This window comes from Notolepis coatsorum, assembly GCF_963971535.1.
Source record: "Notolepis coatsorum genome assembly, chromosome: 8".
Taxonomy (NCBI): Eukaryota; Metazoa; Chordata; class Actinopteri; order Aulopiformes; family Paralepididae; genus Notolepis; species Notolepis coatsorum.
The window spans coordinates 139,091,873-139,163,961 of record NC_140172.1 but is presented as its reverse complement, the minus strand read 5'-3'; the positions used below and the strand labels follow the sequence as shown (position 1 = coordinate 139,163,961).

Here is a 72,089-nt window from a genome sequence, read left to right as displayed (position 1 = left end):
GTGGGACTAATTAGGGGGCGGCTGTTGTGAAGGATCAGATTAAACCGAATATATATATTTATTTATGGATATATATTTAATAGTATTTGTATATCGTTTGATATCCATTGTATATTCCTTGTACATATACACTGAATATCCCTTTAGTCTACTAACAGCCCATAATAGTTTCATTCTCTCATTGGACAAGAACTTGGCGCCAGCAGCCAAGCCCCTTGGTTCAAGTTCAATCGTGCAGACGAACATGTCGTTACTAGCCCCGGTTCCGCGTAGGAATACGTCTGGCGAAATACGAATGGTACTATTTGTTCACAGCGCATATATATATGGCGCAAGTAAAGTAGAACTTTCTTTCTAGTCCCTTAGCCCTTAGTTCTTTACCCTCCAACCTAGTGGCAAGACGTTAAGCCTCACCCACGATACACGTGTGGTGCAGTATGGTCAACTTGGCCTCAGAATGGCATTGAGACATCGTGTGGATTAATAGTTGAATTGTCATAGTTTGGCACTATACCGTCGAGTGGGACGTATTTCTATTAAGTTAATAATAGTCTATTATGTATGGTGCATCGTTCGGTTAGAGTTATACAGTGAGTAGTACCCCCATCGTTTCCTCGCGTTATCTAGAGTCTTAACCAGGCTGGGCAGACCACGTGTGGTGCTTTCATCCGAGGAGTTCTGGGCTAGGACGAGTGGACCTGCACATTGGATTACCTTACCCGGACGACGGCGAGCCCTACACGGCTTGGATTATCTACTTGCTTTGGGTGCTTTGATTTATGCCATGGATAACAGCCAACACTGGTGAGTGTTGGAACTACCCCCCGAGAGGAGTCCAGGTGAGACGGCGCTCTACCCCGAGTGAGGTCGCCTCACGTCTCTTCGTTGTGGACCGGCAGCTACCGTCTACAAGAGGGCCCAACTGTATTCATCTGTGGACCAAGGTTCTGTGGGCACCGTGTTCAGCACTCTGAATTCTCCCAAGAAATCGTTGGCCAGATGGGATATCGCCAGCGGCTCTCCTAACCCCCCCCCCCTACTGACTTACAACCAGCAGGACCCCCCTTTAGTATATCCAGCTATAATCATTAAGTACCATCGCTATAGTTCCCTAAAGAACCAGGTTGTATACTTGCTTCCTGCGTAACCAGAGATTGGACATTCAATGTTGATTTGCCTACGAATACTCATTTGCCTTACAAGTGCATTCAAATCATAAATGTCTTTAAGTGAACGTTGTATATACCCTTTGCTATATATTAAATATTCGACTTATACATTTGTGTGGACTTGGTTTCATGGTGGGAAAGTGTTCATCATATCTATATCATGTACTGTGTGGCCAGTAGTTAAAGTACATAAAGCGGTAGTGGTTTAATGATACCATACTTATCAATACAGTCAGGGAATTGTACCCCTCAGTTACAATAGTCATGAATTTGCAGCAATGGTTGAACAGTCTGAAGCAATGTATACCTCAATAGTTAAGGGTGAAATGCCATTGGAAACAGTGTTCACATCAGAGACCCTCATTACAATAAATGAAGAGCTGGGAAAAAGGAAGATGGAACTGTGTGCTAGATCCAAAACTAGTCAGTTGTGGCTAAATTACCAACACATGTTAGAAGTTGCTAGGTCACTGATAACAGCAGATCGCACAGGTTCCTGGCTTTTGCACCTACGCGCTGTTTCTGAATGCATGCCGATATTCGCTGCGGCTGGGCATTACAATTACTTGAAATCGGCACACTTTTATGTCCAAGAGATGAGTCAGCTTCACATCAACCACCCAGATGTCTTCAGACAATTTGAAAAGGGTTTTCATGTTATCCGTCGCAGCAGCCAATCATGGGCAGGCCTCAGCTCAGATCTTGTAATCGAAACAACATTGATGAGGTCATTGAAGACTACAGGAGGGATGACACATGGAAGTGGAATGACCGATAATCAGAGATCCCTTTGGACAATGTCAAAGGGCATAACATCAGAGTATAACACCGCAATGCAGGAGTTCTCAAACCAGACATACACAACATCAGAACAGCACAAGGATTCAACAGAGGCAAGGATGAAAAGGGATGCTGCTGACCTGGAGAAGATCACTTCAAAACTTGCTATATGTTCACCTTTCTCTCCAGACTCTTCTTTAAGGAATGTTGTTACAGGTGTTGTCGCTGAGGATGGAGTGAACGTGCATGATTATGACTCTGTTGGACGCAACATCATGCACAAAATGATCGGACAGCCGGCATTCACATTTTCATTTAGTAGAAAGGATAAAGCCATAACCCTTGGACAAAAATCGTCTATCAAGGTTGCTCCTGATCGAATCATTGATTCTGCACTTCTTTTTCAACGTTTCCTTATTGTCTCCCAAACTGGAGAGCTGTCATTGGAGGAGGTTATGCGTTACGAACTCAGTCCTTTCCCTCCTGCCCTCTTTGAAGCCGGAAACGTCTTCCGCAAAGCTGATAAACCACAACTAGCGCACGCGATCTGTGATCATGCAAGTGATGCAATCCTAGATTCTGTACCAGAAACGGAGCATTATGTTCTTGATGGTGGTTCACTCCTTCACCGAATACAATGGAAGCACGGACAAAGCTATGGTAAAATTGCACAGTCATATGCAGACTTCACCATCCAACATTATGGCTCAGCTACAACCATTGTGTTTGATGGCTATGAGGATGGGCCATCCATTAAAGACAACACACATCAAAGAAGAGGAAACAATATTCATCCCATTGTCAACTTCACTGCTGAGACAGAGTTCTCAGGTAAGAAGGAGGAGTTCCTGTCAAGAGATCTGAATAAACAGAAACGGATCCACATGATAAGTGATGAACTGAAAGAACGGGATTGCACTGTGGTCAATTCACTTGGAGATGCTGATGTAGACATAGTAAGGGCTGCAGTGGGATCATCTCTTCTTCACACCACGACGCTGATTGGAGAAGATACTGATCTCCTCGTCTTACTTCTTTACTATGCACAGAGAGATAGCAAGGGCCTTTATTTCAGATCAGACAAGTCGAAAGCTGATGGCAGTTTTAAAGTGTACGCCATAAACCATTTGAAAGAAGTACTCGGACAGGATGTGTGTTCTCAGTTGCTGTTCATCCATGCTGTGACTGGCTGTGACACAACTTCCCGGATCTTCGGAGTTGGCAAAAAGACAGCATTCCAAAAACTTGTAAAAGGGGATCCTGTCCTTCAGGCTTGTGCCAATGCATTCACTGTACCAAACCAGACAACAGATGTGATCGATGACCTTGGGTGCCAAGCAATGGCTGTCTTTTTTGGTGGAAAGTGCACAGATTCGCTTGCAAAAATGAGATATAACATTTTCAGCAAGAAGGTTGTCTCAGCTTCATCAACGGTGTAAATGGTAACGCCTGAACGTCTACCACCAACTGAATCTGCTACCAAATTCCACTGTCGTAGAGCATACTACCAGGTCATGGTCTGGATGGGAACAGATGATGGTATAGATGCTCTAGACTGGGGCTGGAACCTGCAGGACAATAGATTTGTCCCACTCATGTCAACAATGAATGCTGCTCCAGACAGTCTCTTGAAGGTCATTCATTGTAACTGTACCACTGCCTGCAAGACACTTCGCTGCTCATGCAGAAAATATGGACTACCTTGTACTATCTACCTCTCTATCTAGGTCGTCCTCGGACGGGCCCTCCATCGGTGCTTCCAGTCATCCCGATCCTCCATGCATCTGGCTAGCTCGCCGGTGCTTTCTGTTCCCACATCTCTCCTGAGTACGTCCACGTAGGTTAACGTGGGACGTCCTCGTGATCGATGCCCGTGTGTTGGTTCCCACAGCACAAGTTTGCTGGTTGGCATCTTATGGTGTCTCTGGCAGTGACCTGCCAGCCTCATTCTCCTGACTGCCACTTTATCGCTCACCTTTAGCACCCCCCCATACAAGTTTGCATTAGTGACATGCTCATCCCTGTTGATGTTGAGCACCACACACATCATTCTGGTGTAGCACCCATCCAAGGACTTCTGCAGGGTGGGCTTCAACCTTGTACTACTGTCTGTGGACCATGTCAACTTCATGAATGTGACAATCCACATAACAAGTTTCTCCCAGAGGATCCTGAAGATGATGATGATTAGGCCTAAAGACCACAATAAGTGGGTCATTTATTTTGTGTTCAACACCAAAGCCAGCTTTCTAGGTTGAATATAATAACCAATTTTAATTTTAGCCAAAATAAGCTACAGGCAGCCATTTTGATGATGCAAATGATGCATTCCTAGCAGATATATTTAGCTAGATATTTTGCTCGTTATTAATGTATAGAGGTGCCAGAATCAGTTTATAAATCCTTTAGAAATGTTTTCCCATTTGAGATACAGGCATTCTTGTTATGGTTTGTAACCGACCCCAATCGCACAACACAAGACAGGTATGATGGTTTGCCAAGAAACAGATATTTATTGAGAACAGGGAAAAAGGGCACTGTCCCTTTAAGGGAGAAAACACAAAACACTGGAATAACACAAGAGGGGAAGGTAAAGTGCCTTTAAGAGGCGGGCAGGAAAAGGGAACACTAAGGGAAGGTTAATGAACGCTAGGGGAAACATTAAAGGAACGCTAGGGGAAGGTTAAAGGAACAGAGGAACTAGAGACTAGGAGATGTCGGGACAAGGAGAGCTAGGGAACAGGAGAACTGGGGACTAGGAGAACTAGGGACAAGGAACTAGGTGGAACTAGAAGGGGAGGACTTGGGACCAGGAACTAGGTGGAACTAGAAAGGGGAGGACTAGGGACAGAGGGGACTGAGGTCCGCGGAGGCGGGCTGGGGACAGGGAGGACTGGGAGGACTGGTGGGAAAACATCTGGGCCGCTCTGCAGAACAGAGGAGAGGGTTAATATTCAAAGGGAACAAACAGAGCAGATGCAGAACAGTCCAAATAAACAAAGTAACAAAGAAATAATATCTTCGTGTGACAAACACACAGGGGGAGATGTAATGTCCAAAAGTACTATCTAAGTGAGAACAAAAAAAGGAGGCATTACGCTGGGTGAGTGACATCACAATCAAAACTCACCCAAGCGTATGCGGAATGGTACAGGAACGCAGCGGGACGGGGGCAAGAGGCATTACGCTGGGTGAGTGACATCACAATCAAAACTCACCCAGGCGTATGCGTAATGGTACAGGGACAGCAGCGGGACGAGGGCAAGAGGCATTACGCTGGGTGAGTGACATCACAATCAAAACTCACCCAGGCGTATGCGTAATGGTGCAGGAACAGCAGCGGGACGGGGGCAAGAGGCATTACGCTGGGTGAGTGACATCACAATCAAAACTCACCCAGGCGTATGCGTAATGGTACAGGAAACGCAGCGGGACGGGGGCAAGAGGCATTACGCTGGGTGAGTGACATCACAATCAAACTCACCCAGGCGTATGCGTAATGGTGCAGGAACAGCAGCGGCGGCAAGGGTGTCGCCACCGGGTAGCTGGCTGTCCGAGCCGAGGAACAGAGTGCTGGAACAGCGGCGGTGGCGAGGGTGTCGTCAACCGGGTAGCCGCTGTCGGAGCCGAGGAACAGAGTGCTGGAACAGCGGCGGTGGCGAGGGTGTCGTCCACCGGGTAGCCGCTGTCGGAGCCGAGGAACAGGGTGCTGGAACAGCGGCGGTGGCGAGGGTGTCGTCCACCGGGTAGCCGCTGTCGGAGCCGAGGAACAGGGTGCTGGAACAGCGGCGGTGGCGAGGGTGTCGTCCACCGGGTAGCCGCTGTCGGAGCCGAGGAACAGGGTGCTGGAACAGCGGCGGTGGCGAGGGTGTCGTCCACCGGGTAGCCGCTGTCGGAGCCGAGGAACAGGGTGCTGGAACAGCGGCGGTGGCGAGGGTGTCGTCCACCGGGTAGCCGCTGTCGGAGCCGAGGAACAGAGTGGCGCGCCACACCTTGGTGTGCACGTCGGAACCGAGAGACGCCTCGGGGTGCGTCTGCGAGGAGGAGTGTGCCAAGCACGAGGATCCTTGGAAGATGCGCGTTGCGCGCTGGAGACTGGAGAGCGTGCCAAGCCCTTGAAGATGCGCGTTGCGCGCTGGTGACTGGAGAGCGTGCCAAGCACGAGGATCCTTGGAAGATGCGCGTTGCGCGCTGGAGACTGGAGAGCGTGCCAAGCCCTTGAAGATGCGCGTTGCGCGCTGGTGACTGGAGAGCGTGCCAAGCCCTTGCAGATGCGCGTTGCGCGCTGGTGACTGGAGAGCGTGCCAAGCCCTTGCAGATGCGCGTTGCGCGCTGGTGACTGGAGAGCGTGCCAAGCCCGAAGGTCTAGGAGATGCGCGTCTGCGCGCTGGTCGGGAGAGCGTGCCAAGCTCGAAGGTCTAGGAGATGCGCGTCTGCGCGCTGGTCGGGAGAGCGTGCCAAGCTCGAAGGTCTAGGAGATGCGCGTCTGCGCGCTGGTCGGGAGAGCGTGCCAAGCTCGAAGGTCTAGGAGATGCGCGTCTGCGCGCTGGTCGGGAGAGCGTGCCAAGCTCGAAGGTCTAGGAGATGCGCGTCTGCGCGCTGGTCGGGAGAGCGTGCCAAGCTCGAAGGTCTAGGAGATGCGCGTCTGCGCGCTGGTCGGGAGAGCGTGCCAAGCTCGAAGGTCTAGGAGATGCGTCAGGACGAACAGCTGCGCGGGGGTCTGCAGTGGAACGCTGGGGTGCCTCCCGTGGAAGTACAGGGAGCGCAGACCAGTCTCCCCCACAGGCAACGGCGACAGCTGGCGAAGGCTGGAGCAAACATCTCGACGCCGGAGAATGGAACAGCATAGGCAGACAGAGGATCTCCCGAAAGAGTCTAGATGTTTAGAGAATATGACTCGGCAAGTATACAACACGACCCCACGCCGAAACGAGGGGAAGCGCCCTGGTATTTAAAGCCCACAGGGGAACTAATTAGCCTGCCACCACAGGTGCGAGAGGTAATTGATAATCGAACAGGTGTGGCCACTGAGAGTAAAGAACGAGAGGGTGGGGGCTAGAGAGAGTGAGTAGGGAATTCCTAACAGTAGGCTTAAAGAAGACAGAGAAAGTTGGTGAGCAGCGGGCAAAACCTCACAGTACCCCCCCCTCAACGGGAGCCACCCGGCGACCCAAAACAAATACAGACAGAGTGGCAGGGGGCAAAACAAGAGGTACTGGCCAAGCCAGCAGGGGAAGCCACCACAAGAGTGGGGCTAGCAAAAGAAACAGGGTCGCCGAGGGGTAACTAGGGGAACTGGTCTAGAGGAACTGGGTCTAGAGAACTAGTCTAGAGGAACTGGTCTAGAGAACTGGTCTAGAGAACTGGTCTAGAGAACTGGGCTAGAGAACTGGTCTAGAGAACTGGTCTAGAGAACTGGTCTAGAGGAACTGGGTCTAGAGAACTGGTCTAGAGCAACTGGGTCTAGAGAACTGGTCTAGAGCAACTGGTCTAGAGGAACTGAGGGGCAAGCAGGGTAGCTAAGGGGTAACCATGGTAGCACCGGGAAAGGGCTAGCAGAGGGAAGGTTAGCTGCCAGGGCACTGATAGCTACAGGGCCTATGCTAGCTGTACTGCTACATCAACATAGAGGCTGCGCAAGCTGCCGGAGCCAGGCTAGCAGAGGGAAAGGGTAGCTGCCAGGGCACTGATAGCTACAGGGCCTATGCTAGCTGTACTGCTACATCAACATAGAGGCTGCGCTAGCTGCCGGAGCTAGGCTGGCAGACAGGGCTGGACCAGCATGAGAGAACAAGCTAGCTGGAAGGACAGTCCCAGCTGTGTGAGATAAACTGACCTTGCTAGCTGAAAAGGCAGTCCTAGCAGTGGGAGAGAAACTGACCTTGCTAGCTGAAAGGGCAGTCCTAGCAGTGGGATAAACTGACCTTGCTAGCTGAAAAGGCAGTCCTAGCAGTGGGAGAGAAACTACACAAAAAGTGGAGGCCATGCAGAGGGACCGGGTTAGCTGCTTGGGCCTGGCTAGCTACAGGGCCTATGCCAGCTGCAAGGCTGCATTAACATAGAGGCTGTGCTAACAGCCGGGGCCAAGCTAGCAGACTGGGACCATGCAGAGGGAACTGGGTTAGCCGCCAGGGCATGGCTAGCTACAGAGGGGTCAAACAGGGCTAAACGGGAAGCAAACAGGGGAGCTAACCGGGGAGACTAACAGGCTAACAAGGGAGCTAAACAGGGCTAACAGGGAAGCTAGAGGGGACAAGAGAGAAAGAAAAAAAAGGCAAACTCAACATACACCGTCTGTGCTGGCTGGGGTCGTCGATTTGGTGGGGTCGTACTGTTATGGTTTGTAACCGACCCCAATCGCACAACACAAGACAGGTATGATGGTTTGCCAAGAAACAGATATTTATTGAGAACAGGGAAAAAGGGCACTGTCCCTTTAAGGGAGAAAACACAAAACACTGGAATAACACAAGAGGGGAAGGTAAAGTGCCTTTAAGAGGCGGGCAGGAAAAGGGAACACTAAGGGAAGGTTAATGAACGCTAGGGGAAACATTAAAGGAACGCTAGGGGAAGGTTAAAGGAACAGAGGAACTAGAGACTAGGAGATGTCGGGACAAGGAGAGCTAGGGAACAGGAGAACTGGGGACTAGGAGAACTAGGGACAAGGAACTAGGTGGAACTAGAAGGGGAGGACTTGGGACCAGGAACTAGGTGGAACTAGAAAGGGGAGGACTAGGGACAGAGGGGACTGAGGCCCGCGGAGGCGGGCTGGGGACAGGGAGGACTGGGAGGACTGGTGGGAAAACATCTGGGCCGCTCTGCAGAACAGAGGAGAGGGTTAATATTCAAAGGGAACAAACAGAGCAGATGCAGAACAGTCCAAATAAACAAAGTAACAAAGAAATAATATCTTCGTGTGACAAACACACAGGGGGAGATGTAATGTCCAAAAGTACTATCTAAGTGAGAACAAAAAAAGGAGGCATTACGCTGGGTGAGTGACATCACAATCAAAACTCACCCAAGCGTATGCGGAATGGTACAGGAACGCAGCGGGACGGGGGCAAGAGGCATTACGCTGGGTGAGTGACATCACAATCAAAACTCACCCAGGCGTATGCGTAATGGTACAGGGACAGCAGCGGGACGAGGGCAAGAGGCATTACGCTGGGTGAGTGACATCACAATCAAAACTCACCCAGGCGTATGCGTAATGGTGCAGGAACAGCAGCGGGACGGGGGCAAGAGGCATTACGCTGGGTGAGTGACATCACAATCAAAACTCACCCAGGCATATGCGTAATGGTACAGGAAACGCAGCGGGACGGGGGCAAGAGGCATTACGCTGGGTGAGTGACATCACAATCAAACTCACCCAGGCGTATGCGTAATGGTGCAGGAACAGCAGCGGCGGCGAGGGTGTCGCCACCGGGTAGCTGGCTGTCCGAGCCGAGGAACAGAGTGCTGGAACAGCGGCGGTGGCGAGGGTGTCGTCAACCGGGTAGCCGCTGTCGGAGCCGAGGAACAGAGTGCTGGAACAGCGGCGGTGGCGAGGGTGTCGTCCACCGGGTAGCCGCTGTCGGAGCCGAGGAACAGGGTGCTGGAACAGCGGCGGTGGCGAGGGTGTCGTCCACCGGGTAGCCGCTGTCGGAGCCGAGGAACAGGGTGCTGGAACAGCGGCGGTGGCGAGGGTGTCGTCCACCGGGTAGCCGCTGTCGGAGCCGAGGAACAGGGTGCTGGAACAGCGGCGGTGGCGAGGGTGTCGTCCACCGGGTAGCCGCTGTCGGAGCCGAGGAACAGGGTGCTGGAACAGCGGCGGTGGCGAGGGTGTCGTCCACCGGGTAGCCGCTGTCGGAGCCGAGGAACAGAGTGGCGCGCCACACCTTGGTGTGCACGTCGGAACCGAGAGACGCCTCGGGGTGCGTCTGCGAGGAGGAGTGTGCCAAGCACGAGGATCCTTGGAAGATGCGCGTTGCGCGCTGGAGACTGGAGAGCGTGCCAAGCCCTTGAAGATGCGCGTTGCGCGCTGGTGACTGGAGAGCGTGCCAAGCACGAGGATCCTTGGAAGATGCGCGTTGCGCGCTGGAGACTGGAGAGCGTGCCAAGCCCTTGAAGATGCGCGTTGCGCGCTGGTGACTGGAGAGCGTGCCAAGCCCTTGCAGATGCGCGTTGCGCGCTGGTGACTGGAGAGCGTGCCAAGCCCGAAGGTCTAGGAGATGCGCGTCTGCGCGCTGGTCGGGAGAGCGTGCCAAGCTCGAAGGTCTAGGAGATGCGCGTCTGCGCGCTGGTCGGGAGAGCGTGCCAAGCTCGAAGGTCTAGGAGATGCGCGTCTGCGCGCTGGTCGGGAGAGCGTGCCAAGCTCGAAGGTCTAGGAGATGCGCGTCTGCGCGCTGGTCGGGAGAGCGTGCCAAGCTCGAAGGTCTAGGAGATGCGCGTCTGCGCGCTGGTCGGGAGAGCGTGCCAAGCTCGAAGGTCTAGGAGATGCGCGTCTGCGCGCTGGTCGGGAGAGCGTGCCAAGCTCGAAGGTCTAGGAGATGCGTCAGGACAAACAGCTGCGCGGGGGTCTGCAGTGGAACGCTGGGGTGCCTCCCGTGGAAGTACAGGGAGCGCAGACCAGTCTCCCCCACAGGCAACGGCGACAGCTGGCGAAGGCTGGAGCAAACATCTCGACGCCGGAGAATGGAACAGCATAGGCAGACAGAGGATCTCCCGAAAGAGTCTAGATGTTTAGAGAATATGACTCGGCAAGTATACAACACAACCCCACGCCGAAACGAGGGGAAGCGCCCTGGTATTTAAAGCCCACAGGGGAACTAATTAGCCTGCCACCACAGGTGCGAGAGGTAATTGATAATCGAACAGGTGTGGCCACTGAGAGTAAAGAACGAGAGGGTGGGGGCTAGAGAGAGTGAGTAGGGAATTCCTAACAGTAGGCTTAAAGAAGACAGAGAAAGTTGGTGAGCAGCGGGCAAAACCTCACAATTCTAAGCTCCCAGTCGTCATTTTGGACACCATTTTGAAAATTAAGCCTCTTCGGAAGGTGTATTTCCCTAAAACTTTAGTATGTTCCTAAGTATGTCTAGGGGTACTTGGGGTACCAGAATCAAATGACAAAATCATTTATATAATTTTTATATTGACATATATATAGCCATTTTAAGCTTGGCCAGCCGCAATTTTGGACGCCATCTTGAAAATGAAGCCTTTCTGGAAGGTGTATTTTCCTAGATTTTTAGTATGTTAGTGAGCATGCCCAGAGGTACCAGAATCAGTTGATAAATCCTTTGCACCATTTTCTTAATTTGAGATATAGCCATTTTAATCGCCCCGGCGCCCTGGGACGCCATCTTGGAAATGACGGCTTTCGGAGGGGTCGATTTTGGTCGACTTTTAGTATGTTATTTAGCACGCCCAATACTACCAGAATCCATTGAAAAACCTTTTGTATAAATTTTTTTGGGGTTAAACCATATATTGACTCACCTAAACCAATGATGCAGACTGATGAAAATATAAATTTTCTCCCATTTTCCCAAATCAGTCAACATGGAGAATCACAAAAAAGATTTATCTTGCCAGATCCAGCTAGGCAAAGAGATAATGTCTAGTATTTTCTGTTTAAATGTTTTCAAAAAAGAAATTGTGTTACTATAATTTTAACCTGTACTGGATACAGTATTTTATGTTTGTCTGATATTTGCTGAGCTTACAGTGTTATACTATAGTAGCATGAAAACTGGGACATGTATTGTTGTGATTCTCCATGTTGAAATGTTGACTGATTTGGTTATATGGAGAGAACATTTATATTTCCATCAGTCTGCATCATTGATTTGGGTATATGGAGAGAAAATGTTATTTTTTTCATCAGTCTGCATCATTGATTTGGGTATATGTAAATAAATAAATTATATTTTCATCAGTCTACAGCATTGGTCTTGTGTAGTGTTTGGTGAATGTATTGTATATTTGCACATTCTCTGTGTAACTGAGGGGTACAATTCCCTGACTGTATTGATAAGTATGGTATCATTAAACCACTACCGCTTTATGTACTTTAATTACTGGCCATACAGTACATGATATATAAATATGATGAACACTTCCCACAATGAATCGGTTCCACACAAAGTGGTAATTAAGTATTTATTGCAGCAAAAGGTACATAATATACTTCTCTATTTTACTTTGGATGCGCTTATAAGGCAAAGGAATGTGCGTAGGCAAATCAATAATGAATGTCCATTCTCTGGTTACGCAGGAGGTAATTATACAACCTGAATCTTAGGGAATTATATCTATGGTACACTAGTAATATATAGCGGGAGATACTGGAAGGGTCCCCCCGGTTGTAAGCCAGCAGGGGTAGAGGATCTGTCGGTAGTAGAGAGTCTGGTCAACGATGACTAAGGAGACTCCAAGTACAGGAGACGGTGCAATAGTCTCTTGATCCACAGACGAATACAGCTGTTCTCCGTAGACTGTAGCTCCACAGTGAAGAAAGCTAGCCGGCCTCAGGCTCTCTGAGGCGCAGACTCGACGTGGCTCCTCACAGGGTAAATCCCACACGTGTAGGCGTCGGCGATTCTCCGCTCCATAAATCACAGGACCAAAACAAATATAATCCAGCCGCAAAGGGCTATGTAGTCGTCGGGTAGATTAATCCAGTGTACATGTCCACACGGTTCTCGTCTAGGTCTCCTCGGGTGAAAGCGCCATGAAAGCAGCCCAGCCTGGATAAGCACTCTAGCTGATACGAGGAAGCGTTGGTGATGCTGGTCACTGTAGAACTTTAGCCGCACGATACACTATACACAAATAGACTATTACTGACTTAATAGAAATATGTCGCACTCGACGGTATAGCGCCAAACTCTGACAATTCAGTTATTAATTCGCACGCGGTCTCAATGCTCTATTTGGGGCCAAACAGGCCATACTTCACCGCACGGAGTATCGTGGGTGAGGCTTCAACTTATTGGGTAACTCTACTTCTGTATTCACCTGCGCCATATTTATATGCACGGCGAACAATCTAGTGCCAACCTCATTTCTGTCTCGTATTCCTGGGCAAGGCCGGGCATGTACAGACATGTCTTGACGGTGGCTTTGAACCTGACTCTGGAGGCACGGCCCTGGCGCCTGTGGACCGCTGTCCAATAGGAGAATGAAATATTATGGTCTGTACTAGGCTAAAGGGATATTCCGTGTATATGTACAAGGAATATACAAGGGATATCAAACGATATACAAATACTATGCAATATATATCAATCAATAAATATATATATTCGGTTTAATCTGATCCTTTGTAACACTCTGCGTACTTACAGTACTCTAATCACTGAGAAGTAGAATTGCTAAATGTGTTTTAGGTTAAGCACAGCAGTGTGTGTAACTGGTTCAAACAGAATTAAGTCATATGAAACGTGTGTTTCATATGGTAACAAAATTAGTGTTTTTGACAAGTGTTTAATTTAGCAAAGGATCTGAGGTGTTCTGATAATTGTGTGTGTGGTTGTGCTAATTGTGTGTTTTGAAACACCGGGCCCCGTTTTCAAAATCATGCTTAGGCAATCGAAAAAAAACTGTATTGTGTGTTTCATTATATGCATATGTTTCAGTCTTCTCATAAAAAAAAGATTCGATTTTGTTCTATCCAGTCGTCGACAGAATGCTGCAAGAGCTTGAGAGCAGGTTCTCATGAGTTGGATAACAACTTATGAGAGGCATAAAGGCATGTTATCCAGCCTCAGACCAGTTTCTCTCAGTGGAATTGCTGCAACCCCTCGCCACACATTACAATATCCAACTATTGCCAGAGGAGATCACAGTTGCAAAGTGTTTCCTGGTCAGGACAGGCAGAGATTCAGTCCCTACTATCCAAAGTGTCTTTTCCCTCCTGGATGATGATAATAATAATAATAATAATAATAATAATAATAATAATAATAATAATAATAATAATAATAATAATAATAATAATAATAATAATAATAATAATAATAATAATAATAATAATAATAATAATAATAATAATAATAATAATAATAATAATAATAATAATAATAATAATAATAATAATAATAATAATAATAATAATAATAATAATAATAATAATAATAATAATAATAATAATAATAATAATAATAATAATAATAATAATAATAATAATAATAATAATCGGTGAATGAAAAAATTATAGGATCAAATGAAAACTACTTACTAAAAATGTTTAAAAGTACTAAAAACCAACAAAAAATACCAAACACTAACAAACATTCAGCACAGACAATGGGGATGCTAAAGCCCCGGAAGCCCAGGGCTAACGACGCCACTGCAATACAGTACAGCTCAATACACACAATTGTTAAGGGGATGCAGACCAGAGAAAGACTTTCTTCTTGTTTACTTTAAACAATTTTCCCCCATTTTCAATTCATCATAACATACAGTACGGTTACATAGACATTTATGACATACAAGATATACAAATATACAGTACTGTTTAAGAGACAGAGATCCTAAAAGGAAATATATACATTAGAGGGGGAAGAAACTGTACATTAGGAGGGGGTGGGTGGGGGTTGTGGCATAATTGCGAAATGTGTTTAGTCCCTTGTTTGAGCCGAATCTGGGTTGGACATGATTTGTGGAACTCCCTCTGGTGTTGTGGTCGTGGAATTCACCGACCTTTGGGAAGTATTTCGACATGTACATGGGTACCTGTGTGGTGTAGTGTATCTTGTAGACCAGGCCCATGGACCGTTAAGGAATAAGAAAACACACTTTACAGCTCCAGGTCTCACATGGTATTTGGTTTGATCATTTCACCTCATGGGATGAAACCACAGAGCTCTTGAACTGGTTGCTGTTAGACAAACTCTGTCCTTTGTTTTTCTGTGTCTTCTTTGATGTCAGTGAGTTTAAACCAGGATGAGCCAATCATCACTGTCATCAGTATCAGTTCCAGAACAGTCTGAAGAGAGGAGCTGGCCATCTGTAGTTGGTTCTAAATCACCAGCTGGATCTAAGTTACTGACTGGTTCTGATAATCCACAGTCCTCTCCATCAGGTTCTGTTTTCATCTGTTCTGTTGAGGTGCTGGCTAGAGGCTCTGTCTCTCTGTTTTCCTCAGTCTGGGTTTGGTTAAACCATGAGGACTGAGGTTTCTCTTCATCATGTTCACTCTTCACAGGGACAGGGTTGAAAGTGAACTTGATGATATCAGCCTCCTCCAGACCTTGAAGCTGCTCTCCCTCCTGACTGGTCCAGAGTTCCTCCTGTTCCTCTTTAATCTGTAGGGACTCTGGGTCCTGGGTTTGGTTAAACCATGAGGACTGAGGTTTCTCTTCATCATCTTCACTCTTCACAGGGACAGGGTTGTAAGTGAACTTGATGATAAGGCTGCAATTCGAAACTGGCCACCGTAAATGCCCAAAACCCCCACCACCTCCTAATAGACAGTCTCCTCCCCACCGCATGTACATATTCCCTCCCCGCCGTATGGATATTTCTCTCCCACCCACCCACCCCCTCCTAATGTACAGTCCCCTCCCCATCATATGTATATACTCTGTCAGGATCTAGGGGTAACAGTACTGTATATTTGAATACCGTTTATGTCACAAATGTATCAGTACTAAATACCTATATGTCCCTATGCCATACATGTCATGTATGTTGTGTATGTCATAAATGTCTATATGAATTGAAAATGGGGGACCCTGATGGAAACAAGACAAACGTCTTTTTCAGGTCTGCATCCCCTTAACAATTGTATGTATTGAGCCGTACACTGTATTGTACCCATTCTGCAATCTGTTAAATAAAGTTTTCATTCATTCATTCATTCAGCCTCCTCCAGACCTTGAAGCTGCTCTCCCTCCTGACTGGTCCAGAGTTCCTCCTGTTCCTCTTTAATCTGTACGAGCTCTGGCTGCTCCTGACCCAGACTGGGGCTCCTCTCCTGCTGTTCAGGGGGAACCTCCTCTTCACAGACAGAGAGCTGTGGGGGGTCTGGAGGGAGGCAGAATAATAACATGAATAGTTGTAATTGCTGTCACCATCGGAAAGCCACCCATTTTAAGAATTCACACATGTTCTTCCTGTGCCCCAGGACAGTTCAGTCAGTATGTTCTTCCTGTGCCCCAGGACAGTTCAGTCAGCATGTTCTTCCTGTGCCCCAGGACAGTTCAGTCAGTATGTTCTTCCTGTGCCCCAGGACAGTTCAGTCAGTATGTTCTGACTGATTCTGGTTCAAACCCATTAAATATATATATATTTTTTATCCACTTTTTCTCCTTATTTTCTATTTTTTTCTCCCATCCCAATTTCGTATTATCCAATTCTTCCCTCCCCTGTCTTGAACGTTGCTAGACTATGCCTCCCACTGGTCAGCTGTAGTGAGGACAGAAGCCTTGCATCACGTGTCCCCTCCCCGTGAACACTTTAGGCAACCAGCATGCGCTTCCGCGTTTCTCTGATTTGCCGAGCGCCTTCCGCGTTTCTCTGATTGGCAGAGCGCGGCTCCCCCTTAAGGCCTCTGCATGCTACAGCAAATTCAAAGCAACTTCAACACAACATCGGCGCGATTTCAGCGCGCTTGTTGCAGACAGTCTTGTAGACTGTGTTGCGAGGGCGTTGCGTACCTGTGTCCAAAATCTAATCTAAAGACCCGTTGCGTTGGTATTGCGTAGCAGTGATTGGTTGGTAGTGAATGGGGGCGGGGCTGTCTGTCACTTCTAGTGTTCCTGGCTCGAGACCAAAAGAAAACTTTCTGACAGGAGCTCGAGACCAAAAGAAAACTTTCTGACAGGAGCTCGATAGCTAGTGTATTGTTTCATTACACTTGTTTAATTGTTTGTTTAAAATGAATCAAATGCAGGAACGTATTGCAGAGGAGGTCCGAAAGTACCAACATTTATATAATAGCGGGTCTAAAGACTACAAGGATAGCATTATGACGATGAATTCGTGGAAGGAGATTGGGGAAACAATGGGGATGGACTGGGTTGATGTGGCGATATAACTATATTACACTATATACAAGAACACAAGCGAAAACAAACATAAACAGGGCTATTATTATACTAACGATGTATGGTTGAGAAGGGAAATCCGTTTGTAATTGCTAGAGTGCGCACCTTCGGCTGCCCAAAGTATTCAGGCGGGCTGGGCGCGCTCGAGCCGCACATCCGGGGTACATTTTGTTGCATCATAGGCTGCGCGTTGATTTTGCAGAAGCATAAAGGTAATGTGTCTGCAACACCGTTGCTTTGTCGATGTTGTGTTGAAGTTGCTTTGAAGTTTCTGTAGCATGCAGAGGCATTTAAGCTCCAGGAGAGAGGAGAGAGGCTGACTGATGGGAGCCGAATCCCGGATCCGATTTTTCTGATGAATACCCCCAAAACATGGAGGTCCCGAAAGCATGGAAGTATTGATTGCACCGTAACGAATCATTAAAAAAATATACCGTTAACTGGAATATGTTGTGCCTTTACACATATGTTGGATTATGTAGTTGGTTTGTCATGACAAACTAATAAAAAAATCGCGATTTCCATTCATTGTAAACAATGATGCATAGTCACTGTGTGTTGTTGTAGCCACCGGGTAAATCACGATTTTTTTATTAGTTTGTCATGACAAACCAATTACATAATCCAACATAGTAAACTAGCAGTCTTACCTCTATGTAAAGTCATCTACTAGTAAACTAGCAGTCTTACCTCTATGTAAAGTCATCTACTAGTAAACTAGCAGTCTTACCTCTATGTAAAGTCATCTACTAGTAAACTAGCAGTCTTACCTTGATGACTTTACATAGAGGTAAGACTGCTAGATTAGTAGATGACTTTATGTAACGGTTCTCATTCAGTCAGAGACAGAAGAGTGACTCTGAACTGCTTTTTGACATGTATTGTCCCTCAGCTGCAGAAGACACATAAAACAACATATTTGTAGTCTTCTGGTCACTGCACATCTTGCATACCCTCAGCAGAGAGATACAGAACTGCTCTGTTCTTTTGTAATGCCTCAATAACATTTACTTTATAAATAAATAGGAAAAAGAAAAGTATGTTTTATCAAAATAGGATAAATTAAATTAAACATGATGGAAAGAAACTGTGGAAAACATTAAATGAGCTAATGGGCAGATCAGGGGACAACACACCCTCCTTTATAGAGTCAGGCAGTGCCTGTATTACTAAACCTCTAAATATTGCAAACTACTTTAATGATTTTTTTGTTGGGAAGATAGAGAAACTAAAAAGTGAGATAACAATCTTTCAAAACAATTGATTAACTAATGAGAAATAAAGATTGTGAGTTTGACTTTCAAACTGTGCATGTGAATAAAGTAGAAGCATTTCTTAGTAGTGTAAATGTTGAAAAACCATCAGGATTAGGATCAGCGACTTTGGGTCATTGAGAAGCTCTATATAAAAAAAAAACGAATTATTATTATTATTAGATGGGAAACTCTTGGGTATGATTTCTGGCTCTATTGCACTACCCAGTACATATATGCCATATTTTGTATCTAAGCTTACTGAAAGGTGTATGTCAATTGGCATGGAAAGCTGCAAAAGTTATTCCACTACCCAAAAACAAGAAGGACATGTTTTCAGGTGCTAATAGCCATCCTATCAGCATTCTTCCAGTGCTTAGCAAACTCATGGAAAGAATTGTGTTTGACCAGGTTTCAACACACTAACAAACTCAACTCTGAATTTCAGCATGCGTACAAAAAAGATCACTCCACACCTAACTCCTAACCCATAAGCTACAGTCAAAACATTACTTAAAACAGAAATGGTAAACTAGCGCAACCTGCTGAACATAGCAGGAAATGCCACAGTGCAGAGATTATCTGATAGACTATCAAAACCACTCTCAAAGAGCACCTACCAGAGACTGCAATTAGAATGGCCCCTGTAAATGTCCTAACGCAACCCCCTCCAATGTACAATAAATGTCCTATTAAACCCAATAATACACGAGACCCTCTTCTTGGGAGGCATAGTCTAGCAACGTTCAAGACAGGGGAGAGAAGAATTGGATAATACGAAATATGGGATGGGAGAGAAAATAGAAAATAAGGAGAAAAAGTGGATAAAAAAATAAATATATTTAATGGGTTTTAACCAGAACCAGTCTGAACATACTGACTGAACTGTCCTGGGGCACAGGAAGAACATACTGACTGAACTGTCCTGGGGCACAGGAAGAACATGTGTGAATTCTTAAAATGGGTGGCTTTCCAATGGTGACAGCAATTACAACTATTCATGTGTGCGGGAGCTTAGAGGACTGTATATAATTGTCACCTTAGGGGGTGTGGTAGGATGCCTTAACTCTTAAACTAATTGTACCAAATACACAACTGAGTGAATAACGTTAGGTTATGGCTATAACCAAGTTCTGTTAGTTAGGGGTGACGCTTGGCATCACACTGCACTCCCTCGCGTACGTGCACGCGTACTGAATAAAATTCCACAAAATATACCTTTAATACCAGTATTAGTCTGACCACACCCCTCATCAGCTTACCTTCATAAGCAGGTGTGTGGTCACCTGCTCTCCTCCTACCCAAGCTTTCACCACAAGGTGAGGTCAAGGGCTGCAGCGGCCGTCTGATGCCAAGCGTCACCCCTAACTAACAGAACTTGGTTATAGCCATAACCTAACGTTCTGTTCCGTTAGGGGCTCTGCTTGGCATCACACTGCACAAAGGGAGGCCAAGCGGAGCCGCTGGCTGACAAATACACCCCGCTGACAGCCCCCCACAACCATCAGAACAGGGAGGGCCGAGCCCCCCCGACCCCCCCTAATGGAGGGCATCCCCCCTATTAGGGGCTTCACGGGAGGGCAACGGACCCGACCGTGCGAAGAGGCACTCAAGCAACTCAACGCACAGGGTGAGCAGACCGTGGCTTGACCCCACGACTACACCCACGCACAACCCGCATGCCACCCGGGAACGAACGTAGGAAACAACCTCGTTACTGCCCCCAGAATCACGGGATCAAGGGCAAACCCAACCCCGTGGCAAGGCCGTAGCAGCGGAGCGCGAAGGAAGACCCAGACCCACCAAAAGGACTGGACTCCCTGGAATGGGGGCCTGGAGAAGTCCATGATGCCAGCATCAAGACCCCACCAGGTGGGCACCTAGTGACCCCGCCCCCCACATCGCCAGCGTATTCGGACAAAGGCCCCTCAGCCGAGCGGCCCCTGTCCTCCCCAACAGTACACCGCCTGGAACACAGGCCCTGCAACAGGCAGACAGCATGGTCATAACACACAAGAGTTAACCAACGGAAGCAGGCAGTGCACCGGGAAAAAAGACCAGGCAACAGGCTGTCAACCCAAGCCTGGAAACTGCGGACGAGGCAGGCGCCAGAAAGGACAGCTGAAAACAGCCGCCCCGGCGGAAGGGGCGTATGCTGGCGTTGTCGCATAACCAAGCCTTTAAACAGCATGTCAGAAGTGGGATCCTTAGACCACTCGGCCCCTGACAGCTGCCCACAGAAAAGGCCCATACGATCGGCAGACGTCATGAACGTGCAGGGGCACCCTCAACCGGAGAACCGGGAGTTGACACTGCAGCAACACACCAGAGAACCAACCACCCAGGCATTACCCCATGCAATGGTTGGTCCCATAACCCCTCAGGAAAGAAACCCCAAAACACACCTGCGGCACCGCCGCAGCCCGCGTTCCGGTTTCCAACAGGGCTATCCCGGGCCTACGGGTCAACGAGCATTACCCCGGACCGGGCCCGGTGATACGGGGGGCACAGGGTCCCCCGAGGAGGTTAAAACCACCCCAACAGGCCCCTCAGCGCCAAGCGCAAGAGAAGAGCGTAAAAATGGAAGACCAGCCCCAGCACCCCGCACTCGGTATTCCCAGGAGGTCACCCAACCAAGTACCAACCAAGACCAACCCGCACAGCGGCCGAGATCCGACGAGATCGGGCGCGTACAGGTCGGCACGGCCGTAAGCCATTACGACAGTGCAGAATACAACGCACCTAACAAGGGTCCCATAACGCTCAACCCTGTGACACCCGGACCGACCTAGCATTTTTCCCCCTGAAAAAAACCCAAGTCCCTCAGGGTACCAGAACAGCAGATCTGCATCCCCAGCGGACAACGGGTGCAACTGATCTGGACCAGCGCGACCAGAACCAGTCCCGTGCCCTAATCACGCCGACCTGCCAACCCCAGGAGAAGGGGCAGATATGCGTGTTGATCCCAACATAAAAAGAAGGCGCCACCCAGACGTGTCGGTATGAACCGCGCCCGGTGGCCCACCCCTAGGGCGTGAGACCCTTCCCCATATGTCCAGACCCATTCCGTCATCATCCCCTGACATGAATGGGAACCCATCGACAACCACACAGGGTGTCGGAAGAGGAAAAAAAACCCATCCCAATTGCTCCATAAAAACGCTGTTTCACCCAAGCAATCAAGGCGCGCCAGTCAGCCAATGGCCCAAAAAGCACATCCTGAGCTAGCACTATGTGTGCGTTTGGACATACCCACATCAACAATAGGCCGTTTAGACCACCATATTGAATCCCCAAGACGCCCAGGGAAACGACAAGAGGGGCGAGATGCAATCAACTCCATGAATGAATGAATGAATGAAAAAATTTACCCAACAGACTGCAGAAAGGGTACAACCCAGTACGGCAATACACACAATAGGTTAAGGGGAGGCAGACCTGAGAAAGACGTTAGTCTTGTTTCCATCAGGGACCCTCATTTCCAATCCATCAAAGACACATTCAACTCTTTATAAAAATAAAGAAAAGGCATCACCCGTATGACCCAACTGCACAGCTGAGAGTAAAAATCCTGTTTTTCACATGATTTCAATCCAGTCACTCTTTTTAATCAGAGTGTAAGACCAGACCCTCCCAGAAACACCTTCCCACATGAGACTATGGTCAAGAAAAAGATATGTAAACTGTGAGACACGTGACCAATTGACTCAAGTTTGACACATAAACCGGGCGCAGCAGGACTGTGAGCCCTGCGCCCAACCTCGACATCTTTAAGACACCAGCTCATGGAAGGCGTCGCCATAGCAACAACGCTACAACGGGCGGGGAAAACCTACCGGATCCTGTCATGTAACAGGAGTCGGTAGAATACCCCTCCCCCCCCCCCCCTGCCAAGCACTGGCTTGGCCCTGACTGGCTCAGCAGAAAAGATCAAAAATCCCCTAAACCAATCAAGTGGGAAAGGAGGGGTTTATTCGACACCCCCTCCCGAAAACACACCCTTTATCCCTACACACAGAAAAACAACCGTAGCCATCTTGAAAAACCTCCGGTAGAAAGCAAAGCATAGCGAAGCTAATACAATGCCCGCTACCCACAAAAGGTGTAAAAGGTTTTACAACAAAACACAAGTCGCCTGTGCGTGAATCCTATACCCGTTGCCTATGTCATACATAGGAAAAAACGCTGATCGAGAGTAAACGGCTAGGCCGTGAAATGTGTGCGTACGAGTATTACTGCAACTAAACAACACAGCATTGTGAAAACACATATACTTAGTTAAAGCAATGGAATAACACCAGTTCTAACTGCATGTGGAGCATCAAGCTAAATAGAACCTATTACCGAGTGTACGTTGCAGACCTTGCTTAACCTCGTAACACAACACAACTCACCCCACAACGTAAAAAAGGGCAGATTCATATATACACAACCCCACCATATGATTTGTTTGAAGAAACACACAGTTTGTTCGGCCAAAACACAGTCCCCCTCCATCGGGGAACTTTTTTATTTAATAACTAAATAGTGTCAAGGCACAAAACCATAGAGGGGCCGGGGAGGGTGTAGGAGAGGGGACACAGAGGGGAAAAAGTCACTCCTAACGGCGTCTGCCACCTCGCGCCGCTCGAGTCTTGCCACCCCGGGGAGCCCCGGAGGGACGGTAGGTTACAGTCTGCTGGACACGACGTTCCCTACCGTCTCCTCCGGTCTGGGATGGGCCGGCGGTGGCAGAAGCGCCGTTTCGTCCCCTGGCCCTCTTGGCAGGGCCAGCAGCGGCGGCGGAGGCAGTGGTAGCGGCGACGGAGACAGCTCGACGTCGCGGAAGCCTTCTGCCTCCACCGGCAAGGACGGGAGGCGGAAAATGGGGTTGGAGTCTGGCCGGTGTGAGGGTGAGGGCCACACTTTCTCCTTGAATAGTGGTGTGCCCTGGTTGGATGGTGAGGAGATCCAGCTCCTCTGCGTCGCCCATGAGTCCAAGGGCGATGGCAGCCTCACGCATCAGCAGCGTGCGCTCCGAGCCATCGTCAATAACCGCGTAGGTCTCCAGAGTCTTGTCGCGGTTCCGCAGGACCACCGGCACAATCTTCAACAGCACGCGGGGAGTGCTGCCTCTCACTCCCACGTAGTAGTTGCGTAGCTCTCTAGAGGGCTCATCACGGACTTCCGCCACGTAAGGCTTAGCCTTGTCGTCTCTATTGTTGAGGTCGTAGAGGGCCGTGAGTTGGATCTTCCCGCACCCGCTCTGTCTGCAGGGTCCCTTGAGGGTGCAGTCCTTTGCTCTGTGCTCACGGGCGCACTTCCAGCACTGCTTATTCTCTATTATCCACTGTTTCTTTTCCTCTGTAGTCTTCTCCTTGAACACGGGACAGTTGTCTAGCCAGTGGACCTCTGTGCAGCACTGGCATGGCGGCGGAGTCTTCTTCTCTCCTTTCTTCTGGGAGGAGAAGCCTCATTGGCCTTTCGGGTGCTCCTTTGATGTGGTTTCATGTACGGTGGTCAGCACCCTAACGGGCCGCCCCGTTCGGTCGGACTTGTCTCGTCCACTGCGTCCATTGCCTCTCGGCTCTTCCCGCGGATGTGCCTCATCTCCGACTTCAGGAACTCTGAGAGCTCCATCAGGGTAGACAGTGGCTGTTGGGGGTGGAGACGCTCGTGTTCCCGTCGGAACCTCTCTTCCCTTTCCTTTGGAAGCTTTCTGACGAAGCGTTCTACGTTGGAGCCTGCATAGAGCTCAGTGCGGCCGGCGGCTCCTTGAAACGTCAGGAGGCTCACCAGAGCCTGTACCTTCAAGGAGTATGCGTCCAGGGCGTGGTCGTCCTTTATGTCTGCCATTTCTCCCAGCTCGTGGATCTCATCCAATATGTGGTCCCACGGGCGTCCCCAGCGCTCGTCCAGGGCCTGGATAGACGAAGTATAGGGGGTGGGGGAGTATGCGTTGGCAGTGCATATGAGCTTGGCCGCAGGCAGCGTACAGTGCATAGACAGCTCGAGGAACTTCTGTTGCTCGCTGTGGTTGGCGGCGCCCAGGAGGAACTCCAGACACATCCTCATGTCATGGTACTGGCTTCTAGAATTGTCTTTGAAGAATGGGATGGCGCTCCCTGGTGGGCGCTGTGGGAGCGGGTCGTACCTAGGGGCCGGTGTAGTTGCGGGCCAATGTTGATGGGATCTGGAGGTTGCTCTGTGTGGCGGGTAGCCGCTCGCATTGAGAGCGGGGTGGCACCTCTCCTGGTGCCGTATATTCCTCCTGCAGACGAGCCAGTCGCCTTTCCAGGTCTTCGGAGTCGGCCTTGTCCCCTCTTCGGGGTCGGGGATACGTAGCCGGGTGCTCCTCCCTTTCAGGCTGGCGGCCCTGGGGTGAGTTATTCCTAGTGGATGCTCTTGATGATTGCCTGGAGGCAGAGGCCGATTGCAGTTGGGCGGTAGCGAGCCGGGTGTACTCCAAGGCCTGGGCTGCCGCTCTATCGCGCTCCCGCTCCAGTGCTTCCGCGGCTCTTCTCTCTCTGTCGAGCGCATCTCGTTGGAGCCACTCCTCTCTTGCGAGTGCATCTTGGCGTCGTTGAGCCTCTCTTGCGAGCGCATCTTCGCGTTGTTGTTGCATGCATTGGAACATGAGTTCTGTTTGGCTTGTAACGCTCCCTCTACTTTGTGATCTGCTGGGGGGCCTACCAGTTCTGCGAGTGTCTAGGAAGAACTCTCCCGGTTGGAAGTGATTGAAGTCCTGCCTGCCGCGTGGCTCCACTCTGTCTGGGGGATTGATATCCTCTCCAGGTTGCGAGTCGTTTTCAGCGGAGTCACACTCCTCTTCTTCTTCAGGCTCATCTTGCTCATACTCATCTTGGTTGGCGGTATTCAGTGGCGAGAAGGTAGTTATGTCTTTACTACACGGGACTGCCACCTGGTGTCTCTTCTTCTCTTCAGGCCGCTGGGGGTGTCAGTCGGGTCTGACTCTGTTCTCAGAGTCTGATCTAACTGCGGTGTGGCAGCAGCACCCTCTACTAGCTGGGGTGTGCCTGCCGTCTGATCTAACTGTGGTGTGGCAGCAGCACCCTCTACTAGCTGGGGTGTGCCTGCCGTCTGGGTTGTAAAGTCCCCTACTGTCCGGTCAGCTGATGTGTTTAGCACATGCTGATTGCTCTCCGAACTAGGGCTACTGGGTGTACCCAGGACACAGTCATCTAGTCGGGAGGGTAATCTACGCTCCCTAGGAGCACGTGTCTTCCCTTCAGGGAAGGGGGGGGGGGGAAGGAACCCTTTGAACCTACCTCGCTCTTTCGTGACATCCTATCTGGTTTAACTCCGGCTCGAAGTGACCAAATTGTGCGGGAGCTTAGAGGACTGTATATAATTGTCACCTTAGGGGGTGTGGTAGGATGCCTTAACTCTTAAACTAATTGTACCAAATACACAACTGAGTGAATAACTTAAAATGGAGTCACCTAAACTAGAAAGAGCGAGGAAACTGTTTGAATCATAATGCCATTTATATAAGCAAAAAAGGGGGAAAAAAGATACATACAAATATTGTTATCATGTTACACAATGCCTAATTAAATACTATCACTACATTTAGATGGGCGCCCAAATAGTTCTATTAAAGTGTTCTGGCCAAACGTTGCCGCGGTTACCACTGTGTCAGAGGAACAATTCCCTCTGCAGTATGAGAGAGGTGGAGAGAGTTAATAATCCTGGGGGTGAGAAAGAACCCGGATGGGTTCTGTAACGAGGAGTAGTAGACCGCTGCGTGGTGATGAGGGCGGGAAGACGCTGCCCGGTCCGATAGGCGCCACCAGTCTGCTCCTGCAGACCAGATGCTCCGCTGTGGTGGATCCGAGTGTCTCGCTCCGCTCCGTGGTGCTGCACGGCGCACACCAACAGCTGCTGCAGACACGCTGGTCCCCTCTGTACCACAGGCTACTGCTAGTGGCTACTACATAGGACTAGTTGTGTCCTTTTACAGCGTCCCTTCGACACAGACCCTATCTAAATGTCCTCTGGTCTGTGCTATATATCGACTGATATGTCCAGTATAGAGCAGCTATCAAAGCATGAGCTGAAGCTACTTTAGGTATTAGCACCGAGCTAGCTAGCTTCGGCTAACTGTTAACGATAAATGGGGAATACTATAGTCCGCTGTAATGTGCTAATCCCAGACGTTTACTAAACCTCGAATTAGCTGGGTACTAAAAACTCACTCTCTCTTGGTGGTATAATGTCCGCTTGGTAAGCAACTTTACATCCTTGGTCACCGTCAAACTATAACGTTAACGAGAGCAACGCTGGATGCACGTCTGTTCTCTAAACAAGTCCGGGCAAGTTCAACGTCAGTTCAAGCTCCTAGAGGAAGTGACGCACTTACGCTGGAACACTACCACCTCTGGCCCACTAGATGGCAGCACTGTCATATAACCTGAGATGCCAGCAGTAGGCAGACAGTAAACATTATGTGGTAAATAATAATAACTTAACTCCCACATATTAAACAGGTTGGTGAACTTAAAGGGGGATTATCTTAGGTCTAATTTTACCTAATTGCAGACCCTTCAGCACACATGTTATTATTCTGCCTCCCTCCAGACCCCCCACAGCTCTCTGTCTGTGAAGAGGAGGTTCCCCCTGAACAGCAGGAGAGGAGCCCCAGTCTGGGTCAGGAGCAGCCAGAGCTCCTACAGATTAAAGAGGAACAGGAGGAACTCTGGACCAGTCAGGAGGTAGAGCAGCTTCAAGGTCTTGAGGAGGCTGATATCAAGTTCACTTTCAACCCTGTCCCTGTGAAGAGTGAAGATGATGAAGAGAAACCTCAGTCCTCATGGTTTAACCAAACACAGACTGAGGAAAACAGAGAGACAGAGCCTCTAGCCAGCACCTCAACAGAACAGATGAAAACAGAACCTGATGGAGAGGACTGTGGATTATCAGAACCAGTCAGTAACTTAGATCCAGCTGGTGATTTAGAACCAACTACAGATGGCCAGCTCCTCTCTTCAGACTGTTCTGGAACTGATATGACAGTGATGATTGGCTGGAGACTAGTGAACCTCATCCTGGTTTAAACTCACTGACATCAAAGACACAGAAAAACAAAGGACAGAGTTTGTCTAACAGCAACCAGTTCAAGAGCTCTGTGGTTTCATCCCATGAGGTGAAATTATCAAACCAAATACCATGTGAGACCTGGAGCTGTAAAGTGTGTTTTCTTATTCCTTAACGGTCCATGGGCCTGGTCTACAAGATACACTACACCACACAGGTACCCATGTACATGTCGAAATACTTCCCAAAGGTCGGTGAATTCCACGACCACAACACCAGAGGGAGTTCCACAAATCATGTCCAACACAGATACGGCTCAAACAAGGGACTAAACACGTTTCACAATTATGCCACAACCCCCACCCACCCACCCCCTCCTAATGTACAGTTTCTTCCCCCTCTAATGTATATATTTCCTTTTAGGATCGCTGTCTCTTAAACAGTACTGTATATTTGTATATCTTGTATGTCATAAATGTCTATGTAACCGTACTGTATGTTATGATGAATTGAAAATGGGGGACCCTGATGTAAACAAGAAGAAAGTCTTTCTCTGGTCTGCAACCCCTTAACAATTGTGTGTATTGAGCTGTACTGTATTGTACCCATTCTGCAATCTGTTAATAAAATGTATGTTCAATCAATCAACATAGTACATACAGTAACATAGGCTACCACTAGGTGGCAGTGAGATCCTGTCACACCACCTGTGAAGTTTTGGGTCATTGCATATCGCGCCGTCTGTCCCTGTTGTGTTGCCGTACCCACTCTCTCTGCTGAGGGGCGTCAGGGTAGGTGGTTCAGTTTGAAATATAGCTCCTTATTTCACTAGTTTCTGCTAAATATAACTCATTTAAGTTTGAACGTGTAATACATAATGCTTAACGTTCATTTTATTACATGGTTTTATGACATTTGTGCTAATTTGACCACTAGTACTAGTTGTATAGACCTCGTTAAATGTCGCAATGATTGTTATGAATTGAAAATGGGGGACCCTGATGTAAACAAGACGAACGTCTTTCTCTGGTCTGCATCCCCTCAATTGTGTGTATTGCGCTGTACTGTATTGTACCCATTCTGCAATCTGTTAATACAATTTTCAACCAAAGCAACGATTCTGGTGAACAAACTAATGAATTGTTTAATATTGTACATGTAGGTATGCAAGATGTGCAGTGACCAGAAGACTCCAACGGTGTTGTTTTATGTGTCTTCTGCAGGTATGTGGCTCCATGCATATTGTATGTTTATCAATGTAAATGAATTTACCTGCTAACTCTGCACTGTGACTTTTCCTGCTATGTTCAGCAGGTGGCGCTAGTTTACCATTTCTGTTTTAAGTAATGTTTTGATTTTATTTTGGTTTATGTAAGAGATTAATTGTATAAAGCTCTCAGCCATACAAATGTCTAGACTGTAGTATAAGGGGTAGGAGTTAGGTGTGGAGTGATCTTTTTTTTCGCAAAATAATTGACCGACACAGAGTTTAGAATACCGAGGCGCCTCGCCGAGGTGTTCTAAACGTCAGTGAAAGTCAATTATTTTGCGACAATGACCGAGTATAGCTATACATTATCCCGCTTATTACATGGCTAACTTACTAAAAATATACCTAATTCATTTTACACCATCGACAAGACGAGATCAAATGCAGACGCAGTTCTGTGGCTCCGCTGTCAGTCAGCCCAAATAAAGTGATTATTATTATCGCCGGCAGCCGGCAGGTGTGTCTGATTGCACTGATGCAGTGTGTGTCAGTGGGCTTGATTGCTCCAGCTGCGAACAACGGTCATTATTGCTCGGTCGCGATTGTGATTGGTCAATAGCGCTAGTTACCCGTATCACCGGTCATTATTGCTCGGTTGCCCCTGGCAGCGGTGAATTATCGAGAAATAACTGACCGCTGCTAGGGGCAACCGAGCGCTATTGACCAATCACAATCAAGCACATGTAATAAGTATGTTTATCAATGTAAATGAATTTACCTGCTAACTATGTACTGTGGCATTTCCTGCTATGTTCAGCAGGTGGCGCTAGTTTACCATTTCTGTTTTAAGTAATGTTTTGATTTTATTTTGGTTTATGTAAGAGATGAATTGTATAAAGCTCTCAGCCATACAAATGTCTAGACTGTAGTTTAAGGGGTAGCAGTTAGGTGTGGAGTGATCTTTTTTGTACACATGCTGAAAAGATGTGCAGTGACCACAAGACTACAAATATGTTGTTTTATGTGTCTTCTGCAGCTGAGGAACAATACATGTCAAAAAGCAGTTCAGAGTCACTCTTCTGGTTCTGACTGAATGAGAACCGTTACATAAAGTAATCTACTAATCTAGCAGTCTTGCCTCATAAAGTAATCTACTAGTAAACTAGCAGTCTTACTGTACCTCTATGTAAAGTCATCTACTAGTAAACTAGCAGTCTTACCTCTATGTCAAGTTATCTACTAGTAAACTAGCAGTCTTACCTCTATGTAAAGTCATCTACTAGTAAACTAGCAGTCTTACCTCTATGTAAAGTCATCTACTAGTAAACTAGCAGTCTTACCTCTATGTAAAGTCATCTACTGGTAAACTAGCAGTCTTACCTCTATGTAAAGTCATCTACTAGTAAACTAGCAGTCCTACCTCTATGTAAAGTCATCTACTAGTAAATTAGCAATCTTACCTCTATGTAAAGTCATCTACTGGTAAACTAGCAGTCTTACCCCTGTACTTGCCTCCCTCCACTGGCTCCCGGTGCGCTTTAGAATAGACTTCAAGGTCCTTTTATTGGTTTATAAAGCCCTAAATGGTAAGGCCCCTGCTTACCTAGCAGACCTCCTCACCCCCTATACCAACGCCAGGGCCCTCAGATTGGCTGATAAGGGTCTCCTAACCACCCGTAGGTCTAACTTCAAGTCTAGGGGGGGACGTGCTTTTGCGGTCGCAGCCCCTGACCTCTGGAACAGCATCCCCATGTCCATTAAATCTGCCCGCTCAATCGAGTCTTTTAAATCAAGACTCAAAACCCACCTATATCGCCTGGCCTTCCCTGACTCACTTTGACTCTTGCCGTACTTGTTGACGTGTTGTTCTGTTTTTCCTTTGTCTATCCGTTGATTTCTATTTTATTTTTCTGTTTATTTTATACTTTTTCTTTGTACTTAGCTATGTGAAGCACTTTGGTTGACAAGCGTCATGTTTAAACGTGCTATACAAAAAAGTCATCTACTAGTAAACTAGCAGTCTTACCTCTATGTAAAGTCATCTACTAGTAAACTAGCAGTCTTACCTCTATGTAAAGTCATCTACTAGTAAACTAGCGGTCTTACCTCAATGTAAAGTCATCTACTAGTAAACCAGCAGTCTTACCTCTATGTAAAGTCATCTACTAGTAAACCAGCAGTCTTACCTCTATGTAGAGCTGTCCCCGAAGCCTGTTTTTAAGATCCGAACTTCGGCAGGGTTTTTCGAATGGACGTTCGAAGCATCGTTTTTTTTATTAATTAATTTAATCATTATAGATCCTATGGGGGGCGACATTGCATAGTCTTATCGGTGGGGGGGTTTCCAATGGTGGGTGTGTGGGCGGTATTGTCTCCCAGAAGAACATCGTTGTGATTTGAACATGTAAACGAAGCACTCAGAGAAGAAAATAAAGGGAAAAGACAACCCGTGTCCGGGTCTGACAGCACTACAATTACATTTTTTTCATATCATAATTTCATAACGCAGAGGCTGAGACTCACTTTTCTTGCTGCCGGTAGAATGAACTTTCCATGAATGTGTCTATAAATCCATTTAGTTAAATCCAGCACTGGATGTATCTTGTGATTATTATCAATTTGTGACGACGACGACAACAATAACTATAGCATTAGTTATTTCCTGGTTGACGTGAATCCGGGCGTGATGTCACACGCTCAGCCAATAGACCACCGCAACACTTCCGGGATTCTGAAATCATGGGAGAGAGAGCGGGGGGAGAAAATGAATGAATGTGGATGAGAGCCTCGACATTAAGTGGTTGTCGCTAAGGCTGTGGGGGTGCGGGAGACATGATCCAATAGATATTTATACGCCTGAGTCTCCTGAACACGGTGCGACCAATCCCAAGTCGATCAGCACTTTCTCTGCCGAGCTATAGCTATTGCCCACAGAGTCTAGGTCGTCAATCTGCACATGCGTCAGGGCAGTACAGTGCGACATATATATCGCACGTGCTACAGCAACAGCGGTCTGTGCGATGGATGGATTTACTTCAATAGCACTGGTGCGATAGGGATTCGGTTCATATAGATACTCTTATTTTGAAAATCCTGTAGCGGGTCTCATTTCTGCCCACGCGCAGCTCCAGCTAGGCTCCGAAAGCTAGCAACGTTCAGGTGCATATGATACTCTTATTTTGAAAAAACTCTTGTGACAACTCGACGAGTCATATCCGCCCTATCCGTGCTTCTGCAAGGAGCAGCGCGTTGGTCGGTTGGTGCGCACTCCTACACGTCCCGAAATAAGTCTGTGGTGTTTTTTTTTTCTCGCAACGGGTCAAATGCATCTACATGCTTTGCACCGTCGCCATTCCTTTATGCGCACATCGCCCGAAATGAACGTTTATGTACCATTACAATCACTACAACGTTAGCAAGCTAACAAGCTAATCCTGATCAGAGGCAGAGGTGCAGAGCCAGCAGACACAGTGTGGACTGGGGAAAGGGAAATGGGGGGGCACTCTCTCCCCTTCCCTGTGTGTGTGCGTGCGTGCGTTTGGAAAGACGATGAAGTCACTAGTCAGGAGTCAGGACTCAGGACAGGAGTATATTATAGTAAACTGAGGATGGACAGATAATGTTGATATTCAAATATAAACAAGTTTCGAGAGGAGTGGAAGTTTGAAGACAGACTAGACTACAATATGATGCGGGGTGGTGAGTTGAAACAGTGTGTGTGAATGAATGAATGAAAACTTTATTTAACAGATTGCAGAATGGGTACAGTACAGTACGGCTCAATACACACAATTGTTAAGGGGATGCAGACCAGAGAAAGACGTTTGTCTTGTTTACATCAGGGTTCCCCATTGTGTGTGTGTGTGTGTCCCAACCGACCCCACTTCTATGTTTCAATAAATTATTTGCATTTAAAACTATTAACGCTGACTCATTCCTTCAGTCCACTCAAAATTATGCTAATATTCCTTATGTTGTTTATGATATTAATTGAAAATAGCATATGAGAGTATCATAGTAATAATAACACATGGCGATATACTAAATGACAGCCAAACATGGCACTGCAACTAAATAACACAAATACAATAGGCACATTTGTGACTGTTACAAATATAACACGTTTTATACTTGTGCTACAAGATTTTGGCCTGTGCTACAAAACTATCAACCTCTGTAGCACCAGTGCTATGTGCAAAAAAAGTTAACGTACAGCCCTGACATGCGTAGTTCGGGAGTAGGTGCGAAAAAGCGACTAGCTCGGTAAGACTAGAGGTAAGACTGCTAGTTTACTAGTAGATGACTTTACATAGAGGTAAGACTGCTAGTTTACTAGTAGATGACTTTACATAGAGGTAAGACTGCTAGTTTACTAGTAGATGACTTTACATAGAGGTAAGACTGCTAGTTTACTAGTAGATTACTTTACATAGAGGTAAGACTGCTAGTTTACTAGTAGATGACTTTACATAGAGGTAAGACTGCTAGTTTACTAGTAGATGACTTTACATAGAGGTAAGACTGCTAAGTTTACTAGTAGATGACTTTACATAGAGGTAAGACTGCTAGTTTACTAGTAGATTACTTTACATAGAGGTAAGACTGCTAGTTTACTTTACATAGAGGGAAGACTGCTAGTTTACTAGTAGATGATTCTACATAGAGGTACGACTGCTAGTTTACTAGTAGATGACTTTACATAGAGGTAAGACTGCTAGTTTACTAGTAGATGACTTTACATAGAGGTAAGACTGCTAGTTTACTAGTAGATGACTTTACATAGAGGTAGGGCTGAGCCCGAACGTTCAGACCTCCGTTTGTTAGGTTGGCATTTTAATCTTAATTAATGGGTTTGAACCAGAACCAGTCAGAACATACTGACTGAACTGTCCTGGAGCACAGGAAGACATAGTGACTGAACTGTCCTGAGGCACAGGAAGAACATACTGACTGAACTGTCCTGGGGCACAGGAAGAACATACTGACTGAACTGTTCTGAGGCACAGGAAGAACATACTGACTGAACTGTCCTGGAGCACAGGAAGAACATACTGACTGAACTGTCCCGGGTTCACAGGAAGAACATGTGTGAATTCTTAAAATGGGTGGCTTTCCACAATGGTGACAGCAATTACAACTATTCATGTTATTATTCTGCCTCCCTCCAGACCCCCCACAGCTCTCTGTCTGTGAAGAGGAGGTTCCCCCTGAACAGCAGGAGAGGAGCCCCAGTCTGGGTCAGGAGCAGCCAGAGCTCCTACAGATTAAAGAGGAACAGGAGGAACTCTGGACCAGTCAGGAGGGAGAACAGCTTCAAGGTCTGGAGGAGGCTGATATCATCAAGTTCACTTACAACCCTGTCCCTGTGAAGAGTGAAGATGATGAAGAGAAACCTCAGTCCTCATGGTTTAACCAAACCCAGGACCCAGAGTCCCTACAGATTAAAGAGGAACAGGAGGAACTCTGGACCAGTCAGGAGGGAGAGCAGCTTCAAGGTCTGGAGGAGGCTGATATCATCAAGTTCACTTACAACCCTGTCCCTGTAAAGAGTGAAGATGATGAAGAGAAACCTCAGTCCTCATGGTTTAACCAAACCCAGGACCCAGAGTCCCTACAGATTAAAGAGGAACAGGAGGAACTCTGGACCAGTCAGGAGGGAGAGCAGCTTCAAGGTCTGGAGGAGGCTGATATCAAGTTCACTTTCAACCCTGTCCCTGTGAAGAGTGAAGATGATGAAGAGAAACATCAGTCCTCATGGTTTAACCAAACCCAGACTGAGGAAAACAGAGAGACAGAGCCTCTAGCCAGCACCTCAACAGAACAGATGAAAACAGAACCTGATGGAGAGAACTGTGGATTATCAGAACCAGTCAGTAACTTAGATCCAGCTGGTGATTTAGAACCAACTACAGATGGCCAGCTCCTCTCTTCAGACTGTTCTGGAACTGAGACTGATGACAGTGATGATTGGCTGGAGACTAGTGAACCTCATCCTGGTTTAAACTCACTGACACCAAAGAAGACACAGAAAAACAAAGCACAGAGTTTGTCTAACAGCAACCAGTTCAAGAGCTCTGTGGTTTCATCCCATGAGGTGAAATTATCAAACCAAATACCATGTGAGACCTGGAGCTGTAAAGTGTGTGGGAAATGTTTTCCTAATAGGAACGCTTTAATGCTCCATCTTAAAGTCCATTCTAGTGACTGTGGTTTGTGTGGAAAACATTTAGAACCCACAGAGAGCTTGAAACTTCACCTTCAAACTCACAGGGCATGTACTGTTTGTGGCAAGAAATTTACTACTATTACACTATTGGAAACACATATGAGAAGCCATACTGGGAAAAAGTCCTATAGTTGCACACTGTGTGATAAAATATTTAGTGAAAAAGATTCCCTAAAAGTACATATAAGATGCCATACTGGGGAAAAGCCCTATAGTTGCACACTGTGTCCTAAAAGATATATTAATCGGGCAAACCTGAATAGTCACATGAGAAGCCATACTGGGGAAAAGCCCTACAGTTGCACAATGTGTCCTAAAAGATTTAGTGAAAAGTATTCCCTAAAAGTACATATAAGATGCCATACTGGGGAAAAGCCCTATAGTTGCACACTGTGTCCTAAAAGATTTAGTGAAAAAAATGCCATAAAAGCACATATGAGAAGCCACACTGGGGAAAAGCCCTATAGTTGCACACTGTGTCCTAAAAGATTTTGTGAAAAGAATTCCCTAAAAGCACATATGAGTAGCCATACTGGGGAAAAGCCCTATTGTTGCACACTGTGTCCTAAAAGATTTGGTGCAAAATGTCACCTAAAAGTACATATCAGAAGCCATACTGGGGAAAAAACATTTAGTTGTGAAGTTTGTGGGAAAGGATTTATTCGGAAGACATCTATAAAGAGCCACATGAGGATTCACACCAGAGAAGAAACAAACTCACGTCCCTCCCTCCCTCATCTAGTTCACATTCAACCCCGTCCCTGTTAACTCATTGACCGCCACGCTCTTTTCCCATCTTTACTCAATGGCGCCAGCGTTATTGACCATTTTAGCGATGTTTGCGGACCCATTGTGTGTTCTGTATTATAGCTATGGAGACAATAGTATGGCTCATTTGACAGGCATTGTTTATAGTCCAAGACTGACTAACCAGTTCATTTCTACATACTGTAGTTTGTGCGCTATTCCATGCAAATTTTTTGTTTTGTTTTCAGTGCAATAAAATAGTTCTGGATTACTGTTCAACAGTTCAAAGTCGTCTTCACCTTCTCTGTTTGGTATCCACAGTTTAAAACTTGACAGTCTTCCCTCCTGTTTGATACCCACTTTGACCCTTCGAACCTCCTCTCAGAGCGCAGTTCCCTCTCTCAGGGTGCAGTTCTAGACCTGACTCCTACAGTTTTAAAGCCAGACAGTCTCTTGTTTGATACCCACACAGTTTAATACCTGACAGTTTTGTACCTGTAATAGACAGAGTAAAATAATACAGTGCAATAATAGAATAGTAGAATAGAATAGATAGATAGTAAAATTATGCAATAGAATGGACAGAGTAAAATAGTGCTACAGTACAATCAACATAATGAATAAAGGACGATCCGGTCAGTTTGTTGTAGGCCTCAGTGTGTTGTGTATGATCGATTGATTGATTGAAAACTTTATTAACAGATTGCAGAATGGGTACAATACAGTACGGCTCAATACACAAAATTTTTAAGGGGATGCAGACCAGAGAAAGACTTTCGTCTTTCGTCCCCCATTTTCAATTCATCATAACATATATGACATACACGACATACAGATAGACAGTTCTGCTACATTTTTTTTTATCCACTTTGTCTCCCATTTTCTATATTTTCTCTCATCCCAATTTCGTATCATCTAATTCAACCCTCCCCTGTCACGGACGCTGTTTCTTGCCTCCCACAAGCCGGCTGCAATGTGGACTAAGTCATACATAGCACAAGTCCCCTCCAGTACTTGAGGTAACAGCAGTCGCATCTTTTCACCTGCGCAGCTCGATCTCTCAGTGGCGAGGAGTAACGCGTGGGAGGCTCACGCTGCCCCCGACGCTTCCTGATTCTACTGTGCAGGCGCACCAACCGACATGTAGGAGTCGCTGTCCACAATGCCCGATCCCCACCCATCAGTTTCCCACCCCCTAATACGGCCAATGTGTATTAGTACGGACGACCAGCTAAACTGAAAGCAAATGTGGAGCGCTGGGCTCGATCTGACGAGCCCAGCGTCTCCAGCATTTCGTGGCGAGCGCCTTGCCCACTACGCCACGTAGCCGCCCCTACAGTACTGCTACATCTATACATTTATGACATACCAGATTTACAAATACAGTACTGTTTGTGATACAAAAAAGAGTCTAAAAAAGAGAGTATATACATTTGACGTGGTAACTACATTGGAGGAGGTTGGGTGGGTGGGACTACATTGGGGGGGGGGGGGGGGGTTGGGTGGGTGAGGGAAACTACAACTGTACAAGCAAAACTGTACATTGGAATATCGACCAAACCTTACTTGGTCCCACGAAGAGGGTCTTGTGTATTTTTGGGTTAGGACATTTACTGTACATTGGGTTAGGATATTTACAGGGGCCAGTTTCGAACTGCAGTCTCTCGTAGGTGTTCTTTGAGATTGGTTTTGAAAGTGTGTAGTGATTCACATTCCTTTACAGCTGTGGGTAGGGTGTTCCACATTGATGTGGCATAGTTGCGAAACATTTTTAGTCCCTTGTTTGAGCCGAATCTGGGTTTGACATTATTTGTGGAGCTCCCTGTGGTGTTGTGATTGTGGTATTCACTGACCTTTGGGAAGTATTTTGACATGTACATGGGTACCTGAGTGGTTTTGTAGTGTATCTTGTAGACCAGTTACAGTTCTCAGTTACAGTGGGTGACTATTGTCACAAGGAAAGATGAAATTACATACCTAGGGTCCATCCTAGAGGCAAATCTTTCCTGTGACAAAATGGCATCCAAGGTAATAAAAAAAGTCAACCAACGAACTAGATTCTTGTACCGGATCTCCTCTCTGGTAAACAAGAATTGATTGATTGATTGAAAACTTTATTAACAGATTGCAGAATGGGTACAATACAGTACAGCTCAATACACACAATTGTTAAGGGGATGCAGACCAGAGAAAGACTTTCGTCTTGTTTCCACCAGGGTCCCCCATTTTCAATTCATCAGGACATATATGACATACATGACATACAGATAGTCAGTACTGCTACATCTATACATTTATGACATACCAGATTTGCAAATACAGTACTGTTTGTGATACAGAAGGAGTCAAGAAAAGGGAGTATATACATTTGACGTAGAAACTGTACATTGGAGGAGGTTGGGTGGGGGGGGTTGGGTACACTGGGATATTGACAACCATACTGGGTAATTTACATTGGAGGTGGTTGGGGGGGGGGGGGGCACACTGTATAAACAAGCAAAACTGTACATTGAGGGGGGGGAGACTCTGTACAAACAAACAAAATTGTACATTGGACTATTGACAACCATACTAGGTAAATGACTGTACATTGGAGGGGGTTGGGTTAGGATATTTACAGGGGCCAGTGTTGAATTGCAGTCTCCCGTAGGTGTCTCTTGAGAGAGGTTTTGAAAGTGGGTAGTGATCCACATTCCTTTACAGCTTTGGGTAGGGCGTTCCACATTGATGTGGCATAATTGCGAAACGTGTTTAGTCCCTTATTTGAGCCGAATCTGGGTTTAACATGATTTGTGGAGCTCCCTCTGGTGTTGTGATCGTGGTATTCACTGACCTTTGGGAAGTATTTTGCCATGTACATGGGTACCTTGGTCGTGTAGTGTATCTTGTAGACCAGGCCCATTGCAAGTTGCTGTACTCTGTCATCTACTCTAAGCCATCCTAGGTTGTCAAAGTGGGCAGGGGTGAGGTGGGTTCTAGGAGTAAGGTCAAGCAGTAGTCTGACCAGTTTGTTTTGAGATGTTTGTAATTTTGTTTTTAGCGCCTTTGAGGTGCTTTGGTACCATGAGGTGCAAGCATAGTCGTAGTACCCCTGAATGAGTGCTCCTGCCAGAGTCTTCAGGGTATTCTTGTTTACCAGAGAGGAGATCCGGTACAAGAATCGAGTTCGTTGGTTGACTTTTTTTATTACATTGGATGCCATTTTGTCACAGGAGAGATTAGCCTCTAGGATGGAACCCAGGTAGGTAATTTCATCTTTCCTTGTGACAATATTGTCACCCACTGTAACTGAGAAGCCGTCGGTCTTGCTGAGTTTGTTATTTGAACCGAAGAGAATGGACTCTGTTTTGCCCATGTGTAATGATAGTTTGTTATCAGCGAGCCATATGCAGATTCTGCCTAGTTCCGAGCTGAGGGTTTTTTCAACCTGTAACTTGTTCTTGTCAGAGACCAGCAGGGCTGAGTCGTCCGCAAACAGGAACAAGTTGCAGTCACACTAGTCACACTACTGCAGAATACCCTGAAGACTCTGGCAGGAGCACTCATTCAAGGGTACTACGACTATGCTTGCACCTCATGGCACCAAAGCACCTCAAAGGCGCTAAAAACAAGATTACAAACATCACAAAACAAACTGGTCAGACTACTACTTGACCTTACTCCTAGAACCCACCTCACCCCTGCCCACTTTGACTACCTAGGATGGCTTAGAGTAGACGACAGAGTACAGCAACTTGCAATGGGCCTGGTCGACAAGATACACTATACGACTAAGGTATCCATGTACATGTCAAAATACTTCCCAAAGGTCAGTGAATACCACGACCACAACACCAGAGGAAGCTCAACAAATCATGTTAAACCCAGATTCGGCTCAAACAAGGGACTAAACACGTTTTGCAATTATGCCACATCAATGTGGAACGCCCTACCCAAAGCTGTAAAGGAATGTGAATCCCTACCCACATTCAAAACCACTCTAAAAGAGCACCTACGGGAGGCTGCAATTCGAAACTGGCCACCTAAAATGTCCAAACCCCCCCACCCCCTCCTAATAGACAGTCTCCTCCCCTCCGTATGTATATATTCTCTCCCCACCATATGTATATTTCTCTCCCACCCACCCACCCCCTCCTAATGTACAGTCTCCTCCCCACCATTATTCTCCCCCCTCCGTATGTATATATTCTCTCCCCACCTGTATATTTATCTCCCACCCACCCACCCCCTCCTAATGTACAGTCTCCTCCCCATCATATGTATATACTCTGTCAGGATCTATGTGTAACAGTACTGTATATTTGCATATCATATATGTCACAAATGTAACAGTACTATATACCTGTATGTCATGTATGTCCCTATGCAATAAATGTCATGATGTCATGTATGTTGTCTATGTTTTAAATGTCACTATGAATTGAAAATGGGGGACCCTGATGTAAACAAGACAAACGTCTTTCTCTGGTCTGCATCCCCTTAACAATTGTATGTATTGAGCCGTACTGTATTGTACCCATTCTGCAATGATAAACTTTTCATTCATTCATTCATCATTCATCCAGGCCCATTTAATAAAATGATCAATCAATCAACACAGTACATACAGCAACATAGGCTACCACTAGGTGGCAGTGAGATCCTGTCACACCACCTGTGAAGTTTTGGGTCATTGCATATCAGAGCTCCTCTTTCAACATTTAACAAGCATTAAACAAAATGGCCCAGTCATCTATTCACTTTTGTTTAATACATGAGGCGTTGTCTAATGTTATCTAGCTACTCATATCAACGTCTGATATAATCAGTTTGGTATTCATTTCGCAAGTGCTGGCTAGCGTTGGCTAACTAGCTATCGCTCGTGAGCTACCGAGCTAACGTTACTGTTTAAACAAAACTACACAGTCAACTATTTTTAGTTTAATACATGATGAGGCGTTGTCTAACTGGCTAGCTACTGATAGCTCCTGATATCAACAAATGCGCATTTGAGTTTAAGAATGATAGGGATGCGGGAGCATGAGACCTAGGTAGCTCACGTTAGCTCACTGTTTTAACGACCCAGTAAACTAAATAGTTCACTTTATTTAATACATGATGCATTGTCTAACGTCATCTAGCCGGCTAGCAGTAGCTACAGATAGCTCTTGATATCAATGTCTTATAACATAATTGACATTATTCGTTTTTGCAGCTGAACATTGGCTAATTAGCTATCATGCTTCATAACAACACTGGGAAGATGGCAATGCTGAATGTGATTTGACACACAGACAGTGGAGGCTGGAGCTGTTTGCAGATAGCAAGCATTTTGACTTGTTGCGTGGTGGCGATGTCTCGCAGATAATACAACTACAATTATATAACACTTATATGCTATAAAGAATAGACTGCTACTAAAAAAAAATGCATTCAAATGTTTTTTCCGGTTACCGCGGCGGTAGGAAATATTTTGCAAATTTGTGCGGTAAGGAAAACATCAATACCGCGGCAGCCCTAAGTCCTACCTCTATGTAAAGTCATCTACTAGTAAACTAGCAGTCTTACCTCTATGTAAAGTAATCTACTAGTAAACTAGCAGTCTTACCTCTATGTAAAGTAATCTACGGTACTAGTAAACTCAGTCTTACCTCTATGTAAAGTCATCTACTAGTAAACTAGCAGTCTTACCTCTATGTAAAGTCATCTACTAGTAAACTAGCAGTCTTACCTCTATGTAAAGTCATCTACTAGTAAACTAGCAGTCTTACTTCTATGTAAAGTCATCTACTAGTAAACTAGCAGTCTTACCTCTATGTAAAGTCATCTACTAGTAAACTAGCAGTCTTACCTTGATGACTTTACATAGAGGTAAGACTGCTAGATTAGTAGATGACTTTATGTAACGGTTCTCATTCAGTCAGAGACAGAAGAGTGACTCTGAACTGCTTTTTGACATGTATTGTCCCTCAGCTGCAGAAGACACATAAAACAACATATTTGTAGTCTTCTGGTCACTGCACATCTTGCATACCCTCAGCAGAGAGATACAGAACTGCTCTGTTCTTTTGTAATGCCTCAATAACATTTACTTTATAAATAAATAGGAAAAAGAAAAGTATGTTTTATCAAAATGGGATAAATTAAATTAAACATGATGGAAATAAACTGTGGAAAACATTAAATGAGCTAATGGGCAGATCAGGGGACAACACACCCTCCTTTATAGAGTCAGGCAGTGCCTTTATTACTAAACCTCTAAATATTGCAAACTACTTTAATGATTTTTTTTGTTGGGAAGATAGAGAAACTAAAAAGTGAGATAACAATCTTTCAAAACAATTGATTAACTAATGAGAAATAAAGATTGTGAGTTTGACTTTCAAAACTGTGCATGTGAATAAAGTAGAAGCATCTCTTAGTAGTGTAAATGTTGAAAAACCATCAGGATTAGGAACAGCGACTTCGGGTCATTGAGAAGCGCTATATAAATAAAATTAATAATTATTATTATTAGATGGGAAACTCTTGGGTATGGTTTCTGGCTCTATTGCACTACCCAGTACCCATATGCCATATTTTGTATCTAAGCTTACTGAAAGGTGTATGTCAATTGGCATGGAAAGCTGCAAAAGTTATTCCACTACCCAAAAACAAGAAGGACATGTTTTCAGGTGCTAATAGCCGTCCTATCAGCATTCTTCCAGTGCTTAGCAAACTCATGGAAAGAATTGTGTTTGACCAGGTTTCAACACACTAACAAACTCAACTCTGAATTTCAGCATGCGTACAAAAAAGATCACTCCACACCTAACTCCTAACCCATAAGCTACAGTCAAAACATTACTTAAAACAGAAATGGTAAACTAGCGCAACCTGCTGAACATAGCAGGAAATGCCACAGTGCAGAGATTATCTGATAGACTATCAAAACCACTCTCAAAGAGCACCTACCAGAGACTGCAATTCGAAACTGGCCCCTGTAAATGTCCTAACGCAACCCCCTCCAATGTACAATAAATGTCCTATTAAACCCAATAATACACAAGACCCTCTTCTTGGGAGGCATAGTCTAGCAACGTTCAAGACAGGGGAGGGAAGAATTGGATAATACGAAATATGGGATGGGAGAGAAAATAGAAAATAAGGAGAAAAAGTGGATAAAAAAATAAATATATTTAATGGGTTTTAACCAGAACCAGTCTGAACATACTGACTGAACTGTCCTGGGGCACAGGAAGAACATACTGACTGAACTGTCCTGGGGCACAGGAAGAACATGTGTGAATTCTTAAAATGGGTGGCTTTCCAATGGTGACAGCAATTACAACTATTCATGTTATTATTCTGCCTCCCTCCAGACCCCCCACAGCTCTCTGTCTGTGAAGAGGAGGTTCCCCCTGAACAGCAGGAGAGGAGCCCCAGTCTGGGTCAGGAGCAGCCAGAGCTCCTACAGATTAAAGAGGAACAAGAGGAACTCTGGACCAGTCAGGAGGTAGAGCAGCTTCAAGGTCTTGAGGAGGCTGATATCAAGTTCACTTTCAACCCTGTCCCTGTGAAGAGTGAAGATGATGAAGAGAAACCTCAGTCCTCATGGTTTAACCAAACCCAGACTGAGGAAAACAGAGAGACAGAGCCTCTAGCCAGCACCTCAACAGAACAGATGAAAACAGAACCTGATGGAGAGGACTGTGGATTATCAGAACCAGTCAGTAACTTAGATCCAGCTGGTGATTTAGAACCAACTACAGATGGCCAGCTCCTCTCTTCAGACTGTTCTGGAACTGATATGACAGTGATGATTGGCTGGAGACTAGTGAACCTCATCCTGGTTTAAACTCACTGACATCAAAGAAGACACAGAAAAACAAAGGACAGAGTTTGTCTAACAGCAACCAGTTCAAGAGCTCTGTGGTTTCATCCCATGAGGTGAAATTATCAAACCAAATACCATGTGAGACCTGGAGCTGTAAAGTGTGTTTTCTTATTCCTTAACGGTCCATGGGCCTGGTCTACAAGATACACTACACCACACAGGTACCCATGTACATGTCGAAATACTTCCCAAAGGTCGGTGAATTCCACGACCACAACATCAGAGGGAGTTCCACAAATCATGTCCAACACAGATACGGCTCAAACAAGGGACTAAACACGTTTCACAATTATGCCACAACCCCCACCCACCCACCCCCTCCTAATGTACAGTTTCTTCCCCCTCTAATGTATATATTTCCTTTTAGGATCGCTGTCTCTTAGACAGTACTGTATATTTGTATATCTTGTATGTCATAAATGTCTATGTAACCGTATTGTATGTTATGATGAATTGAAAATGGGGGACCCTGATGTAAACAAGAAGAAAGTCTTTCTCTGGTCTGCAACCCCTTAACAATTGTGTGTATTGAGCTGTACTGTATTGTACCCATTCTGCAATCTGTTAATAAAATGTATGTTCAATCAATCAACACAGTACATACAGTAACATAGGCTACCACTAGGTGGCAGTGAGATCCTGTCACACCACCTGTGAAGTTTTGGGTCATTGCATATCGCGCTGTCTGTCCCTGTTGTGTTGCCGTACCCACTCTCTCTGCTGAGGGACGTCAGGGTAGGTGGTTCAGTTTGAAATATAGCTCCTTATTTCACTAGTTTCTGCTAAATGTAACTCATTTAAGTTTTAACTTGTAATACATAATGCTTAACGTTCATTTTATTACATGGTTTTATGACATTTGTGCTAATTTGACCACTAGTACTAGTTGTATAGGTACGTTAAATGTCGCAATGATTGTTATGAATTGAAAATGGGGGACCCTGATGTAAACAAGACGAACGTCTTTCTCTGGTCTGCATCCCCTCAATTGTGTGTATTGCGCTGTACTGTATTGTACCCATTCTGCAATCTGTTAATACAATTTTCAGCCAAAGCAACGATTCTGGTGAACAAACTAATGAATTGTTTAATTTTGTACATGTAGGTATGAGTTATTATGGTGAACACATTAATGTCAATGACTAGTTCAATTTTGTACATGTAGGTATGAGTTAGTATGGTGAACAAACTAATGAATTGTTTAATATTGTACATGTAGGTATGCAAGATGTGCAGTGACCAGAAGACTCCAACGGTGTTGTTTTATGTGTCTTCTGCAGGTATGTGGCTCCATGCATATTGTATGTTTATCAATGTAAATTAATTTACCTGCTAACTCTGCACTGTGACTTTTCCTGCTATGTTCAGCAGGTGGCGCTAGTTTACCATTTCTGTTTTAAGTAATGTTTTGATTTTATTTTGGTTTATGTAAGAGATGTATTGTATAAAGCTCTCAGCCATACAAATGTCTAGACCAGGGGTGGCCAACCCGCGGCTCGCGAGCCGCATGCGGCTCTTTGCCCGTCAATGTGCGGCTCTTCCATCCATAAAAAAAAAAAAAAAAAACGTTTTTTTTTTTTTTTTTTTTTTTAATTTTTTTTTTTTTATGTCACTCATTCCATAAGGACGTAGAATAAACATTTACATTTTTTTTTTTAAATGGTCCATTTGCATGTTCTTGGTATCTGAATCTAGGGACATATATGGATCAGTGTCAGAATTAGTGTGTCTGTTACTAGGCTTGAGTAAATTGTAATGAACCAAAGGAGAATATCAATTCAATTTAAAAAAAAAATTATCTTTGACTGTAAATAACACCATGCTAAAATTGACCAGACCTGAAAAATCTAAGCAAATTAATAAAGGGAAGATGATTAAACAGAAGGTTTTGTAGATACAGTACTGAATTCTGCCATCTTTTTTATAATGTAAATTTCTCCACCATTTTTCATCATATTGCAACACCGTTTTTTGCAAGACGTTCACAGAAAGGTAGAGAAACTAACTGCGTTCTGTTTTATGGCAATAACGTTCAGGTTTGTGGGAGATAATCCCAAAAAATAAGAGAAATTAAAAAGTAAATCCAGAAGTCAGATGATTGACAGGGGCTGGTGTGAGCTGGGTAGGGTAGTTTTTCGAAATTTGAAAGCCCTGAGTCTCTTCCTTCAAAAGACTACACTCACTTTTGGCTGTGCCACTTCCTCCTGTCAATATGCGCCGGTTTCCGACTCAATGCCCTGAGATTTCTATAATCTTATATTTCACTAATAACAGTTAAAATAATTGGTAAACAAACATAATGCTGAAAATATACACTTTTACTGTATATCTCGGGCTTAAGAGGTTAACCCTGTGAGGCCCAAATTAAAAAGAAATTAGCAACGTCAGAGGCCAGAGGGTGGGACATATAAACACATTTACTATCAAATAGCATTGTGAGGCTGAACAACAGGACCAATTGACTATACATGTGCTTAAAGGGGAACTATCTTATAAATGGCTTTTTTCAGTGTTTACCATTGTTTCTTAGCTATGTGGACTTATATTAATAGGATATATGTCTCTAATTCTCATATTGGCGAATTCTTCCAATTCTCCTCTCACAATATTCACCCTCACTGAACTGAGTCATCTGAAAATGTGCATATCTGTGATGTCAGAGATTTCTCAGCTGCATAATAATGTGGCAGTTGATGTGGCAGTTGGCACCAGGCCACACAGTGGTTGGAGCCCAGCCTCAAAACGGCTTAAGATCTTGAGGTAGAAAAATGCGGTTTTTAGTACTTGATTAGAAATACAAAACAATGAATTTTTTTTGAAAAAAACCTAGGTGTTCCATAGACTCACAGGAATTGTGTAAAAGTGCCCAAATAGTGAAAGAAATAGTCAAATAGTTCCCCTTTAACATTTTTTAAATACACATTATTTTTTTAAATGGCTAAAAGTGATTTTGTAATTTTGCAACCGTGGGTCTCACAGGGTACTTTTAACCCTGTGAGGCCCAAATAAAAAAGACATTAGCAACTTCAGAGGCCAGAGGGTGAGACCTATAAACACATGAAGGGTGCCGTGACTGAAAAAAAAGGTTGAGAAACGCTGGTATATGGTGTGGCTCTTTGTGGTACCACAGTCATTTTTTTGTGGCTCTTAGTCTCTGACTGGTTGGCCACCCCTGGTCTAGACTGTAGTATAAGGGGTAGGAGTTAGGTGTGGAGTGATCTTTTTTGTCGCAAAATAATTGACCGACACAGAGTTTAGAATACCGAGGCGCCTCGCCGAGGTGTTCTAAACGTCAGTGAAGGTCAATTATTTTGCGACAATGACCGAGTATAGCTATACATTATCCCGCTTATTACATGGCTAACTTACTAAAAATATACCTAATTCATTTTACACCATCGACAAGACGAGATCAAATGCAGACGCAGTTGTTCTGTGGCTCCGCTGTCAGTCAGCCCAAATAAAGTGATTATTATTATCGCCGGCAGCCGGCAGGTGTGTCTGATTGCACTGATGCAGTGTGTGTCAGTGGGCTTGATTGCTCCAGCTGCGAACAGCGGTCATTATTGCTCGGTCGTGATTGTGATTGGTCAATAGCGCTAGTTACCCGTATCACCGGTCATTATTGCTCGGTTGCCCCTGGCAGCGGTGAATTATCGAGAAATAACTGACCGCTGCTAGGGGCAACCGAGCGCTATTGACCAATCACAATCAAGCATTTCGGCGAATGTGAAAACGCCATGTAATAAGTATGTTTATCAATGTAAATTAATTTACCTGCTAACTCTATGCACTGTGGCATTTCCTGCTATGTTCAGCAGGTGGCGCTAGTTTACCATTTCTGTTTTAAGTAATGTTTTGATTTTATTTTGGTTTATGTAAGAGATGAATTGTATAAAGCTTTCAGCCATACAAATGTCTAGACTGTAGTTTAAGGGGTAGGAGTTAGGTGTGGAGTGATCTTTTTTGTACACATGCTGAAAAGATGTGCAGTGACCAGAAGACTACAAATATGTTGTTTTATGTGTCTTCTGCAGCTGAGGGACAATACATGTCAAAAAGCAGTTCAGAGTCACTCTTCTGTCTCTGACTGAATGAGAACCGTTACATAAAGTAATCTACTAATCTAGCAGTCTTGCCTCATAAAGTAATCTACTAGTAAACTAGCAGTCTTACCTCTATGTAAAGTCATCCACTAGTAAACTAGCAGTCTTACCTCTATGTAAAGTAATCTACTGGTAAACTAGCAGTCTTACCTCTATGTAAAGTCATCTACTAGTAAACTAGCAGTCTTACCTCTATGTCAAGTTATCTACTAGTAAACTAGCAGTCTTACCTCTATGTAAAGTCATCTACTAGTAAACTAGCTATGTAAAGTCATCTACTAGTAAACTAGCAGTCTTACCTCTATGTAAAGTAATCTACTGGTAAACCAGCAGTCTTACCCCTGTACTTGCCTCCCTCCACTGGCTCCCGGTGCGCTTTAGAATAGACGTCTTCAAGGTCCTTTTATTGGTTTATAAAGCCCTAAATGGTAAGGCCCCTGCTTACCTAGCAGACCTCCTCACCCCCTATACCAACGCCAGGGCCCTCAGATTGGCTGATAAGGGTTTCCTAACCACCCGTAGGTCTAACTTCAAGTCTAGGGGGGGACGTGCTTTTGCGGTCGCAGCCCCTGACCTCTGGAACAGCATCCCCATGTCCATTAAATCTGCCCCCTCCATCGAGTCTTTTAAATCAAAACTCAAAACCCACCTATATCGCCTGGCCTTCCCTGACTCACTTTGACTCTTGCCGTACTTGTTGACGTGTTGTTCTGTTTTTCCTTTGTCTATCCGTTGATTTCTATTTTATTTTTCTGTTTATTTTATACTTTTTCTTTGTACTTAGCTTAGCTATGTGAAGCACTTTGGTTGACAAGCGTCATGTTTAAACGTGCTATACAAAAAAGTCATCTACTAGTAAACTAGCAGTCTTACCTCTATGTAAAGTCATCTACTAGTAAACTAGCAGTCTTACCTCTATGTAAAGTCATCTACTAGTAAACTAGCAGTCTTACCTCTATGTAAAGTCATCTACTAGTAAACTAGCAGTCTTACCTCTATGTAAAGTCATCTACTAGTAAACTAGCGGTCTTACCTCTATGTAAAGTCATCTACTAGTAAACCAGCAGTCTTACCTCTATGTAAAGTCATCTACTAGTAAACTAGCAGTCTTACCTCTGTAAAGTCATCTACTAGTAAACCAGCAGTCTTACCTCTATGTAAAGTCATCTACTAGTATACCAGCAGTCTTACCTCTATGTAGAGCTGTCCCCGAAGCCTATTTTTAAGATCCGAACTTCGGCAGGGTTTTTCGAATGGACGTTCGAAGCATCGTTTTTTTTATTAATTAATGTAATCATTATAGATCCTATGGGGGGCGACATTGCATAGTCTTATCGGTGGGGGGGGGGGGGGGGGGTTTCCAATGGTGGGTGTGTGGGCGGTATTGTCTCCCAGAAGAACATCGTTGTGATTTGAACATGTAAACGAAGCACTCAGAGAAGAAAATAAAGGGAAAAGACAACCCGTGTCCGGGTCTGACAGCACTACAATTACATTTTTTTCATATCATAATTTCATAACGCAGAGGCTGAGACTCACTTTTCTTGCTGCCGGTAGAACGAACTTTCCATGAATGTGTCTATAAATCCATTTAGTTAAATCCAGCACTGGATGTATCTTGTGATTATTATCAATTTGTGACGACGACGACAACAATAACTATAGCATTAGTTATTTCCTGGTTGACGTGAATCCGGGCGTGATGTCACACGCTCAGCCAATAGACCACCGCAACACTTCCGGGATTCTGAAATCATGGGAGAGAGAGCGGGGGGAGAAAATGAATGAATGTGGATGAGAGCCTCGACATTAAGTGGTTGTCGCTAAGGCTGTGGGGGTGCGGGAGACATGATCCAATAGATATTTATACGCCTAAGTCTCCTGAACACGGCGCGACCAATCCCAAGTCGATCGGCACTTTCTCTGCCGAGCTATAGCTATTGCCCACGGAGTCTAGGTCGTCAATCTGCACATGCGTAGTTCGGGAGTAGGTGCGAAAAAGCGACTAGCTCGGTAAGACTAGAGGTAAGACTGCTAGTTTACTAGTAGATGACTTTACATAGAGGTAAGACTGCTAGTTTACTAGTAGATGACTTTACATAGAGGTAAGACTGCTAGTTTACTAGTAGATGACTTTACATAGAGGTAAGACTGCTAGTTTACTAGTAGATGACTTTACATAGAGGTAAGACTGCTAGTTTACTAGTAGATGACTTTACATAGAGGTAAGACTGCTAGTTTACTTTACATAGAGGGAAGACTGCTAGTTTACTAGTAGATGATTCTACATAGAGGTAAGACTGCTAGTTTACTAGTAGATGACTTTACATAGAGGTAAGACTGCTAAGTTTACTAGTAGATGACTTTACATAGAGGTAAGACTGCTAGTTTACTAGTAGATTACTTTACATAGAGGTAAGACTGCTAGTTTACTTTACATAGAGGGAAGACTGCTAGTTTACTAGTAGATGATTCTACATAGAGGTAAGACTGCTAGTTTACTAGTAGATGACTTTACATAGAGGTAAGACTGCTAGTTTACTAGTAGATGACTTTACATAGAGGTAAGACTGCTAGTTTACTAGTAGATGACTTTACATAGAGGTAGGGCTGAGCCCGAACGTTCAGACCTCCGTTTGTTAGGTTGGCATTTTAATCTTAATTAATGGGTTTGAACCAGAACCAGTCAGAACATACTGACTGAACTGTCCTGGAGCACAGGAAGACATAGTGACTGAACTGTCCTGAGGCACAGGAAGAACATACTGACTGAACTGTCCTGGGGCACAGGAAGAACATACTGACTGAACTGTTCTGAGGCACAGGAAGAACATACTGACTGAACTGTCCTGGAGCACAGGAAGAACATACTGACTGAACTGTCCCGGGGCACAGGAAGAACATGTGTGAATTCTTTAAATGGGTGGCTTTCCACAATGGTGACAGCAATTACAACTATTCATGTTATTATTCTGCCTCCCTCCAGACCCCCCACAGCTCTCTGTCTGTGAAGAGGAGGTTCCCCCCGAACAGCAGGAGAGGAGCCCCAGTCTGGGTCAGGAGCAGACGGGGCTCCTACAGATTAAAGAGGAACAGGAGGAACTCTGGACCAGTCAGGAGGGAGAACAGCTTCAAGGTCTGGAGGAGGTTGATATCATCAAGGTCACTTACAACCCTGTCCCTGTGAAGAGTGAAGATGATGAAGAGAAACCTCAGTCCTCATGGTTTAACCAAACCCAGGACCCAGAGTCCCTACAGATTAAAGGGGAACAGGAGGAACTCTGGACCAGTCAGGAGGGAGAACAGCTTCAAGGTCTGGAGGAGGCTGATATCATCAAGTTAACTTACAACCCTGTCCCTGTGAAGAGTGAAGATGATGAAGAGAAACCTCAGTCCTCGTGGTTTAACCAAACCCAGGACCCAAAGTCCCTACAGATTAAAGAGGAACAGGAGGAACTCTGGACCAGTCAGGAGGGAGAGCAGCTTCAAGGTCTGGAGGAAGCTGATATCAAGTTCACTTTCAACCCTGTCCCTGTGAAGAGTGAAGATGATGAAGAGAAACCTCAGTCCTCATGGTTTAACCAAACCCAGACTGAGGAAAACAGAGAGACAGAGCCTCTAGCCAGCACCTCAACAGAACAGATGAAAACAGAACCTGATGGAGAGAACTGTGGATTATCAGAACCAGTCAGTAACTTAGATCCAGCTGGTGATTTAGAACCAACTACAGATGGCCAGCTCCTCTCTTCAGACTGTTCTGGAACTGATACTGATGACAGTGATGATTGGCTGGAGACTAGTGAACCTCATCCTGGTTTAAACTCACTGACACCAAAGAAGACACAGAAAAACAAAGCACAGAGTTTGTCTAACAGCAACCAGTTCAAGAGCTCTGTGGTTTCATCCCATGAGGTGAAATTATCAACCTGGAGCTGTAAAGTGTGTGGGAAATGTTTTCCTAATAGGAACGCTTTAATGCTCCATCTTAAAGTCCATTCTAGTGACTGTGGTTTGTGTGGAAAACATTTAGAACCCACAGAGAGCTTGAAACTTCACCTTCAAACTCACAGGGCATGTACTGTTTGTGGCAAGAAATGTACTACTATTACACTATTGGAAACACATATGAGAAGCCATACTGGGAAAAAGTCCTATAGTTGCACACTGTGTCCTAAAAGATATATTAATCGGGCAAACCTGAATAGTCACATGAGAAGCCATACTGGGGAAAAGCCCTACAGTTGCACAATGTGTCCTAAAAGATTTAGTGAAAAAAATTCCCTAAAAGTACATATAAGATGCCATACTGGGGAAAAGCCCTATAGTTGCACACTGTGTCCTAAAAGATTTAGTGAAAACAATTCCATAAAAGCACATATGAGAACCCACACTGGGGAAAAGCCCTATAGTTGCACACTGTGTCCTAAAAGATTTAGTGAAAAAAATTCCCTAAAAGCACATATAAGAAGCCATACTGGGGAAAAGCCCTATAGTTGCACACTGTGTCCTAAAAGATATATTACATGGGGACACCTGAATAGTCACATGACAAGCCATACTGTGCAAAAGCCCTATAATTGCACAATGTGTCCTAAAAGATTTAGTAGAAAATATTCCCTAAAAGTACATATAAGAAGCCATACTGGTGAAAAGCCCTATAGTTGCACACTGTGTCCTAAAAGATTTGGTACAAAATATCACCTAACAGTACATATCAGAAGCCATACTGGGGAAAAAACATTTAGTTGTGAAGTTTGTGGGAAAGGATTTATTCGGAAGGCATATATAAAGAGCCACATGAGGATTCACACCAGAGAAGAAACAAACTCACGTCCGTCCCTCCCTCCCTCCCTCATCTAGTTCACATTCAACCCCGGCCTTGTTAACTCATTGACCGCCACGCTCTTTTCCCATCTTTACTCAATGGCGCCAGCGTTATTGACCATTTTAGCGATGTTTGCGGACCCATTGTGTGTTCTGTATTATAGCTATGGAGACAATAGTATGGCTCATTTGACAGGCATTGTTTATAGTCCAAGACTGACTAACCAGTTCATTTCTACATACTGTAGTTTGTGCGCTATTCCATGCAAATTTTTTGTTTTGTTTTCAGTGCAATAAAATAGTTCTGGATTACTGTTCAACAGTTCAAAGTCGTCTTTACCTTCTCTGTTTGGTATCCACAGTTCCCTCCTGTTTGATACCCACTTTGACCCTTCGAACCTCCCTCTCAGAGCGCAGTTCCCTCTCTCAGGGTGCAGTTCTAGACCTGACTCCTACAGTTTTAAAGCCAGACAGTCTCTTGTTTGATACCCACACAGTTTAATACCTGACAGTTTTGTACCTGTAATAGACAGAGTAAAATAATACAGTGCAATAATAGAATAGTAGAATAGAATAGATAGATAGTAAAATTATGCAATAGAATGGACAGTAAAATAGTGCTACAGTACAATCAACATAATGAATAAAGGACGATCCGGTCAGTTTGTTGTAGGCCTCAGTGTGTTGTGTATGATCGATTGATTGATTGAAAACTTTATTAACACATTGCAGAATGGGTACAATACAGTACGGCTCAATACACAACATTTTTAAGGGGATGCAGACTAGAGAAAGACTTTCGTCTTTCGTCCCCCATTTTCAATTCATCATAACATATATGACATACACGACATACAGATAGACAGTTTTGCTACATATTTTTTTTTATCCACTTTTTCTCCCATTTTCTATATTTTCTCCCATCCCAATTTCGTATCATCCAATTCAACCCTCCCCTGTCACGGACGCTGTTTCTTGCCTCCCACAAGCCGGCTGCAATGTGGACTAAGTCATACATAGCACAAGTCCCCTCCAGTACTTGAGGTAACAGCAGTCGCATCTTTTCACCTGCGCAGCTCGATCTCTCAGTGGCGAGGAGTAACGCGTGGGAGGCTCACGCTGCCCCCGGCACTTCCTGATTCTACTGTGCAGGCGCACCAACCGACCTGTAGGAGTCGCTGTCCACAACGCCCGATCCCCACCCATCAGTTTCCCACCCCCTAATACGGCCAATGTGTATTAGTACGGACGTCCAGCTAAACTGAAAGCAAATGTGGAGCGCTGGGCTCGAACTGACGAGCCCAGCGTCTCCAGCATTTCGTGGCGAGCGCCTTGCCCACTACGCCACGTAGCCGACCCTACAGTACTGCTACATCTATACATTTATGACATACCAGATTTACAAATACAGTACTGTTTGTGATACAAAAAAGAGTCTAAAAAAGAGAGTATATACATTTGACGTGGTAACTACATTGGAGGAGGTTGGGGGGGGGGGGGGACTACATTGGAGGTGGGGGGGGGGTGGGTGGGTGAGGGAAACTACAACTGTACAAGCAAAACTGTACATTGGAATATCGACCAAACCTTACTTGGTCCCACGAAGAGGGTCTTGTGTATTTTTGGGTTAGGACATTTACTGTACATTGGGTTAGGATATTTACAGGGGCCAGTTTCGAACTGCAGTCTCTCGTAGGTGTTCTTTGAGAGTGGTTTTGAAAGTGTGTAGTGATTCACATTCCTTTACAGCTGTGGGTAGGGTGTTCCACATTGATGTGGCATAGTTGCGAAACATTTTTAGTCCCTTGTTTGAGCCGAATCTGGGTTTGACATTATTTGTGGAGCTCCCTGTGGTGTTGTGATTGTGGTATTCACTGACCTTTGGGAAGTATTTTGACATGTACATGGGTACCTGAGTGGTTTTGTAGTGTATCTTGTAGACCAGTTACAGTTCTCAGTTACAGTGGGTGACTATTGTCACAAGGAAAGATGAAATTACATACCTAGGGTCCATCCTAGAGGCAAATCTTTCCTGTGACAAAATGGCATCCAAGGTAATAAAAAAAGTCAACCAACGAACTAGATTCTTGTACCGGATCTCCTCTCTGGTAAACAAGAATACCCTGAAGACTCTGGCAGGAGCACTCATTCAAGGGTACTACGACTATGCTTGCACCTCATGGCACCAAAGCACCTCAAAGGCGCTAAAAACAAGATTACAAACATCACAAAACAAACTGGTCAGACTACTACTTGACCTTACTCCTAGAACCCACCTCACCCCTGCCCACTTTGACTACCTAGGATGGCTTAGAGTAGACGACAGAGTACAGCAACTTGCAATGGGCCTGGTCAACAAGATACACTATACGACTAAGGTATCCATGTACATGTCAAAATACTTCCCAAAGGTCAGTGAATACCACGACCACAACACCAGAGGAAGCTCAACAAATCATGTTAAACCCAGATTCGGCTCAAACAAGGGACTAAACACGTTTTGCAATTATGCCACATCAATGTGGAACGCCCTACCCAAAGCTGTAAAGGAATGTGAATCCCTACCCATATTCAAAACCACTCTAAAAGAGCACCTACGGGAGGCTGCAATTCGAAACTGGCCACCTAAAATGTCCAAACCCCCCCACCCCCTCCTAATAGACAGTCTCCTCCCCTCCGTATGTATATATTCTCTCCCCACCATATGTATATTTCTCTCCCACCCACCCACCCCCTCCTAATGTACAGTCTCCTCCCCACCATTATTCTCCCCCCTCCGTATGTATATATTCTCTCCCCACCTGTATATTTATCTCCCACCCACCCACCCCCTCCTAATGTACAGTCTCCTCCCCATCATATGTATATACTCTGTCAGGATCTATGTGTAACAGTACTGTATATTTGCATATCATATATGTCACAAATGTAACAGTACTATATACCTGTATGTCATGTATGTCCCTATGCAATAAATGTCATGATGTCATGTATGTTGTCTATGTTTTAAATGTCACTATGAATTGAAAATGGGGGACCCTGATGTAAACAAGACAAACGTCTTTCTCTGGTCTGCATCCCCTTAACAATTGTATGTATTGAGCCGTACTGTATTGTACCCATTCTGCAATGATAAACTTTTCATTCATTCATTCATCATTCATCCAGGCCCATTTAATAAAATGATCAATCAATCAACACAGTACATACAGCAACATAGGCTACCACTAGGTGGCAGTGAGATCCTGTCACACCACCTGTGAAGTTTTGGGTCATTGCATATCAGAGCTCCTCTTTCAACATTTAACAAGCATTAAACAAAATGGCCCAGTCATCTATTCACTTTTGTTTAATACATGAGGCGTTGTCTAATGTTATCTAGCTACTGATATCAACGTCTGATATAATCAGTTTGGTATTCATTTCGCAAGTGCTGGCTAGCGTTGGCTAACTAGCTATCGCTCGTGAGCTACCGAGCTAACGTTACTGTTTAAACAAAACTACACAGTCAACTATTTTTAGTTTAATACATGATGAGGCGTTGTCTAACTGGCTAGCTACTGATAGCTCCTGATATCAACAAATGTGCATTTGAGTTTAAGAATGATAGGGATGCGGGAGCATGAGACCTAGGTAGCTCACGTTAGCTCACTGTTTTAACGACCCAGTAAACTAAATAGTTCACTTTATTTAATACATGATGCATTGTCTAACGTCATCTAGCCGGCTAGCAGTAGCTACAGATAGCTCTTGATATCAATGTCTTATAACATAATTGACATTATTCGTTTTTGCAGCTGAACATTGGCTAATTAGCTATCATGCTTCATAACAACACTGGGAAGATGGCAATGCTGAATGTGATTTGACACACAGACAGTGGAGGCTGGAGCTGTTTGCAGATAGCAAGCATTTTGACTTGTTGCGTGGTGGCGATGTCTCGCAGATAATACAACTACAATTATATAACACTTATATGCTATAAAGAATAGACTGCTACTAAAAAAAAAATGCATTCAAATTCTTTTTTTGCGGTTACCGCGGCGGTAGGAAATATTTTGCAAATTTGTGCGGTAAGGAAAACATCAATACCGCGACAGCCCTAAGTCTTACCTCTATGTAAAGTAATCTACTAGTAAACTAGCAGTCTTACCTCTATGTAAAGTAATCTACTAGTAAACTAGCAGTCTTACCTCTATGTAAAGTAATCTACGGTACTAGTAAACTCAGTCTTACCTCTATGTAAAGTCATCTACTAGTAAACTAGCAGTCTTACCTCTATGTAAAGTCATCTACTAGTAAACTAGCAGTCTTACCTCTATGTAAAGTCATCTACTAGTAAACTAGCAGTCTTACTTCTATGTAAAGTCATCTACTAGTAAACTAGCAGTCTTACCTCTATGTAAAGTCATCTACTAGTAAACTAGCAGTCGCACCTTGATGACTTTACATAGAGGTAAGACTGCTAGATTAGTAGATGACTTTATGTAACGGTTCTCATTCAGTCAGAGACAGAAGAGTGACTCTGAACTGCTTTTTGACATGTATTGTCCCTCAGCTGCAGAAGACACATAAAACAACATATTTGTAGTCTTCTGGTCACTGCACATCTTGCATACCCTCAGCAGAGAGATACAGAACTGCTCTGTTCTTTTGTAATGCCTCAATAACATTTACTTTATAAATAAATAGGAAAAAGAAAAGTATGTTTTATCAAAATGGGATTAATTAAATTAAACATGATGGAAATAAACTGTGGAAAACATTAAATGAGCTAATGGGCAGATCAGGGGACAACACACCCTCTTTTATAGAGTCAGGCAGTGCCTTTATTACTAAACCTCTAAATATTGCAAACTACTTTAATGATTTTTTTGTTGGGAAGATAGAGAAACTAAAAAGTGAGATAACAATCTTTCAAAACAATTGATTAACTAATGAGAAATAAAGATTGTGAGTTTGACTTTCAAACTGTGCATGTGAATAAAGTAGAAGCATTTCTTAGTAGTGTAAATGTTGAAAAACCATCAGGATTAGGATCAGCGACTTCGGGTCATTGAGAAGCGCTATATAAATAAAATTAATAATTATTATTATTAGATGGGAAACTCTTGGGTATGGTTTCTGGCTCTATTGCACTACCCAGTACCCATATGCCATATTTTGTATCTAAGCTTACTGAAAGGTGTATGTCAATTGGCATGGAAAGCTGCAAAAGTTATTCCACTACCCAAAAACAAGAAGGACATGTTTTCAGGTGCTAATAGCCGTCCTATCAGCATTCTTCCAGTGCTTAGCAAACTCATGGAAATAATTGTGTTTGACCAGGTTTCAACACACTAACAAACTCAACTCTGAATTTCAGCATGCGTACAAAAAAGATCACTCCACACCTAACTCCTAACCCATAAGCTACAGTCAAAACATTACTTAAAACAGAAATGGTAAACTAGCGCAACCTGCTGAACATAGCAGGAAATGCCACAGTGCATAGATTATCTGATAGACTATCAAAACCACTCTCAAAGAGCACCTACCAGAGACTGCAATTCGAAACTGGCCCCTGTAAATGTCCTAACGCAACCCCCTCCAATGTACAATAAATGTCCTATTAAACCCAATAATACACGAGACCCTCTTCTTGGGAGGCATAGTCTAGCAACGTTCAAGACAGGGGAGGGAAGAATTGGATAATACGAAATATGGGATGGGGGAGAAAATAGAAAATAAGGAGAAAAAGTGGATAAAGAAATAAATATATTTAATGGGTTTTAACCAGAACCAGTCTGAACATACTGACTGAACTGTGCTGGGGCACAGGAAGAACATACTGACTGAACTGTCCTGGGGCACAGGAAGAACATGTGTGAATTCTTAAAATGGGTGGCTTTCCAATGGTGACAGCAATTACAACTATTCATGTTATTATTCTGCCTCCCTCCAGACCCCCCACAGCTCTCTGTCTGTGAAGAGGAGGTTCCCCCTGAACAGCAGGAGAGGAGCCCCAGTCTGGGTCAGGAGCAGCCAGAGCTCCTACAGATTAAAGAGGAACAAGAGGAACTCTGGACCAGTCAGGAGGGAGAGCAGCTTCAAGGTCTTGAGGAGGCTGATATCAAGTTCACTTTCAACCCTGTCCATGTGAAGAGTGAAGATGATGAAGAGAAACCTCAGTCCTCATGGTACCGTTTAACCAAACCCAGGCTGAGGAAAACAGAGAGACAGAGCCTCTAGCCAGCACCTCAACAGAACAGATGAAAACAGAACCTGATGGAGAGGACTGTGGATTATCAGAACCAGTCAGTAACTTAGATCCAGCTGGTGATTTAGAACCAACTACAGATGGCCAGCTCCTCTCTTCAGACTGTTCTGGAACTGATACTGATGACAGTGATGATTGGCTGGAGACTAGTGAACCTCATCCTGGTTTAAACTCACTGACATCAAAGAAGACACAGAAAAACAAAGGACAGAGTTTGTCTAACAGCAACCAGTTCAAGAGCTCTGTGGTTTCATCCCATGAGGTGAAATTATCAAACCAAATACCATGTGAGACCTGGAGCTGTAAAGTGTGTTTTCTTATTCCTTAACGGTCCATGGGCCTGGTCTACAAGATACACTACACCACACAGGTACCCATGTACATGTCGAAATACTTCCCAAAGGTCTGTGAATTCCACGACCACAACACCAGAGGGAGTTCCACAAATCATGTCCAACCCAGATACGGCTCAAACAAGGGACTAAACACGTTTCGCAATTATGCCACAACCCCCACCCACCCACCCACCCCCTCCTAATGTACAGTTTCTTCCCCCTCTAATGTATATATTTCCTTTTAGGATCGCTGTCTCTTAAACAGTACTGTATATTTGTATATCTTGTATGTCATAAATGTCTATGTAACCGTACTGTATGTTATGATGAATTGAAAATGGGGGACCCTGATGTAAACAAGAAGAAAGTCTTTCTCTGGTCTGCAACCCCTTAACAATTGTGTGTATTGAGCTGTACTGTATTGTACCCATTCTGCAATCTGTTAATAAAATGTATGTTCAATCAATCAACACAGTACATACAGTAACATAGGCTACCACTAGGTGGCAGTGAGATCCTGTCACACCACCTGTGAAGTTTTGGGTCATTGCATATCGCGCTGTCTGTCCCTGTTGTGTTGCCGTACCCACTCTCTGCTGAGGAGCGTCAGGTTAGGTGGTTCCGTTTGAAATATAGCTCATTATTTCACTAGTTTCTGCTAAATGTAACTCATTTAAGTTTTAACTTGTAATACATAATGCTTAACGTTCATTTTATTACATGGTTTTATGACATTTGTGCTAATTTGACCACTAGTACTAGTTGTATAGGTACGTTAAATGTCGCAATGATTGTTATGAATTGAAAATGGGGGACCCTGATGTAAACAAGACGAACGTCTTTCTCTGGTCTGCATCCCCTCAATTGTGTGTATTGCGCTGTACTGTATTGTACCCATTCTGCAATCTGTTAATACAATTTTCAGCCAAAGCAACGATTCTGGTGAACAAACTAATTAATTGTTTAATTTTGTACATGTAGGTAAGGTATGAGTTATTATGGTGAACACACTAATGACTAGTTCAATTTTGTACATGTAGGTATGAGTTATTATGGTGAACAAACTAATGAATTGTTTAATATTGTACATGTAGGTATGCAAGATGTGCAGTGACCAGAAGACTCCAACGGTGTTGTTTTATGTGTCTTCTGCAGGTATGTGGCCCCATGCATATTGTATGTTTATCAATGTAAATGAATTTACCTGCTAACTCTGCACTGTGACTTTTCCTGCTATGTTCAGCAGGTGGCGCTAGTTTACCATTTCTGTTTTAAGTAATGTTTTGATTTTATTTTGGTTTATGTAAGAGATGAATTGTATAAAGCTCTCAGCCATACAAATGTCTAGACTGTAGTATAAGGGGTAGGAGTTAGGTGTGGAGTGATCTTTTTTTGTCGCAAAATAATTGACCGACACAGAGTTTAGAATACCGAGGCGCCTCGCCGAGGTGTTCTAAACGTCAGTGAAGGTCAATTATTTTGCGACAATGACCGAGTATAGCTATACATTATCCCGCTTATTACATGGCTAACTTACTAAAAATATACCTAATTCATTTTACACCATCGACAAGACGAGATCAAATGCAGACGCAGTTGTTCTGTGACTCCGCTGTCAGTCAGCCCAAATAAAGTGATTATTATTATCGCCGGCAGCCGGCAGGTGTGTCTGATTGCACTGATGCAGTGTGTGTCAGCGGTCATTATTGCTCGGTCGCGATTGTGATTGGTCAATAGCGCTAGTTACCCGTATCACCGGTCATTATTGCTCGGTTGCCCCTGGCAGCGGTGAATTATCGAGAAATAACTGACCGCTGCTAGGGGCAACCGAGCGCTATTGACCAATCACAATCAAGCATTTTGGCGAATGTGAAAACGCCATGTAATAAGTGTTTATCAATGTAAATTAATTTACCTGCTAACTCTATGTACTGTGGCATTTCCTGCTATGTTCAGCAGGTGGCGCTAGTTTACCATTTCTGTTTTAAGTAATGTTTTGATTTTATTTTGGTTTATGTAAGAGATGAATTGTATAAAGCTCTCAGCCATACAAATGTCTAGACTGTAGTTTAAGGGGTAGGAGTTAGGTGTGGAGTGATCTTTTTTGTACACATGCTGAAAATATGTGCAGTGACCAGAATACTACAAATATGTTGTTTTATGTGTCTTCTGCAGCTGAGGGACAATACATGTCAAAAAGCAGTTCAGAGTCACTCTTCTGTCTCTGACTGAATGAGAACCGTTACATAAAGTAATCTACTAATCTAGCAGTCTTGCCTCATAAAGTAATCTACTAGTAAACTAGCAGTCTTACCTCTATGTAAAGTAATCTACTAGTAAACTAGCAGTCTTACCTCTATGTAAAGTCATCTACTAGTAAACTAGCAGTCTTACCTCTATGTAAAGTCATCCACTAGTAAACTAGCAGTCTTACCTCTATGTAAAGTAATCTACTGGTAAACTAGCAGTCTTACCTCTATGTAAAGTCATCTACTGGTAAACTAGCAGTCTTACCCCAGTACTTGCCTCCCTCCACTGGCTCCCGGTGCGCTTTAGAATAGACTTCAAGGTCCTTTTATTGGTTTATAAAGCCCTAAATGGTAAGGCCCCTGCTTACCTAGCAGACCTCCTCACCCCCTATACCAACGCCAGGGCCCTCAGATTGGCTGATAAGGGTCTCCTAACCACCCGTAGGTCTAACTTCAAGTCTAGGGGGGGACGTGCTTTTGCGGTCGCAGCCCCTGACCTCTGGAACAGCATCCCCATGTCCATTAAATCTGCCCCCTCCATCGAGTCTTTTAAATCAAAACTCAACCCACCTATATCGCCTGGCCTTCCCTGACTCACTTTGACTCTTGCCGTACTTGTTGACGTGTTGTTCTGTTTTTCCTTTGTCTATCCGTTGATTTCTATTTTATTTTTCAGTTTATTTTATACTTTTTCTTTGTACTTAGCTTAGCTATGTGAAGCACTTTGGTTGACAAGCGTCATGTTTAAACGTGCTATACAAAAAAGTCATCTACTAGTAAACTAGCAGTCTTACCTCTATGTAAAGTCATCTACTAGTAAACTAGCAGTCTTACCTCCATGTAAAGTAATCTACTAGTAAACTAGCGGTCTTATCTCAATGTAAAGTCATCTACTAGTAAACTAGCAGTCTTACCTCAATGTAAAGTCATCTACTAGTAAACCAGCAGTCTTACCTCTATGTAAAGTAATCTACTAGTAAACCAGCAGTCTTACCTCTATGTAAAGTCATCTACTAGTAAACCAGCAGTCTTACCTCTATGTAGAGCTGTCCCCGAAACCTGTTTTTAAGATCCGAACTTCGGCAGGGTTTTTTTCGAATGGACGTTCGAAGCATCGTTTTTTTATTAATTAATTTAATCATTATAGATCCTATGGGGGGCGACATTGCATAGTCTTATCGGTGGGGGGGGGGGGGGGTTTCCAATGGTGGGTGTGTGGGCGGTATTGTCTCCCAGAAGAACATCGTTGTGATTTGAACATGTAAACGAAGCACTCAGAGAAGAAAATAAAGGGAAAAGACAACCCGTGTCCGGGTCTGACAGCACTACAATTACATTTTTTTCATATCATAATTTCATAACGCAGAGGCTGAGACTCACTTTTCTTGCTGCCGGTAGAACGAACTTTCCATGAATGTGTCTATAAATCCATTTAGTTAAATCCAGCACTGGATGTATCTTGTGATTATTATCAATTTGTGACGACGACGACAACAATAACTATAGCATTAGTTATTTCCTGGTTGACGTGAATCCGGGCGTGATGTCACACGCTCAGCCAATAGACCACCGCAACACTTCCGGGATTCTGAAATCATGGGAGAGAGAGCGGGGGGAGAAAATGAATGAATGTGGATGAGAGCCTCGACATTAAGTGGTTGTCGCTAAGGCTGTGGGGTTGCGGGAGACATGATCCAATAGATATTTATACGCCTGAGTCTCCTGAACACGGCGCGACCAATCCCAAGTCGATCTGCACTTTCTCTGCCGAGCTATAGCTATTGCCCACGGAGTCTAGGTCGTCAATCTGCACATGCGTAGTTCGGGAGTAGGTGCGAAAAAGCGACTAGCTCGGTACTAGAGGTAAGACTGCTAGTTTACTAGTAGATGACTTTACATAGAGGTAAGACTGCTAGTTTACTAGTAGATGACTTTACATAGAGGTAAGACTGCTAGTTTACTAGTAGATGACTTTACATAGAGGTAAGACTGCTAGTTTACTAGTAGATGACTTTACATAGAGGTACAGTAAGACTGCTAGTTTACTAGTAGATGACTTTACATAGAGGTAAGACTGCTAGTTTACTAGTAGATGACTTTACATAGAGGTAAGACTGCTGGTTTACTAGTAGATGACTTTACATAGAGGTAAGACTGCTAGTTTACTAGTAGATGACTTTACATAGAGGTAAGACTGCTAGTTTACTAGTAGATGACTTTACATAGAGGTAAGACTGCTAGTTTACTAGTAGATGACTTTACATAGAGGTAAGACTGCTAGTTTACTAGTAGATGACTTTACATAGAGGTAAGACTGCTAGTTTACTAGTAGATGACTTTACATAGAGGTAAGACTGCTGGTTTACTAGTAGATGACTTTACATAGAGGTAAGACTGCTAGTTTACTAGTAGATGACTTTACATAGAGGTAAGACTGCTAGTTTACTAGTAGATGACTTTACATAGAGGTAAGACTGCTAGTTTACTAGTAGATGACTTTACATAGAGGTAAGACTGCTAGTTTACTAGTAGATTACTTTACATAGAGGTAAGACTGCTAGTTTACTAGTAGATGACTTTACATAGAGGTAAGACTGCTAGTTTACTAGTAGATGACTTTACATAGAGGTAAGACTGCTAAGTTTACTAGTAGATGACTTTACATAGAGGTAAGACTGCTAGTTTACTAGTAGATTACTTTACATAGAGGTAAGTTCATGCATTAAAGCATTCCGTCTCCAGACGGATTTCCGTCAATTTGATTGGGGAGATCCGTCCATTTGATTCGCAGTCTGACGGAAGTATTTGCATGATTTGTAGATGCATACAGATTGAAACAAAATTTAGCCAATCAGAGGCGCCAAATATGGAAAAGGGCTTTTTTTTCCTATCGCGCCAAGCAGTCATCATCACTCAGCGACTCGAGAGACAAAGGCAGCCTCACGCGTCAACTGCTTGTTTACCAACGTCACAGCCAGCACGCTGCTTGCACTCGCTGCTATATACCGATTAGCTAACGTTAGCTTAATAGCGTCTGTTAAATGGAAGGAGTAAGCCGGCCACTAAAAAGAGAACCCACCGCGGGGTTCTCAGATGAAAAGGATCAGCGGGACCACCTAACAAAAAGTTTCGAGAGGAGAGGACGTTTGAAGAGACTGGCTAGGCAGCGCTACTGGGGGCTGTGAAACTCACAACTGTAGTGGTGAGTTAACTTGTTCCGTGTGCCGCAACGATGTCAAAAAGAAAAACAGAAACAACACGTTTGTCATTGTCGTGTTACTTCACAGTACAATATGTGAGTCCCCTGCTGTGGTTGTGAGTATACGTTTATTAGCTTAACTCCGTAGCAACATCACACAGGTGTATCTGTAGACCGTATATATTCTCTCTGTCAGGATCTATGGGTAACATTACTGTATATTTGCATATCGTATATGTCACAAATGTAACAGTACTATATACCTGTAGTATGTCCCTATGCCATAAATGTCATGATGTCAATGTCATGCATGTCATAAATGTCACTGAATTGAAAATGGGGGACCCTGATGATGTAAACAAGACAAACGTCTTTCTCTGGTCTGCATCCCCTTAACAATTGTGTGTATTGAGCCATACTGTATTGTACCCATTCTGCAATCGGTTAAATATTGATTGATTGTTATAACGGATTGCAGAATGGGTACAATACAGTACAGCTCAATACACACAATTGTCAAGGGGTTGCAGACCAGAGAAAGACTTTCCTCTTTACATCAGGGTCCCCCATTTTCAATTCATCATAACATATATGACATACATGACATACAGATAGATAATACTGCTACATCTATACATTTATGACGTACCAGATTTACACAGTATTGTTTGTGATACAATAAGAGTCTAAAAAAGAGAGCATATACATTTGACGAAGAAACTGTACATTGGAGGAGGTTGGGTGGAGGGGGGGGGGGGACTGTACATTGGAGGTGGTTGGGGAGGGAAGGGTTGGGTAGGCGGGGTGGGGGGGTAACTGTACATTGGATTATCGCCGAAACCGAAACAAGTAGGCTCCCTTAAAACGCCAACGCTATTAAAAAGTAATACAGTGGAGGTTAAAATAAGAATATGACTTGGCCTGAAAAAAATTTCAGTCAGGAGATTTTTTTTTGCTTTAATCCCTGGGTAAGACTGCTAGTTTACTTTACATAGAGGGAAGACTGCTAGTTTACTAGTAGATGATTCTACATAGAGGTAAGACTGCTAGTTTACTAGTACATTTACATTTACATTTACATTTAGTCATTTAGCTGACGCTTTTATCCAAAGCGACTTACAAGTTCTGTACGACAAGCCATCAGGAAGAGCACAACTCTATCAGCTGAGTAACAATGTTCATCAAAGTGTTGAGTGCTACAGTGTAGGTTAGTTTATTAGGACAAGTGCATGACAGTATGGTTAGTTAGGGTTAGATTTTTTTTTTTTTTTTTTTTTTTATTCAGATAATGGTTGAAGAAGTGCGTCTTTAGTCGACGGCGAAAGATTGGACGTGTTTCGGCTGTCCTAACTGGGGTGGGTAGTTCATTCCACCATTGTGGGGCAAGGACTGAGAATAGGCGACTTCTCTTTGATGACCCTCCCGGAGCTTGGATAGGAGTAGGTCTGAGGCGGCCAGAAGATGCAGAGCGTAGGGGTCTTGAGTAGATGAGACTAGTAGATGACTAGTAGATGACTTTACATAGAGGTAAGACTGCTAGTTTACTAGTAGATGACTTTACATAGAGGTAAGACTGCTAGTTTACTAGTAGATGACTTTACATAGAGGTAGGGCTGAGCCCGAACGTTCAGACCTCCGTTTGTTAGGTTGGCATTTTAATCTTAATTAATGGGTTTGAACCAGAACCAGTCAGAACATACTGACTGAACTGTCCTGGAGCACAGGAAGACATAGTGACTGAACTGTCCTGAGGCACAGGAAGAACATACTGACTGAACTGTCCTGGGGCACAGGAAGAACATACTGACTGAACTGTTCTGAGGCACAGGAAGAACATACTGACTGAACTGTCCTGGAGCACAGGAAGAACATGTGTGAATTCTTAAAATGGGTGGCTTTCCACAATGGTGACAGCAATTACAACTATTCATGTTATTATTCTGCCTCCCTCCAGACCCCCCACAGCTCTCTGTCTGTGAAGAGGAGGTTCCCCCCGAACAGCAGGAGAGGAGCCCCAGTCTGGGTCAGGAGCAGACAGGGCTCCTACAGATTAAAGAGGAACAGGAGGAACTCTGGACCAGTCAGGAGGGAGAACAGCTTCAAGGTCTGGAGGAGGCTGATATCATCAAGTTCACTTACAACCCTGTCCCTGTGAAGAGTGAAGATGATGAAGAGAAACCTCAGTCCTCATGGTTTAACCAAACCCAGGACCCAGAGTCCCTACAGATTAAAGAGGAACAGGAGGAACTCTGGACCAGTCAGGAGGGAGAGCAGCTTCAAGGTCTGGAGGAGGCTGATATCAAGTTCACTTTCAACCCTGTCCCTGTGAAGAGTGAAGATGATGAAGAGAAACATCAGTCCTCATGGTTTAACCAAACCCAGACTGAGGAAAACAGAGAGACAGAGCCTCTAGCCAGCACCTCAACAGAACAGATGAAAACAGAACCTGATGGAGAGAACTGTGGATTATCAGAACCAGTCAGTAACTTAGATCCAGCTGGTGATTTAGAACCAACTACAGATGGCCAGCTCCTCTCTTCAGACTGTTCTGGAACTGAGACTGATGACAGTGATGATTGGCTGGAGACTAGTGAACCTCATCCTGGTTTAAACTCACTGACATCAAAGAAGACACAGAAAAACAAAGGACAGAGTTTGTCTAACAGCAACCAGTTCAAGAGCTCTGTGGTTTCATCCCATGAGGTGAAATTATCAAACCAAATACCATGTGAGACCTGGAGCTGTAAAGTGTGTGGGAAATGTTTTCCTAATAGGAACGCTTTAATGCTCCATCTTAAAGTCCATTCTAGTGACTGTGGTTTGTGTGGAAAACATTTAGAACCCACAGAGAGCTTGAAACTTCACCTTCAAACTCACAGGGCATGTACTGTTTGTGGCAAGAAATGTACTACTATTACACTATTGGAAACACATATGAGAAGCCATACTGGGAAAAAGTCCTATAGTTGCACACTGTGTGATAAAAGATTTGGTGAAAAAGATTCCCTAAAAGCACATATAAGATGCCATACTGGGGAAAAGCCCTATAGTTGCACACTGTGTCCTAAAAGATATATTAATCGGGCAAACCTGAATAGTCACATGAGAAGCCATACTGGGGAAAAGCCCTACAGTTGCACAATGTGTCCTAAAAGATTTAGTGAAAAAAATTCCCTAAAAGTACATATAAGATGCCATACTGGGGAAAAGCCCTATAGTTGCACACTGTGTCCTAAAAGATTTAGTGAAAACAATTCCATAAAAGCACATATGAGAAGCCACACTGGGGAAAAGCCCTATAGTTGCACACTGTGTCCTAAAAGATTTAGTGAAAAAAATTCCCTAAAAGCACATATAAGAAGCCATACTGGGGAAAAGCCCTATAGTTGCACACTGTGTCCTAAAAGATTTAGTGAAAAAAATTCCCTAAAAGCACATATAAGATGCCATACTGGGGAAAAGCCCTATAGTTGCACACTGTGTCCTAAAAGATATATTACACTGGGACACCTGAATAGACACATGAGAAGCCATACTGGGCAAAAGCCCTATAGTTGCACACTGTGTCCTAAAAGATATATTACATGGGGACACCTGAATAGTCACATGAGAAGCCATACTGGGCAAAAGCCCTATAATTGCACAATGTGTCCTAAAAGATTTAGTAGAAAAGATTCCCTAAAAGTACATATAAGAAGCCATACTGGGGAAAAGCCCTATAGTTGCACACTGTGTCCTAAAAGATTTGGTGCAAAATATCACCTAACAGTACATATCAGAAGCCATACTGGGGAAAAAACATTTAGTTGTGAAGTTTGTGGGAAAGGATTTACTCGGAAGGCATATATAAAGAGCCACATGAGGATTCACACCAGAGAAGAAACAAACTCACGTCCGTCCGTCCGTCCCTCCCTCCCTCCCTCCCTCCCTCCCTCCCTCCCTCCCTCCCTCCCTCTAGTTCACATTCAACCCCGGCCCTGTTAACTCATTGACCGCCACGCTCTTTTCCCATCTTTACTCAATGGCGCCAGCGTTATTGACCATTTTAGCGATGTTTGCGGACCCATTGTGTGTTCTGTATTATAGCTATGGAGACAATAGTATGGCTCATTTGACAGGCATTGTTTATAGTCCAAGACTGACTAACCAGTTCATTTCTACATACTGTAGTTTGTGCGCTATTCCATGCAAATTTTTTGTTTTGTTTTCAGTGCAATAAAATAGTTCTGGATTACTGTTCAACAGTTCAAAGTCGTCTTTACCTTCTCTGTTTGGTATCCACAGTTTAAAACTTGACAGTCTTCCCTCCTGTTTGATACCCACTTTGACCCTTCGAACCTCCCTCTCAGAGTGCAGTTCCCTCTCTCAGAGCGCAGTTCCCTCTCTCAGGGTGCAGTTCTAGACCTGACTCCTACAGTTTTAAAGCCAGACAGTCTCTTGTTTGATACCCACACAGTTTAATACCCGACAGTTTTGTACCTGTAATAGACAGAGTAAAATAATACAGTGCAATAATAGAATAGTAGAATAGAATAGATAGATAGTAAAATTATGCAATAGAATGGACAGAGTAAAATAGTGCTACAGTACAATCAACATAATGAATAAAGGACGATCCGGTCAGTTTGTTGTAGGCCTCAGTGTGTTGTGTATGATCGATTGATTGATTGAAAACTTTATTAACAGATTGCAGAATGGGTACAATACAGTACGGCTCAATACACAACATTTTTAAGGGGATGCAGACCAGAGAAAGACATTCGTCTTTCGTCCCCCATTTTCAATTCATCATAACATATATGACATACACGACATACAGATAGACAGTACTGCTACATCTTTTTTTTTATCCACTTTTATCCACCCATTTTCTATATTTTCTCCCATCCCAATTTCGTATCATCCAATTCAACCCTCCCCTGTCACGGACGCTGTTTCTTGCCTCCCACAAGCCGGCTGCAATGTGGACTAAGTCATACATAGCACAAGTCCCCTCCAGTACTTGAGGTAACAGCAGTCGCATCTTTTCACCTGCGCAGCTCGATCTCTCAGTGGCGAGGCGAGGAGTAACGCGTGGGAGCCTCACGCTGCCCCCGATTCCTGATTCTACTGTGCAGGCGCACCAACCGACCTGTAGGAGTCGCTGTCCACAACGCCCGATCCCCACCCATCAGTTTCCCACCCCCTAATACGGCCAATGTGTATTAGTACGGACGACCAGCTAAACTGAAAGCAAATGTGGAGCGCTGGGCTCGAACTGACGAGCCCAGCGTCTCCAGCATTTCGTGGCGAGCGCCTTGCCCACTACGCCACGTAGCCGCGCCTACAGTACTGCTACATCTATACATTTATGACATACCAGATTTACAAATACAGTACTGTTTGTGATACAAAAGTGTCTAAAAAAGAGAGTATATACATTTGACGTGGAAACTACATTGGAGGAGGGTGGGGGGGGGGGGGGGTTGGGTGGGTGAGGGAAACTACAACTGTACAAGCAAAACTGTACATTGGAATATCGACCAAACCTTACTTGGTCCCAAGAAGAGGATCTTGTGTATTTTTGGGTTAGGACATTTACTGTACATTGGGTTAGGATATTTACAGGGGCCAGTTTCGAACTGCAGTCTCTCGTAGGTGTTCTTTGAGAGTGGTTTTGAAAGTGTGTAGTGATTCACATTCCTTTACAGCTGTGGGTAGGGTGTTCCACATTGATGTGGCATAGTTGCGAAACATTTTTAGTCCCTTGTTTGAGCCGAATCTGGGTTTGACATTATTTGTGGAGCTCCCTGTGGTGTTGTGATCGTGGTATTCACTGACCTTTGGGAAGTATTTTGACATGTACATGGGTACCTGAGTGGTTTTGTAGTGTATCTTGTAGACCAGTTACAGTTCTTAGTTACAGTGGGTGACAATATTGTCACAAGGAAAGATGAAATTACATACCTAGGGTCCATCCTAGAGGCAAATCTTTCCTGTGACAAAATGGCATCCAAGGTAATAAAAAAAGTCAACCAACGAACTAGATTCTTGTACCGGATCTCCTCTCTGGTAAACAAGAATACCCTGAAGACTCTGGCAGGAGCACTCATTCAAGGGTACTACGACTATGCTTGCACCTCATGGCACCAAAGCACCTCAAAGGCGCTAAAAACAAGATTACAAACATCACAAAACAAACTGGTCAGACTACTACTTGACCTTACTCCTAGAACCCACCTCACCCCTGCCCACTTTGACTACCTAGGATGGCTTAGAGTAGACGACAGAGTACAGCAACTTGCAATGGGCCTGGTCGACAAGATACACTATACGACTAAGGTATCCATGTACATGTCAAAATACTTCCCAAAGGTCAGTGAATACCATGACCACAACACCAGAGGAAGCTCAACAAATCATGTTAAACCCAGATTCGGCTCAAACAAGGGACTAAACACGTTTTGCAATTATGCCACATCAATGTGGAACGCCCTACCCAAAGCTGTAAAGGAATGTGAATCCCAACAAACTACGCAATAGTGATCTTGTAGGAAATATTACTACTGTTACATCAGAAAATGGTGAGCTGCTTACAGATCCAAAATTAATCAATACAAGATTTGCAAGATACATTGGGAGGTTTTGTATCAGGTTTTTATTATCAATTACTAACGTCCTCGTATGAAACCCTTCAACTAGACACTGTCTGGAGGAGGGATATACCAGACCTGGAATATGACTTTGATTGGCAAGGAGCCTGGGCAAATGTCCGACTTACATCAAGGAATCCGGATCATCAACAAATCAATCTGAACTATATTCACAGGACATACTTGACTCCTATAAGGCTGTGCAAAATGGGGCTTATAAAAGACTCCAAATGCTCCCAATGTACAAATGGGGACGAAGGAACATTTATGCACATGTATTGGGACTGCCCACCAGTTAAGGCATTCTGGAAAGATGTGTCCCAACAATTATCAATACTCGTATTTTGGAATATACCTGTACACCCCGCGGTATTACTATTGAATGATGTTTTTGAGTTTGCAGTGAATCCACAACTAAAAAGATTGGTTTTATCGGGTATCACAGTAGCTAAAAAACTGATCGCATCACGTTGGTTTCAACCGGAAAAAATGTGCCGAAAAGTGTGGTTTCTTACATATCTCGATGTGATATATCAAGAAATATCTACAGCAAGAATTCTGGGGCTCAATGAATCCAAAATGTCAATGTGGTTAGAAGTGGTGGAGAGAATAAAAGCTAGCTTATAATGGTAGTGTCTGGTTAGGAGTGAGGGATAATGGAGGTACTATCCAAGAGGGGGTCCGGGAGGGGGGGGGTTTGAGCTGGAGCATATGTGTGTAGGGTTTTAGAAAATAGGTATTAGGGGTATATTATATACTAACATTTATATAATTGTAATTTCGCTGGATATACACTGTATACGGTTAAAATGTTATTATAGACTATTTTTGTTTTATCCTGTTTCTGTACTTGCATATATTTTAACCACCTTTACTGAAAGTTTCATTATGCATTGTGTGTTGAGTACTGACTTTTAATAATTTTTTGTTTTGCAATAATAAAAAAAATATATACAAAAAAAAAAAAGATTTGCAAAATTTTATAATGATTTATATACTACAGAAGGCGAGCGTCCCTCTGAAGAGATTGAATCCTTTTTAAGTGGCCTTAACCTCTCTGTTTTGTCACCAGTTGAATCAAGTTTAATGGGTGCTCCTATATCATTGCAAGAACTCAAAACATCTCTGGAAAATATGAATAAAGGCAAGTCTCCAGGGTGGGATGGCA

At 44.3% G+C, this 72,089-nt stretch overlaps 1 protein-coding gene across 1 annotated transcript; it reads left to right on the top strand.

Annotated features, from left to right (window-relative positions):
• Positions 1-25,956: 25,956 nt before the first annotated feature.
• Positions 25,957-56,822, top strand: LOC311233600 (uncharacterized protein; the record flags this gene model as incomplete). The annotated part of the gene is made up of 6 exons (XM_084320567.1): positions 25,957-25,965; positions 33,861-33,983; positions 42,817-42,996; positions 44,537-44,597; positions 50,410-50,964; positions 56,806-56,822. The coding sequence occupies 6 exons, from the start codon at positions 25,957-25,959 to the stop codon at positions 56,820-56,822; spliced, it is 945 nt and encodes a 314-aa protein (XP_084176693.1).
• Positions 56,823-72,089: the final 15,267 nt, after the last annotated feature.